The sequence below is a fragment of the Plectropomus leopardus genome, chromosome 6, assembly GCF_026936395.1.
Source record: "Plectropomus leopardus strain MGB_pleo_1.0 chromosome 6, ASM2693639v1, whole genome shotgun sequence".
Taxonomy (NCBI): domain Eukaryota; kingdom Metazoa; phylum Chordata; class Actinopteri; order Perciformes; family Serranidae; genus Plectropomus; species Plectropomus leopardus.
Window position 1 is genome coordinate 7,839,100 of NC_142181.1, and position 72,089 is coordinate 7,911,188.

General features: G+C 39.3%; 2 protein-coding genes and 1 long non-coding RNA gene across 4 annotated transcripts; all 3 read left to right on the forward strand.

Annotated features, from left to right (window-relative positions):
* The first annotated feature begins 4,837 nt into the window (after nt 1-4,837).
* Nucleotides 4,838-23,774, forward strand: mpzl3 (myelin protein zero-like 3). The gene is made up of 6 exons (XM_042487286.2): nt 4,838-5,092; nt 8,479-8,645; nt 18,496-18,709; nt 20,362-20,518; nt 22,532-22,601; nt 22,837-23,774. Exons 1-6 carry the CDS (start codon nt 4,987-4,989, stop codon nt 22,915-22,917), a joined length of 795 nt encoding a protein of 264 aa, XP_042343220.2. The 5' UTR covers nt 4,838-4,986; the 3' UTR covers nt 22,918-23,774.
* A 9,498-nt stretch (nt 23,775-33,272) lies between these two features.
* gap43 (growth associated protein 43) lies at nt 33,273-47,363 on the forward strand. The gene is made up of 3 exons (XM_042486081.2): nt 33,273-33,605; nt 40,227-40,869; nt 46,023-47,363. Exons 1-3 carry the CDS (start codon nt 33,576-33,578, stop codon nt 46,100-46,102), a joined length of 753 nt encoding a protein of 250 aa, XP_042342015.1. The 5' UTR covers nt 33,273-33,575; the 3' UTR covers nt 46,103-47,363.
* Nucleotides 47,364-48,726: 1,363 nt separating this feature from the next.
* LOC121942840 (uncharacterized) lies at nt 48,727-50,952 on the forward strand. Of its 2 annotated transcripts, none has more exons than XR_006105832.2 (5): nt 48,727-49,198; nt 49,877-50,047; nt 50,135-50,175; nt 50,536-50,687; nt 50,812-50,952. It is a non-coding gene; the product is annotated as an uncharacterized LOC121942840 (long non-coding RNA). The 2 variants fall into 2 exon arrangements; XR_015776709.1 differs by having other exon boundaries at nt 49,925-50,047.
* The last annotated feature ends 21,137 nt before the right edge of the window (nt 50,953-72,089 follow it).

A 72,089-nucleotide genomic window follows, 5' to 3' on the forward strand; every position in this document is an offset into this window, starting at 1 on the left:
CTGGTGGGTGCAGCTTTAGTTACTGACTGACAGAGCTGAAGTGTGTTAGTGTGCAGTTGGGGGTAGTGCATGGTTGACTAACAACAAAAAAAAGGGACGGGGTGGGCGGGAGACGGAGTGTGTTTATCCAAGCTAAATAATTGCATTTTGTTGTAGAGAAAGGCCACTGGTGTTGAACCGATAAAACAACAGTGGCGTCTGCAGATAATCATGTTTGTATCGCCAAAGTATCTCTTAATGACTCTCACAGAGCTTAGACTTTGGCCTCTAAATAATTCTGCCACTTCAGTAATTATTGTGGGTGTCCAGGATTTTGTTTTATAAGCAGATATGAGAGTTTGTCGTGCTCAGAAACAATAAGCCAGTCAGACAAGGTAAATTATCATTTTGTAGATGTAATGTGTCAAAGATTTTTCTAACACCAACCAGAAAAGAATTTCATATGAGAACATTTTTTGGCTCTCTTAAACATTTCTCTTACATTTTTTTTTACTCTAGGGACATAATTTGCATGCATGAAAAATAACCCAGACGATGAAATATGTCTCTGTCAATTGATCAGTCAACTAATATTCTAGCTACACAGGTACACTTTGTTAAAGTATGGATCCAAAACTCTAAATATCTGAAGAAACTAGAGACTAAAGTTATCAACTCATCGTAGCGGAGTAAAAAAAGAATATTTCCCCTGATGTCCTGTGGAGTTGAGTAGGAAGTGGCATCAAATTAAAATACTTCAAGTAAAGAGAAAGTACCTCAAAATGTATTATTTTACATACTTGAGTAAATGTACTTAATTACATTGGAGCACTGCCATCCAGACAAACAGAACCAAGTTTGCGTGCAGCAACTTCATGCCCGTTCTCTGGTGGCTGCCAAAAGACAAATGTAGGAAAGAAAAGGAAATAAATTAAACATTTAATGCTGCTGACCAAACAGCAACAACATTTCCACCTCCTCCTGCTTATGGATTTTGCATTTTACCAAATAAAAAGAGAAACATATTGAATGTTAAGTTCAAACTAACCTTTATTTGTGTATCTGTCTGTTGCCTCTGCAGGTTGATAGCAGGAGAGGTGAACTAAACTCCTTGGAGAGGTGTTAACCATTCCTTGTTCATGACTATTTTAATAAGCCACTCTCTCCCACAATAAATGCAGCACATGTAAATTATGTTTGTAGAGAACAAACTTAAGTGGTGGTTGTTTGATAAAGGTAGAAAAGGAAACACTGTGCCTTTGTGTCTTCAGCAAAGAAGGAAGTTCGTTTGTCTTTCTCTCTCTCTCTTTCTCCCACTTGGTTTCTGTCTTGCTTCATCTCTCTATCACTTCTCAGTCAGCATTCCACACCTTCAGATGGGTTGTACCTGGCACAGTAATGTGGAGAGGCCCTAAATTCCTTCACACATCCTTACACACACTCATATGTACACACATACGGGCTTGGCACGACAAGTTGTGTAAAGAGGAAACAAATCACCGTTACTAAAGGACCAAATGCTGCACTGTGACTGATATTGACGGCAGTAGTTGTCCATTTGTCCATACACACACCTATGCACTCAAACACAACTAATCCTTTCACTCTAAAGGTAGAGAGTCCGCTTTATTTATCTCAGTGTACTGTATAGAGCCTCCTATAGCTATTACAGCATATGAATAATGCTGCCATACTTGTTTGTAACAGCCCTGAGAAAAGTTTCTCTATGTGAAATGTTTAAAATACACCGAGTGTATTGTAGCAACTTTTCATCAACTATTCAGTGCATAGACAGCATGTTGAAAAGACAGAACGACTCACGTTTTTGGCTGAAGGATAATGGTTACATACACTGTCTGGCCCCAACAATTTAAATCACCTTTATTAGTCCCCTCCAGTGTTGACAACAGAAGAACGGGTCTCTTGTTGACCAGAGTCGCCAGAAAGTCAGTAAAAAGGGGGATTCTTCATTGTGGCCGAGATGATTTCGGCTGAAACTGAGACCGCTCGACTGCAACCAGACAGAGAGCCCCTGTATCCACACACACAATACATAAAACAATGTAATGGCCTGTGTGTGTGTGTGTGTGTTGAGTTTATCTCCAACAGAGCACTGGGAGTCGCCATCAAACTCATGCAGATTACATAATGTCATTGCACACAATCCAACACCGTGGAACGCAGAAGTTGTGAAAGCTCCCAGGTAAGGCAAGTCCTTTAACTCAGCATCTATTCAAAAAGCAGAGCCCCTTCCTCTGTGTGGGAACTGTTACATAATACAGTTTACAGATACACTGTGCTTATGAATGGATGTAGGGAGGAGCAAGCCTGTGCCTAACTCTCTCTCTCTACATCCACAGAGATTTGAATTTTTGCAAGAAACATATACACAAAGTACAGCCAGGTAAAAGCATGAAGCAAAAATGTCTATGATGAAATTGCTAGATGTCTGTGTAAAGGTAAACAGTGATAAAACATTGCTTTCGCAATAATAATTTTACACACATTTCATCTTTATGATGCCTGAATCTCACTGTCTGGGCTTTCTCACGGGAATTATCTTCACATGGTTGGCAGTAAATTAAAAATTAGTTCTGCAGTTATACACTGAGAGTAATTTCTGTTTATCGCATGGCAACCCTACATTTCACAGTCACTTATTAGAGAGCCTCTAGATGCTTTTTCATTTTTATTTTTCAAGTTAGGGTACAATGTTTAACATGTGGAATAAGCATATTCCTCAGTGATTAACTCTGCATCAAATGTGTTTTGGCTGCAGAATTTGCCTTTTTTCAGAGCACAGATTTTTTGCTCAGGAAATATTTTGTTTTGTATGCATGCCATTATACACTTAACTCCAACTAAAACATCCAGCTATAAAGGTAAGTCTGCTGAGAACTGAATCTGATTATAGTACACATCTGAAACAAACAGGTATTTCAGGGCCCAGAGTAATGGGGTTGCCACAACAAGCACTATAACTATTACCATAACGATTTGAATGTTCTGTAAACAGTGGCACAGGGCACATGCTGCAAAGTGCATACATCTTTTTCAACATAAAAACATACATTTTGTGGTCAAAAGTAGATATTAGGCTCTATGTTGAATATGATGTTTCAATAAGACACATTCTAATTGGCTGTTACTATTTCTATTATTCATGAAATCGCTCTCGGAGTGATCGTTTGCCACTTTCGTTGGCGTTAGTGTGGACTCCACAATCCACTTGAGTTGGAATGATTTTAAAAACTATCTTTTTACAATTACAGTTATTGTTCTTGGCATGGATGGCTCTTAACAGAGGATGCAACTCTTTTTCGGCCAACACAACTACAGCTTGTTGTCAGGATGGAGGAGATGTTTCTGGCAGACCACATGGATGTAAAGAGTGACAATCCAGACCAAATTAAGGCATAAATACACTTCAAAAGGGGTCTGTATAAACACATAGCAGAGAGATAAAGCATTACACAAGACTGAGACTGAACCAGCAAAGGATAGAAAAACAAATACCGTCTCCCACTAGAGATAATTACATCAGTAAAGACAGGAGATTAGGGACAGGGATAGTGGAGTAATGGACCTAGAAATAGCAGGAGAGTCCCACAAGAGCATCGGTAGTTTTATACAGAAGCTGTCTGGGGAGATGAGGGGAGGACTGGGCCGCAGGCCTCCACATAGAGGGGTCATGAGGGGGATGGAGATGTGTAAAAAGAATGTGTGATATTTTAAAATGGTTTATGTTGACTGCACAGCCCATGCTTTTTTTTTATTTTTATATTTTTTAAGATGTGTGTCAATGAGAGTCTCATGCTCTCATGATCAGCGTCATAAGTTCAACTTTGTAACTTACCAACATTATCTTCATAAGCTAATACATAGGAACATTCTTTGCCTAATTATCCTTAAAAGAACTAGTCTATTACCATTATTATTTTATTTTTATTGTTATACTTTGTCCAGTGACATATGATTTAACTATGTTATGGGCTACAGGTTGTTTTTCAAAAAAGGAGTCTATTGTTAATCTCCCTTTCACAAATTTAGCAATTTTATGGGAACTAAGGATTTAAATTATTTATTAGACCTATCTTATAGTGGGATATTAAAGTAGTTGAAGTGCTGGGGAAGCAACTTTGAAAGCATAGCTTTTTAAGCTACCATTTACTTCCCACTGAACAGCAGAGCTACCCCAGGGAGAAATCTAGTTTGGTTAAGTAAATGTAGGGAAAGCAGTTCAAACAAGCCTACTTTTTTTTTTTTTTTTAAAGAACCTACATGTGATACAAAATTAGAACAAAATATAATTTTAAAAAAGCACACATGCCTGCCACTTAATTGATTTTATTTCAAAAAGTGCTTGTTTACAGGTCATAATAATGAAAGATAAATAATTAATACTTGATTAATAGTGGTAAAAGTGGGTTCTATTAAAGAAGATATGGTATGGTAAAATAAGACAATAATAATAATTTAAAAAAGTTAATTTAATTAAAAAAAGTAAAAAAAAGTAATAATAATAATAATCAATCATTTATATTCATGGCTCAAAATTGTTTGTAATTTCAATAGTTTACAACGCAAAAAAAAGTCACAAAAAAATGAACTTAATTTCTTGAATCACTATGCAAATATAAATTTAGTTTAACTACCACGGAAATGAATGAAATAACCAGTTTAATTACATTCTGGCAACTTCTCCCAAACGCTGAATAGTCTAGTTGATATAGCCTAATATAAAAGTGAGATATAACCTCGCTGATTTATAATCACTGTTCGGTTACTACGGACGTCATAATTGCTATCCTTTCTTTATTTAAACCGAAAATTTAAATGTTGTTTTACTCCCAGTGATCCAGGGGCCACTTCCTGATACACCTGTTTGTCAGGTAGGATAGTCAGCCCGCAGTCTGCAGGCGCAGCGGAGAGACTGAGTCATGACTAAATAGATAATGGACGGAATTTTTCCAAAGCTTTGACGCAATTTGGACGTGTTTTTTGTTTATGGTCATGCCAGTGAACCCGTTTTCACATCTGAAAATGCGTCGACCGCGTCAGGGGAATATCGCTGTGAATGTGGTCTCGTTGCTGTATTTGGTCGGTGTTTTCGGTGAGTACACGGAGCTCCTGTTTCAACACAACAGCGAAACTCTGTATGACTCGATTGTTTGTTTTTGTACTTTTGGCACTGCTGGTAACAGTAACCGGGCTATATTTTTTCGATAACAGTGTCGAAACTCTTAATTTCTTGTCACGTTAACTCGCTGTGAGTAGTGGCCCACGTTTCGTTTCCAGACCTACATGAAAGCAGCTCTGCAAACACTATCAAACGCCATGATAAGACTGCCCATGTTTTATTTTTAGGTGGCTAAGGCAGTTCCCCTGCTTATAGCCTGATGCTAATATCTGGTGCGTTTAAAATGGCAACATAGGCTGCAGCAAATTCCCATGAGAATACTGTAAATATTAGCTCATTAGGGACTGTTCCTTATTTATGAGAGGGGAGGGGGTGGTGTCGAGCAGGTGAGGCACTTCAGATCACTTTTCAAGCACTGGGAGCAAGGTATGTTTTTTATTGGCTTAAGAGAGGGACGTTCAACTTTAAATGGTAGTATTTTGTATTTATTTCAGTACTATTAGAACTACAAAGCCCACAAGTGAGTTTTAAATGTATCCTGAAAAATAAATCTAAAAAAATCACGCAATTTATCATAGCTGGAAACTTTCAAAAATATGGTTAACATATGTACGATAAAGGGAGGGTTATGCAAACAAACAAACAAACAAAAACAAGCAACACACCAGCCATCCCCCTACTCTGATAAAGTACAATCCCTTATAAAGTTGTGTTCAACTCTACCTCTGACATGTTTATAGTGCGTGCCCATTAAATAATGATCTAATTTTGTAGGAATAAGTCAAAACAACCCATTTAAATCCTAATCTTAAATTTTATGAGAGCTGCCACTGTCGATACAGGATCAGGCCTGTGTAAAACGCCAGGCTCCGAGGGATTCTGACAACTGGTATGCAGTGAGTTAAGAGCACTGTCTTTTTGCCAGTTACATTACAAACATGGCTCTGAACTGGCTGGCTGTTTGCCTCGCTGTGAAATCATCTGACTTGTTTTTGAAGGAATAAAAATGACAGATATGTGCAGCAATGGCAACTGTGTATCTTAGAACTCGGGGGACATAAAGTATCATTATGGTTTGTCTTTATTTGATAAACACTTGAGCACAGTGTCTGCCAGGATGTAGCCAGTTTCTCCTGCCAGGGTCACATCAAGACAGATAGGAAACTCTCACAATGTGATATTGCCTTCTTCTGATTTTTGTTTTTTGTTTTTTCCTATGTTAAAAGTCCAGACTTGTTGTAGAAGCTAGGTGTCAACATGGCCACTGATGAGCTGCCAGCTTTCCCATCCCACCACTAATTACAAGATTGGCACAATCGTGTCTTCAAGTTCAAGAGCTGTTCGGCTTTCAAGGCTCCTCTTCTTGATCTCCACTTTCAGGAAGAGATAGCCTTGTTCATGTTGTGGACTCGCTCACCCCGGGGTCTTTAGTAGATGAATCGGGCTGATTGGACGATATCTTGTACACTCTGTAGTGTAAGATAAAGTTTGTCCTTATCACGGCTTTTGGGGTCTCAGATGGAAACAGTGGTGTCCGTGTGATTTATCAGATGATAGCTGGGCTTCTGTTCTTGCTTCGTCCTCGGAGAAAAGGCTGTTTGAGGCCTTTGCTTTGAAATGGAGGGATGTTTAATTTATGCCCCCAAAACAACTCTGCATTAATGTCACTAATGGGGTGTTTACATGCAAATGTGGCACTTTTCCACAATGGGTTCACTTAAAGGCCAAGGGGACAGGTTCAGGTTACTGGATTTGTACCCGTGGGTAGATTTGGTTTTCAGTGAAAGACAAGGTGTCCATTTTAAAACACTTAACAAATATCACAGATGGTAGCCCTTTTCAAACAGAGATTGCACCCAAGGGCCGACATGAAGTCCCTTCTTTACGCTGCCTTTGCATTTTTATAAACCAAACATATTGGCGTCATGCTTCTATGTCATTTTAGACATCTTGCCAGCATCACAGAAGCAAAAGAGGTGTTACGTTTGTGATGTTTAACACAGCAGCATCCGCCTCTAGTGTGACATTAGCATAGGCATTGGAAACCCTATTTAAACAAAACAGTAGCAAAATGGCGATAGAGAACCTTAGTAATGAGTCCCTAAAATTCAGAAATAAAGCACGCGTGGGGGTGTCAAGTCAAGCACAGCTGCGCAGCCTCCTAGCGAAGGTGATGCAACTGTAGTGTTTGTTTTAGCTTAGCAAAAGCTCTTTACTTTTAGTGATAACATTCAGGCTTCAAAAATCCTGAAAGTAATGTTCATTTGTGGAGATTATCTAAACATGTCAGATATCATAACATTTGTTTACCACAGAGCTTATTTTCTGCAATGATCCAAAATCCAATGGAAAAATCCTGTAGGCTTTTAGACGAGGAAACCAGGGTGATGCACTCTATAACAGTCATTTAACTTTACTGTTCATATGGCGGCTGATCTCATCCTCTGCTCAGAGGGTGACGAGCCCCTTTGGTTCACACTGTAGTGTCTCAACAACTGTAAGATGAATTGTTGTAAACTTTGCTATAGAAAATAAAGGTCCCGAGATGATTCATTCTAATAACACTGATGACCCTCCTGTTTTACCACCAGCAGGTCACAGTTTTGTCTTATTCCTTGAAATAGCTTGATGATGACGACTAGTTGAATTGACTCATTAGTTTGGACAGTAGTTTTTTTGTGCTGTGGAGGAAAGAGAGGTGAATTTGTCTCTGTCAGTTTGTTTTCAGCTGTCCTTCCATGACATAAAATGAACTGAACCCAACATTTATAATTTAGAAATAGTTAGTCATAACTCAGTCTTATTAAATATTTTGAGGTGCTCTCTCAAAAGAAGCGGCAGAATTCATCCCTTTAGTATCATTTGTTGCAGACACTGCTCCGACAGGCCTCCCTTGGTATTCTGAATAAAGTGATAACAATGAAAACACATTTAGAGACACAGGGGTGTAGCTTTATCTGCTGCTGAAGGCCCCTGACAGACAGATGTGCAGCAAGTCTGTGAGATACAACAAGAGAGGCCGGTGAGAAACGTGTATGAGGATGTCTCTCAGTTCAGTGCCTATCAGGACGAATTTGCTGTGCTGGCACTTTCTTGCTAACACAATGTAGGCATATTTGTAGATGCTATCAGGTTGTTTATTCACTATTTTGCTTACAGTAAGCAATTAAAGTATCACTCACAATGTGTCCTACTTTTTCTTTGTCTATTTCCTCTCTGCTCTCTTTTCTTATTCTTTTCACCTAAACATGCCAATCTGCCTTCTTCACATTTTTCCATTTTCTTTTTGACCCCTCTCCTCTGTGACACTCTGTGTTTATCTTTTTTCTGCTCCTCCTTTCTTACTATTTCACATGCAGGCCTGCCCCTAGTCTCCTCCATCACAGTGAGTACCCCAGCAGAACTCCATGCATCTAAAGGGGATATCGTCACACTGTCCTGCACTTTCACTTCCACCAGTAGGCCGACAAGTAAGATGACTGTTGACTGGTCTTACAGGCCCCAGACTGGAGGGCCACCGGTGACAGTAAGTATACCACACATTTATCACATTAACTGTGGGAAAAAATCTGTGGCTGCACTGGATGATATTAATATATCAAACAAGCTGAGATAATTTGTTGATTTTTTTTTTTTTTTTTAGTAAATTGAGAATTATGATGATATTACAAATTAAATGTTTTGGTTATTTTTAAGCAAAAATGAAAACAAAAATCACTGTGTTCAGCCTTTAAAATATGTGTATGTGCTGGGTTTCTTTGCCCACTATGACAGTAAACTGAATATTTTTGGGTGTGGGTCAGATAAAACAAGACAGCTGAAAATGTCACGTTGTGCTCTGGGAAATGGTGATGGACATTTTACACTATTGTCTGACCTTTACTCCCATTGTTTTTATGCTTTTTTTGTATTGTCAGACATACAAAACATAATCCAAAAGGGATAATAAAATCCTGCGCATACTATACAGTATATCTGCATATATCCGCACAGATTTACATATTTATATATATATAGGTTAAATTGCATTAAAGAAAAGCAAAGGCACGAAAACATAGAAAATACATTAACATAGATTAGATACAAACTATTTCTGGTGAACAGTTTTTTCAAACTTACTTAAGTCATTGCTTTGTACTTTAAATATGTAACTTTCTCTTCTCACCTCTTAAGCTACATAGTTACATACAGTAGTTAAAAACCAAAATACAAAACCATAACTTGTACTTAAAACGAATATAGTAGCTAACAATATAATAAAACATAAAACACTGCTTTATTCTAAAAATCTTTGAAAAGTGCACCTCCCCATGAACAGTGTCATAATGTCCCTTTACCTCTTAACATTTAATACACTGGTTTGAGATATCACTTATAAACAATGTAGATTTTCATTTTTCACCGTTTATATTTTAAAAAGAAATAAAGCTGGTATTAATAGATCATCTTGTTACTGTAAACAAATATTTCATGACATTTTATTCACTAAATGACAAGTCAAACAATCAAAAAAATTATCTGCAGATTGTTAAACATGAAAGCAATCATAAGTGTTGCTCTAGTTAGTTATGAAAAATAGAATGTGTATGAAACTTAAGGCTCCACTAAGTTATTTCTCAGACATCCTACTTACCATAATTATAGTACATGTATGTGACTTCCTCTGCTCATTCTGTACAATCATGCAATGTTTGAATATCTGGCTGCTTTATTTGCATTCTTGGCCAGCGTGACTTCTGTTGATATCTGAACCTACACCTACCTACCTGCGCCCTCAAGCAAGCTCAGCTCAGTCTCAGTTTCAGTGTAGATACTGTGTGTGCCAATAGAGTCTATCAGGGATGACAATATTTTTCTGGCCAACACAGAAGTCAGCATGACTTTGGTTCTCTTGACGAAAAGAGAGTTCAGATTATTGCAGAAAATAAAGCCCGTGGCAAACAAAAGGTTAAGACACTTACACATTTTGTTCATCAGATTAACACCATTTTTATCATTTTAATGTGTGTATGCAATCGTCAGTAGTAAAAGGCTAATGCTACACTATGAATGAACTTCACTGCAGTTGAATGACTTAACAACGCCCCCACAGTGAGGCTGTAGAGTTGTATGGTGTGGTGATTTTGTTGTATCATTTAACCACTTGTTAGCAATCCCCTTTTTTAGGAAATCTAAAAGCCGCAGAAGTTACGAACTGAGTATTTACTGGCATTTAATGTTGTTGAATAAAACGAGCAAGTCTCTTGTGTTAACCACAGACCATATATTAGGCAATAAAAAAACACCACTGACTTTGAGACACGGGAACCCTGAGTGTTAAAATGCCAACTCATTTCAGGGTTTAGGACCTGCACCACTCTACAACTTTGATTTGTCAGCAGCTGTTGAGGTCCAGGTTTTTTACGCATTCACATTCGAGCCCAGCCTTTCTCTCTTCCCGAGGCCTCTTCAGGAAACCCCGGCTGTTCCGCTCCCATCATACGCCTTTCTCTGTGGTGGTCTCGTGGTCTTGTTCGAAATGCGTTTGGATGTATCCATCTCAACCCATAACTGCACTCAGTCCTCTTACCCCGCACACTCCCGGGTTAAGTTTCAGCGACCAATCCACTAAAAATCCACCACATAATTTAAGCAGTTCCATTTGTACTTGAAGATAGCCATCAAGTGTGGTTCTTTATAACTGCATTTGGACCATGAGAATCCATAGTGTGGTAGGTGCAACCCTATATGCCGTCATTTCCTATAGGAGCACTCAGAGTTAAGTGGAAGCTAATGTTTTGTGGCTCAACTGATATGGAGTGCTGTTGGTTTAGTCATTAAGATAGAGTTGTCTGGTCTAAAAGTGTGTAGGAGGAGGAGAGGAGGAAGGACTCATTGACAGGGTGTTTATGCACGTGTGTGTCAGTCAGCAGATAGCGTGATATTACCTCACGAAACCGTAGAGGTATTAGTAAAGAGGTGTGCCAGCTGCTAAATGAAGAAAAGCTGTACACCGGTGCCTGCATTTCTTTTAACCCAGCCCAACTAGTTTATTTTCTTTATCACAGATACACATTGTGTGGCAGTTTCCTGATGCTGCCCATAGATGGAACCAAGTCTGGAAGTTTTTCATTTCTATTTCCAAGCCTTCATTTACTTTCCATCCAATTTCATTAGCAGTTTTGGCTGCTTTGTTGGCCTGTGTGTCCCCAGCCGTATATCACACTGGGAAAGACCATGAATAAGCATGTGAAAAGCTCCATCAGAAAATATAATTTTGCAGCCAAAGCTTTAGTGTCAATCTGAATTGCTGCAGTGCTTCAGTGACTTGCATAATTACCTCAGTCCTGATGAGAATTAATTTTGTAGATTGGAGTAGAGAGAGGCTGAATGTTCAGTCAAATATCTGTGAAAGCCGATGGTAATTGGAGGAGTTGGCAATTGAATTCTGCTGAATAATGCTAAAAATAAATCTATTAAGATGATCTAAAACTTCGTTTAGTCACTGTTTTTTAATTTGTCAAGTCAGTGGAAGCTTTTGTCTTGATCATCATATAGATTAGTAGAATGGTTGACCCTAGTTGAAAACAATCCAACATCCTTGGCGGCGTTGCTGCATTTCTTATGAGTTAAAAGGATCGGCGGGCCTAATGTTTGATTCCAGACTGAGCAGACTCTTACGTAGTCAGTGACTTGAAGCGGCTCTCGTGTAGGCTGCCAAGTCCTAGAATGATCGGCCAGGCCTGCAATCAAGCCTCCCAGAAAGTTGCAGCTGAAAGACACACTGTTGTAAAACCATAAAACTGTATCAGTGTCAGTGATTGTTCAGGTGATTCTGTGTTTGCTTTTTCCCCCATTCTCGGTTTATTGAAAAGCCATACACAGTTATCCATGTTGACATTGTTCATGGTGTGTAAACCCATAGGCAGTAAATGTACTGTCCTCACATCAGGCATACATTTTTGCATGATTTTGATTTAGGCTGCACTGTTACATCAAGTCTTCTGCAAAACACTTTTACACTTATATACTGTATACGCTACATTGCTATGAGGAGACCCGAATAAACAAACACAGACTTTACATTATTCTAAATAAGACAGAAGTCTACTTATGCATCTGCACCAGCGATAGTTTTTGGGTTTGCCCAAACAATATCTCAAGAATACCTTGAGGGGATTTCTAAAACACAAATGTCCACTTAGACACGAACTGATTGGATTTTTGTGGTCTAAAGTCCAGTGCACTGGGGCATCTAAAAGTCATCTTTTTGGCCATAACTCCAGAATTTATCTTCAAATTATGACAAAGTTTCACAAAAAATGTCTAATAGGATAAAATTATGAGGAGATGAGGTCAGCTTCACTGTGACATCATAATGTTCTGCAAAAACACTTTTCCTGCCATTACTTAACGTCATAACTCAGGAACAGAAGGGGAGACAGTTGGTCAGATTCTAAATTGGTGACACTAAACTTTGGTGTCCGCCTTGAAATTGTGCTATTTGTAAAAATCTGCCAGGGGCAGGATGTGTGTGAAGGATCCACATATTATATAGCGTCTTAGCAACAACATCTATATTTGAAGCATTGTCTACTGTCATGGCTGAGTGTTTACAGACATGGATGTAGACTGCAACTGGCAGGTTTTGCAGAGACATACAACCAAGTGGTTATTCAGATTTTCCCATAGAGATCATTTATGTACAAAATATATTACATTCTGTAAATACATCCTTTCTATGTCTCAGTATGCTCTGTTTTTTGTGCAGCATGTATAGTTCTAGTTAGTGAAGTTTTTTTCTGGCAAATTGGGAATTGGAAACTTGTAAAGCCTATACTATTGATTTTTTTTAGATCTTGTCAAAAATTGTACTCGTTTATTCCCTGTAATTAATTCCATGAGACTTGGAAAGCTTGAATATAGGGCGAAGAAGACTTGATTAACTTGGCGGCTGTTTGGCAGTAACAGAGATATTCTCTCTTCTGAGTGCCATCTAGTTTTTTTTTTTATGAGAAAACACTGGAAAACATGATTATCTCAAAAATGATGGAAATTAATTTCATTTTAATGCTGTGCAAAGAGCCAGTGGAGTAATATTCATTAGGATATTATCTCAAAGAGGCTCAGCTGCTTTGCTCACCTGCGTCCAAGATATATCACATCCTCTGAATCTGTTAATTGTGTTGATTTTATCTGTGTTACCCAAAATAGTTTGTCCCCCATTTCTGAAACATGCCAGTTGCAGGACCTATTATTTATGTTAGGATAGTCACAGAGGGGCATCCTGAATGGCTTTCCCAGTGCTACCCAAGCTTGTTTCAACATCCACTTATTGGAGGTTGCTTTTTACCTAGAGTTGCTTTTTACCTTTTTGGAAGACTTTGGTTCCCTATTTTGCAGGTGGTGAAATGACCAGCGCAGACAGTTTTTTGACCTTGAAATTTGCTTTGCTAATCTGTGTTTTATTTTGGTTCCCAGCTCAGAGTGCACTGAGCACAGGTGTGAGGAAAGGAGCATTGTGGTGGGAGGTTCATTCAAATGAGGAAGCACAAAGATACTTATTGGTATTTTGGTAGACTGAGTTTGCACTAAGAATAGAGGTCTCAGAACAGCTCGGGGTGGGATTCTCTAGCCTGGTAAAACCATCCTGATGATGTGAGCTCAACACTCTGTTTCTCTTTCTGCATCAGTGTGGACTCTCTGCCTTCCCAAATGATTTCATTCGCCAGTAGTACTTGCTTTTGACGGACAAATACCTACAGCCAATCCTAATGTTAGCATTAGTGTCTGCTCCTTTACAACACAAATACATTGGCAGTTAGACATTGACAGTATAAAATATGCTATTTATTTATATTTACCACTTGTATATGACTTTTACCTTGTAGACAACGATTCCCATGGGGTTTTCGCGATACACTAGTGTTGCCAACAATTTTTTTTTTGTCATTTCGCAGCCAGCTGCCTCTGGACTGCTGAATATCAGCTGACCTCCCTGATGTATGTCCAAAGCATTGTGATCTGCATGGCTGTGATCTCCAGCTCTGATGCTTCTCTTATCTGCTCTGACATCAAAGCAATCAAACACAGCAACAAACATGCATTTCTTGCGGGGAACATCTTCGCCACCAACAGAGTCAGTTAACAAATCAAGGTTTTGCCAAATCCAGTCAGAAAAACAGCAAAAGAATATTGTCCTCAGAGAAACTGTGCAAATGCATCCTTTTGTCCTCGTTTTATTATTGTTATCCACTCAATTACTGTAAAAGCTAATGTTAGATTTAGCACTTACTGTTTTGAGAGCAGTAGCCTGCTATGTCATGAAATATAACAAAGTCTCTGATTAGCTGCAGACTTTTAAATTAAATTAAATTAAATTAAATTAAATTAAATTAAAAGTGAAATCTTCAACATTATATACAGCAAGTTCCCAGCAACCAATTTTCTTTTTAAAGTCAAGCAAAAATTTAAATAAAAAAATGAATAAATAGAAATAGCTGCATGATGTTTTACAAAGTAAAAGTTCCTTCCCTGTTGACGCTTTCTTTGCACTTTTTAATTAATTCATTTTACCAGCGTTTATTAAAATAAATACTGATATAGATAATCGGCAAAATGCCAAATAAAAGCCCCATTAATCGGCGAGGCTGATAATCTTTTGATCCTTAATCAAGATGGTCTTATCAGGCTGAGAGGCCCTACAATACAACAGCATCACAACACTTAAGTAAAGACACAGAATTATTGTGACTTTAGATGGTTTATAATATGCTGACTAATACATCCTGTGATATATTGTGATTTATCACTTTTTAACTGCAAATTACACCCCTAAAGGGAACCTATGTTAACATAGATTTTATCTAATAAGATAAAACTTTCAATTTTTATCTCACAACAACAACAAAAAGTATCCAGTGGACTGAAAAAGCCACTGATTTCATTATTCTAGTAGGCCACCGAAAGTTTGATTTGTATTTGCAGCTGTCTGCCGCTGATTGAGTCAAAAGCTTCTCCTTCAGTTCATTAAATTCCTGCAGCCATCTGAAGGCAGCGGGACACATATGTTGACAAATCTGCAGCATCCAATTTGAGTTGTGCAGCACTAGAGTCAGTGCCATTACAGACTGCATCTACTGTGGAAATGACACTGCTGCTACAGAATAACCACACACACCTCTGCGCACATATCTGGTCTGTTCCAGCTCGATATTCTCGCCATTTATGGGAGAGACCTTGGATTACTTGAGCTCATTAATATAAGCTGCACAGACGCTCCATTTCTTAAAAAAATCCCAAATCAAAACATAAAAAAGCTGTTCGTGTTTTAGACTAGAGCTGCATTATAAAGCAAATGCTGCTGTGTCACATTTTTCAATATGATGTAACTGAAACAGTGTTGTGTTGATGCCAGCACATAAACTGCCTCCTCAAACAATTTTTTGATTATTTGCTTGTTTCATCATTGCATTAATTTTCCACCTAAAAAACCCCACATCATCTGCCTGCGGCTGCAGATTTGTTGTGCTGTGTGTTCACATTGTTTTGCTCCAGACAGGAACTGATTTCCTGGAGAATAGGTTTTTTTTTTTTATTTATTGAGCTGTTATCATCTGCGTCAGTGTGATTGCTGCAGCTGTTTCAGAGCAATGAGACAAGTGATGTAGCTGGCTGACAGTGAATTTATTTATCACTACACCCTCTGATATATATTCACCTTCATTCAGCCCTTTTGCACTTTGCACCGCTGCACCTACATTAGCCAAACTGCAGTTGTGCTTGGAGATGCCTACACAGCCTGTGTCTCTCTGCATTTATTGTTGCGCCTGTGTGATTAAAATAGGGCCCTTCAGGTCTAATATGAAAGGAGCTGCATGAATTGGCTGGATGCAAAAACATCCATAGTGTTTTCTCAGGGAAATCGATAACTCCCTTATGCTGTGCTTTGAGAGCGCAGATGAAGGCCATGCAGTTCTGATCTTATCCTGCAAATAATCTAAAATCCTCTTGATGTCTTCATGTTCCTTATCTGACTCAGCCAGCTCAGAAAATGACATAGTGGAAAGAGTAATGACCAGCCACTCATATTACATTACTGTTTCCTTATCTTAATGTAAAAGTTCCCTTTCTGTTCATGTAACAAGTTTTGTTCCTTTTTACAATTCAAGTGGTTTAAGTCTGAAATATAATTGAAGAAGAAATTCACTGCTGGAAAAATGGTCTCTTCATTTAATTACTGACTGTCTATGCAGTAGAAAGACGTCAATTCCTTTGAAATTGGTGCTATATGACCAGAGAAAACTAATTAGTGGGTCACATAATGTGAGCTGGAATGCTTTTCAACAGGAAACAATCTGGTGGGTGGATGGTAACAAGCAATCTTGTATTACAGTGAAAGAGTCAGATAAAGTTGTTACTGGAAACATTTTTCAGCCTGCATTTTTATAATACAGGAAACGGTGTTGTGTCCACTTCCTGCTCATGGATTCTCATATGTCAACTAAACGGTGCACTAAAATATGTTTCCGAAGACATTTTAGGGCAAGAAATGGGCAATATAGTAAAAAATCAATATATTATAACTATATAATATTGATACATTTATATTTGATCAGCACCGCCTTTTTTCATGGTTTGATTTGAGTTTGATCTACATTAGAGAGAGAGGGAGAGTGACTGAGGGATTGTGCTTTCGCTCAGTTCACTCAATACTTTTTGTATCCACGGTGACGGTTATAAGCTTGATACTCTGGTTACGCTGGGTCAGGTAAAAGATCTAGTCAAAATCCTGACTGATTTTAACTGTGATTGTTTTTAACTTGTTTTAATTGACTCATTGTTGTATTATATTGCTCTATTCTAATTTATGGTTTTCTAAAATTATTTTAGATTATTCTGTTTACAGTGACTGATACTGTACTTTTTAAATTGTTTGATTTATGTTTTTATAATGTACTCAGGTCTCTCTTGATTAAATACAGGTTTACATATATTTAATATAAATAAATGCAGAAGTACAATCACTGGATAACACAAAACTTTTACTAGCTCTAGGATTTGTGTTGAGAGAAGAGCATTACTCGCATTGTTATGATACAAAAGTGGTTGAAAACCAGCAAAGTATTCCCTTAATTCAGCAATTACCATTGAAAAATCAGCTAAAATTTTAACTTTTCATTCTCGGTGTGTATTGGGCATATTAAAAGTCCTTCTGTCCAGATTTTGCATTCATTCATACCAGTTGGGTATATAAACGTAAGTACAGTGTTAAGCTGTTGCCAAACTGTAGGTCGGCTTCACTTGTAATAATTTGTTGGCTTGTCTTTTGCTTTGTCACACTGTTTTCTTTTAACTTTCATTTAGATAAAATGCATAGAAATTAAACAATTGGTAAAACAACAACATGAGAGAAACCACAGAATACAAGCAGTATCTAAGACTAATAGTTAAAAGGTGAAAGCAAATACACTCAAAATCAACCGCTTTGTTTCCTTTTCCCTCCACTTAACCATGTGTCAATTTCATAGGCTTTTATAAGTTTTTACCTTCAGTTTTGTTTCGTCCAACTTGCTGGTTCCTGGTGACTCACCAGGGCATCATAAAAAAACTAACTCTACACTCTTAAGTTTACTCTGTGAAAACATATTCTGTAGTATCTCCACATTTCCATTCCCCCTTCTCCACCTGCACACACAGCACACTCGTACTCCTGATGTCATGTTGTGAAGAGCTCTGGGTCAGCTTGACGTGGGAGTCACGACGAGATGGAGTTTGCTGTTGAAAACACACTCATGTGGTAAAGGTTAAATTGTGAGGTCAATTCAGATTTGGAGAACGCTGTGTTTCAGATTTTCTCTCTCAGCGAGACTCACGCACACGCGTGAATTTTCTTGGCCTTGTGCTTGATCAGATTTTTATTCATATTTCTTCGGCTGAACAGGCAGCCCTCTTCACTCTGCTATCGACAATATTGCCAAAAGAAAATGTCCCACTGCCATCTGTCCCACCACCTGTTGCAAGAGACTCTTTCCCTCAGGCAGGGAACTGATAAGTTAGATTTAGGAGTGATGATTCTTCTAAACGCTCTCTGAAGAAGGGAACTGATTGTTAAGTTACAGTTTACTGAGGTGTTTATAAGTGAGAGTGCAATTCAAGTCTGAAACAGTGAATAAGAAATGTATTACTGTGCGTCAGCATTCCTTTCTTCTCACTTGAATCTTACTTTGCCAGTTGCGTTAGTCACCAAGGCCATGCAATTACATTTTTTCTCCTTCCTCCCAGCACTGCAAGACTTATTTCAATATAATTTTACACCCTTGGCAATGGCACATTCTTTTTTACCACACTCACACGTATTAAACAAATAAAATATACATTTTTTTTACCATCTCCAGTTTTTCCACTTCTCTTCACGGGCGTTCCCTCCGCTCGATGGTCAGTTTGCTGGCCGAATAAAGTGGGAGGGGATCCCAGCACGCGGGGAAGCCTCCATCTTATTGATCAACGCCACGTTGAAAGATAATGGGACCTACACATGCTCCGTCAGAAACCCCCCTGATGTCCACGGGTCCCCGACTTCTTACACTGTACTCACTGTCACACCAAAAGGTAAGATGGTGCACGTGCACAGATGCAATTTTTTTTACCTGCATATTTAGCCTTACAATAGGGCTTACTTCAATTGTTTGCACACTTGAATGCATGTGATGTAGTAGTCAAATCTGGCCTCTTATGACCCCATTTAAATGCATTCTTTGATAAATAATCAGATGTACCTGCTCTTCCTGTATGATTTTTAATCCCTGTCAGTCCTTGTCCTTATTTAACTTCAGGTGTCTGGATTTGGCTTTTCCTAAAATAAATTGTATACTGTGTATGTGCGGAGACGGGGCCGAGAAGAGGAAGTTTAAAATTCCACTGCCAGACACATACTTTTTAGATAGCAGTCGAATCCAAACATCTATTTAGTGTTTATGGAAGCCTGTCATGATGTTACAAATAAGTTTGCTCTGCCGTCAGCAGGCAGTAGATGGTTAGAGGCAGGGACGTAGTGGAGGATAACATCAGATTTAAGTTACTGACTTTTACAGACTGCTCTAAATGTTTATGACCTAAATTTGATTACAAACAAGTCTAAGATAAGAGATGACAGAAGTTTTAAAAGCAACAGTTTGTTTTTTAACAGATTAACATATAAGATAAAGCATGTTATTTTAATGAGCCTTATAGGTGCTTCACCTTTCAGCAGAGCAAGGCTAGCTGTTTCCTTCTGGTTTCAGTGTTATAGGCTGCCGGCTCCAACTTTATATTTACCGTACAGACATGAGGTAATATCAGTGTACCACATTTACCAATTTCTTACAATTTTTTTCTTATAGTTGACCTTAAGAAAGGTCCCCAGAAAAGTCTAAGTCTGATTCACGACAAATTCTTAAACCCCAGAGTTGTCCACACAGGTATCCTCATAAGTTGAAAGCATAAAAGGGCACAAACCTGCAGGACCTTGTAAATACACAGAGACTGAAGATGAAGAAAAGTTGGGAGAATTAATGCTCAACTGACGCCAAACAAGCTGTCATATTTAGTAGCATCAGGAGTGGATATAAAATAACACGAAAACATGCATGGAATGCTGAAACCGCAAACTTCATGCATTATGGTAGCATGTATGTTCTAGCTTATAATGGATATGTCTTGACATGTTAGTGAAATATTGCATGTTATAAAAATATTTCTGTAATATATATCCTATAACAGTACAACAGTAAAATCGATAACCCATTTTTATGCGCAAACTTGTCAGCACAAAGTGTGTGTAAGAGTGCTCTTTTGTGTGTAAATATTCTGTTTTTACCTGAGAACAAAATCTTTGTGAAAATTTTGTAAATGGGTTTTGAGAAGAAATTTCTTCTGAAGAGCGGTTGGTGAACAAGGCCCAGTCTTCTCATTTAACTCTTGGCAAGAGAGCAAAAAAACTTATTTCCCAAAAGGTTGAACCATTGCTTTAAGGGCATGTTGTTGTTTTTTTGCTTTTTTTAAAAAAAATAATAATAGTGTGTCTTGTGTTGGATGTAGACATGTTTTCACCTCTAAATTGGTAAGAAGTGGTTATTTACTGCTAGCATAAAGTGACATATGTAGAACTGCTGTATGTGCTGTATGATCTGTATTTGTGCAGCATGTCTGTGTAATTAATGCGTAAGTGTGGTCATAAACAGCTTGTTAATGCATTTCTAATGACCTCACATCCTCCTCCCCAGCACCCAGCATTCGCTTCTCTGATGTTGCGGTCCTCCTCGCTTTCATCCTCCTCCCTTCCGCCATCATCACCCTCATTCTGATTGGACGGATGCTCTGTCCCAAGAAACAGAACAACCAGTCTAAGGTCTACAGATCGCCTATAGAGGTCACAGAGGGGTGAGTGGATTTAATCAATCAATCAGTGCTGTGGATCTGCAGGGGGTAACAGTAGTGACCGCAGACTGTGATGGTTATAAATGTCTCTGCATTGCAAATTTGATGTAGGTAAAACAAGAGTGTGAGTTTGAGTTAAATGTTTGATTTCAGTTGGGTTGCTTGCTGTAGAAAGGTGCTGTGAATCTGTGAGGAGTCCAGCACTAAAGTCTGTAATTAGCTGATCTGCACGCTGGTGTGTTGTGTAGCGGTGTTACTCCCTGTGGTCTGCAGTCACACAGGAGCTGGTATTTCTCTTTTGCTTGGCGTAATACAGGAATATAAATGTTAAACAAGCCAGTGACACTCTGTAATACATGTCTTAACAGTTTGCATAAATAATGACAGGGTTATGTAAACAGTAGGTAGCAACTAAAGTTCTCTCTAGGCCCAGTATTTTTATATATATATATATATATATATATCTAGACTATTTTGACCATTCTGCAGCTGTCATATCTTTTTCATTTTTTTCTTCTTCTTTTCGTGTGGCAATTTATCGAGGTACTCTGTCTCATCTGCAGCACTGCTTGAACCTCTTCATCATTTTTCTTTCCTTTGTGTTAAACCACAATGAGATGACTGTTAACTGCAAACTGCACTCAGGTTTCCTCTTACAGCAGGGAACAGAACACATCTTTTAAAACAAAATGTGGCATTTTGGGAAACAGGCTTATTTGCTGTCTTGCCGAGAGATTGAAAACAAATATGAAGATGGAGACAACAGCTGTATAGCATAGTTTAGCATAAATAGTGGTCAAGAAATACAACCCATTAAAGAAGAAAAATATCATTTTTAGATACAACATGTTTATTAGTGAGCTTTAGAATGACTGGCAGGCAGGATTTGTTAACCTCATACAGGGCCAGGCTTGCTATTTCCCCCTTGTTTCCATTTTTCCACACTGACTGCTGGTTCAAGCTTATGAAGGCACATGTGAGAGTAGGGCTGGGCAATATGGAGAAAATCAAATACCACACCAAATACTGTAGGGTTGAGTATTGGTGCTTTCACAAAATGTTGACACAATGAGATTTGGGGTAAATAATCATCAGTAATATGGATATAATGACTAAGTGGATTAAAGCAAATATTAGAGCAGCTACCTCAGTCTGGAAAATGACCTCACAGTAATGCTGTTGGTAACTTTTTATGACTTTTTATTACTTTTATCATATTTGCAGTCACTATATTCTTAAAGAACATGAGACTGATAATGTGTGAAAAAGATTATGTCTCTCCTCTTCTAACTGCTTCTAATGGCATGTGAACTATACAAAACAATATCTTTCTAAAACATTTGAGGTGAGAGATAAGCAATGCAGTAACAGAATCTTAATTAATATTTGGTCACTGTTGCCTAGTTTTACAGTTTGACCAAAGTTTCAGGAGCGTTGACATGATTGACAGCTGTGTTGGAGACTCTTTGGCTCTTATTGGTTATTTTCGTTAATGTGCTGCCACTCCATCCTACAAGGCAAGAGAGTACGTAGAGGAATGTTATTTTTTTCATAGAGTATCCATCTCATGTACCTCTGTGTTGATATAGTGACAGTTTAAGCAAATATGACAAAGTTGTTTTAAAAAAAGAGAAAAAATACAACAACTTTAAAACCAGGAAAAACGACTATTGTCCAACCCCACATGAGAGAAATACCAACTTCTTTTTCATTAAACTCTAAGCAAGAAAATTAACTAGCGAATTTCCCAAAATGTTAAACTGATCTTTCAATATGTAGAAAAAAAAATTCTGAGTGAGAATCTTTGCACCAAATTCGAATAGTTTTGGTTGTTAATCAGTATGAGAATGATGAATGATGAGCTGTAGCCTGATGAACCTACTATATATTTTGTATATTGCTGTATATTTACAGCACAGTGTCAAAATGTAACAGACAAGCCCTTTCATGGAAATTGTGAGTGTGATTAGTGTCATTATTAAACATCCATGTTGTTCATTCTGCATTCATTAACAGAGAGGAGTATGGCTTCCACCCACCGGGGGCCAAAGAAAAGAGGGCCTCATGCTGTGACCTATATATGATGGTACAGTACAGAACGTTTCATTATACCACACTGTCATCCAACCCATAAATAACTTAATGAGACATGTCTTCCAGATCCATTTCACGTTTAATTTTACATGCCCTCTATGTCAGACAAAAAGACTTGAGGGTTTATAAAATATTGATTTTTCCATTTTAGTTGTCTTGTGTCTGGCTCTGTATTTGTTTGTCTGTCTGAAGCCTTAGCTGACTGACTTGTTTTCTGGTCTGTCCAGGACTCGGAGGATGAAGATGGGTATTACAGCCTAAAAAAGAGGCCTCCTCAGGATGAAGGGTATGCTGAGTCTCAGTGCTAGAGAACCCTGCTGGTGGGGAGATGGAACTGCAACATGTAGACCGACAGGTGCCTCGTAGTGTGGGAGGTACTGAATGGAAGTGCTGGATTCATGTCTTCGTTGCCACATTCAACCCCTTACCAAGTCACTTTGGTGATGTTTACTTTTTGTGCTTACCCCTTTGGAATAATACTTTTTGTCTTGACATGATTTGAATTATGCATCTCCAGCACTATATTTACACTATAAATTGTGTCAATAATTTGATTTTCCTTTTGCCTACAAGCTGCTACATTTTCAAGGCCGAGGTTAGAGGTCTAAATCCCTAAATTTTAGAGCTTGTAGTCTTGATGAGATATTATTTGTTTATTCTGTCTTTACAGGTAAGCAGCTGCTGATTCTGTCAGCTACCAACTGTGCATGCAATCACAAACAGATGAGCACTATGTATTTTTATATCTTGATGATTTATATGTGTCAGGTTCTTATTGTGAAGGAGATAGATATGTTTTGTCTAATTTATTGCCTGTGTCAATGTCTTTTTTTGAGCTGCAGTGGAACATTTCTGATATCCTTAATATTTGGACAGAAAATAAAATATGGTTTCATTTTGAATGTAAAATACACCCACCTAGTACTATTTAAACAGTATTTCCTATTTTTTTAAGTGCCTGTACATTGCTGTACCGTGTCATCAACATCAGCAGTAAATGTGTGTCACCTTACTGCTCAGCATATTTTGGGGGTGTCTGAGTTTGTATGTGGTCTTTCATGGATGTGTTTATTACATGTAATTCTGTCTTTGTTTGAAGTGCATAGCTTTCCTTTGTTAATTATTTTTTGGCAACATTTTTGCCTAAATAAATAGTTGAAGAGCAGTTTTTTGAGGGAAATAATTTCTTTTTTTTTTTTTTGGTTTTTTTGAAGGTGCTTCCAGAGATTTGATAAAAATTATTTTTTATTATGTCAATGCATCTCTGTTCACAAACAGACAATTTCTAAAGATAATGGCATACGGCCACCATTTTCTCTTCTCTCTTTGTTTGGTCCTTTGCACTATTCATGAATGCTCTTGAATATTCCTTTAAAAACTCTAAGGACAGGCTGGAGCCTCAGTGCTTCACTCACAAATTGCGGCAGCATCTGTTTCATCCACGCAGTCGTGGGACTCGAGAGTCAGAAAAAGACCTAATAAAAACCCACCAATGAAACACACAGAAAACGATAAGTCCTCATTCTGTCTCATTTTTTGCTTTTCTATTTCTCATTCAGCTCATTCATGCCCTCTAGGTTTTAATAATTCACACACTGCTATGGTGAAACAATTATCATTCCTGCTTCATCTGAACTACCATGGCAACAGCTTACTCATGTCAGGCAGGGAAAAAAAAGATTTTTAAAAAATGATTGAAGATAGAAAATATGCAGCTGACAGCCTGGACTTAATTTTCTGGACAAATGTTAGGGAATGGGTCAGTTAGATTTCCTAATTCCCAGGCTGAAGGGATTTATCACTGCCAAACATCATCAGTCACATTTAGAGATTTGTAGATCGACTTAACTTTTCTAAATGCTCCACTGATCCAGAATTTTTGTGAAATATTAGTTTTATCAACCTAAATTCTCTTTTTTAATCCTCTTTGGGTTTAGTAGAGAAGAGTATGCAGTCCTCCTCACGGTAAAGTGCTGCATTTGCCTTATTTATCCAAATTTATTTCATCTGTCTGGTTTTGTTACTGAGGGGGGAAATCTTGGCATACAGAAAATGTTAGTGCAAATCTTAACTGTGAAATACAAGACTCTCCTGAACAGCAGCATCCAGAGGAAAAAAGACCCCGCAACAATGGCTGAACCTGAAACCAGCTCCACCCTGCCCAGAGGAAGTGCACAGATCAGCGATCCCAACATGTGCATAAAAACTAGGTAAGATGCGTCATATTCTGACTGAGTGACCATTAGTTTCACACATCTTTTCAGTAATGTACTCAAGTTGGTGATTACCATTATGGTCCAAATCATTCCTTAACCAGCATATTCTCATTCCAGGTCATCAAAAAGCGACGCACTCTCATGTCCCTGGCATGTGTTATTGAAGCCGAAGGCACCCCTTGACGTTTCTAGGACATCCACCCTTTGGGCTCAACTATACTCAAGGTTAGATCATATTTGGACACAGATGGGGTCTTCTGTCCGTACTTGTCGTTCCTTTTATCCTGAAGAAGATATTTTTAAAAAAGGTTAGACGGAACAAATCCGTAATATAGTGAAAAGAATTATCCGCCCACATACAGTTATGTACTTAATGGCCTTGTCTATAATGCTGCATCTTTTAAAAGGTACATTGTTACGACCTCCTGTACCAAAGCCTTTTTTGTTGTCTAAAACTAAGACTTCACCCTCTACTGCCATCTGTTGGCTGTATCTCTGCTATCATAAAGGATGTATAGAAGTATAGGGGCAGTGATGTTTACATTGTTTGAAACAGATGTATCTATTTCTGTATGTAAAGGGAGTACAAATGAGCCATTGATGTCTGTATATGATGGATAGCTGTCTCCCGGGTGAAACTCGTGACACGTGATTACAGTTGTCAGACTGTTGCAGTAAGGTTTGGGCAACAAAGCTACTTGGTTAGGTTTATAATGTTTTGGGTTACATAATGTGTTGTAAGTACATAACCTGAGGGATGCAAGTTACTGACATTATGTTAAAACAGCTCTGACTTTGGTTTCACACAGGACACAAACACTGGTCTCCTGGCTGAAAGTCTGTGTTTGTTTGATTCACTCACCCTTCGACAACTTTCTCGGTCTTTGTACTACGTTAGCTGCTTTTATTGTGAAATAGTGCTGCAGAAGGATTTACATTGGAACTAAATCAAAGCTCAATGCGTTGCATGGAGATGCCAATGGGCAACTTTAGTGTCTCTATCACATGCTATGGGCTGTGACAAAGTGTCGGTTTTTGGCCTGGTAATGAGAACAGGCTGGCCTTAACCCAGTGGTTCCTAACCTGTGGTTCCTAACCTGGCAATCAGGACACTGTGAGGGACCCCAGGATCCATCTATCTGAGGGTCCACCAGTTAATTTGAAATATTTCCAGCTTTTATTTGTTTTCTCACCACACTTTGGTTGAACTGTTCTCAACTTGGGCACAGGTAAACTTAGCTTTTTTTTAAGGGTCAAAAAGGTTGGGAACGTTTGCCTTAACCCTACAAAGTCCCAGATATAACCCTGTAAAGTTAATAAATAAGCAATAGATATCACCACCTTGAAAATGTGAATATCAAAAAGCGCAAATCATTATGAAGTGAACCTATGATAGTGGAGCTGTGAATGTTTCTTTTGCTGCACTGCAAGTTTGCCACTTTTTTTAATGTTATTATTGACTAAAATTCTCCCTCTTTTTTGTGTCATTATATGCCGCAATACAAAAAAGAAACATTGAGAGAAAGTTGAGGCTATAAAGAAGTCACTCTACTTTCTCCCGAGTCAGTATTTTGTGTCTTCGTGGATGAACACCTGTGTGACATTGTGTGAGTGCAGCTGTCAGTCACTCAGAAGTGGACACCTGCTATACTTTTATTTCATTACAGCTGCTGGAGAAAGCCTTTGATTTTCCTCCTCTAGGTCAGTGTCCTCTGCTGTCTGGAATCATACTGAGGGGAGAGAGGAGAGAGAGCAAGGGAGCAACTAAAGTGAATTTAAGTTTGTTCATTGCTAAACTAAATGTTCAAAACTTTGTAGACCTGGCCAAAGTTTAAAAAAATATTCAAGTTACTAAGGTAAATTACAATTTTTGCATTATGGATAATTGGGCTATACACTTGATCACTTGCATGCATTGCAAAAAAAGCTATTTAAAATGATATGCATCTGTCAATTTATGCTACTTTGCATCTATACATAGATATTATGTATATTGTGAAGCAAATACCCCTAAAATGATAACAGAACATAACACAATTTATCTGCTGCCTGGTGACTCAGTAAATACAGGAGTTTTGAATTTTAGTTGCATTTTTTACAGCTTTAATGAACGATGTAGACAGTACATAAAGTATCTTGGTGCTATCATTGCCTATCAGATGATTTATTTTGTTGTTTTTTTAAAGCATTGAACACTGGTGTAGCACACAATACCTTACAACAGGAGGGAGCAGTGAGGATATTCATCCAGAGAACTGAGACATTTTGGAGTATTGAGGGGAGAATAAATACTTGACACTAAAATCTCATGGACAATCAGCCTTAATCTACATATCTAGGATATTAAATATAGATTTCACAATAAGTAAAGATTGCTAAGACAGAAAAAACGTTTTAAAAAAGACATGGATGGAATAGACCCATGAATATTTCACTGTAAATTACTCATTTTATTGTGTTCCTGGTTAGATGGCCAGTTGAGTTCTTCAGTTGTACTAAACGCTGTGACTTCTGGCTTTGGACAGAGTTGACTGGGAATTGGTGTATTACACAAATCCTGGTGGTGTGAGAAAACAAACAAACAAAAGAAAAATGTAGTAGAGGCAGTAAGCATTAGGGATTTTGCATAAGTAGAAAACATTTGGCTACAGCAAAAGAAAAAAAGCCCCCTGCTGTTTTTAATGTTGTTGCTTTAAGTGCCTCTTTGTGGTTAACACTTACTGCAACATATTCACAGAAATTGATTCTCTCTACATGAATAAGTACATACTTCATATATGAGTAATTTTACAGGTTTTTTTTACAGTAAATTCACTGTAGTTGTAATTGTTGTCTGTCTATCTGTTCTTTTACACTCAACTGGCGATGGTTTCATTGTCATATTTAACCACCCAAGCATCGACGTCTTAACAATGACTCATTGTGTTGCTTAATTTTTGACATTTGGTCTTATCAAACTCCTGCTCATTGACTGAAAGTTGTAGTCTCCAGTGATGCTCATCAAAATCTGCTCAACAGTGTGTCATCTTATGGGTGACGTTTTCAGCTTAATTTTTCCCTCCATGTTGGTTTTGGTGTTAAGCTATACTAACACCCATTATGTATCACCTGTGTTACTTATAGTAACAGTCATTAAACACCCAGACAGCTGCAACTTCTGAGGTTTTCAAAACAGGTGCTTGCCGCTATAATACCATTTTAGCATTTTGTGTTACATTTTCGTACGTCTTCTACAGATGTTTGGGTTTGATCTCGGCACAAATGAGGTGGTTTGCTGTGAGGGATATTTAATGTCAGATACAGGATCTGTGTTGAAGACCTTTGATGCTCCTGCAATTATCTGCCCACCTAAAGGGTTTGAAAATTCAATTTTTTTGTTCATTGAAGATCACATATCAGGCAGTTCGTTACATCTATGGAGGAATAACTCACCTACAGAATAGTGTACATAAGCTATTTAAGTGTTCAGGTGCTGTTCAGTGATTTAAATTTTGGCACTTGAGGGAGGATTATTTTAAACATTTGGTTATGATTCTAGTTCACACCATCTTCCTATTCCTAATTAATTGTATTTAATTAATGAAATTGTATGTGGCTTTTGCCTGAATATTTCCAGATGAGTTACAGTAGGTAGACTGCATGTGAATTGTCTTTCACAGATACAGTGACCTTTCATGTTGCAAATGAAGAGCTTCATCTCTGTCAGTCTGAAAGGACAGACTGCATTGTTGATGTAGAACACAACAAATAACAGTGTAGTCAAAGGTGGACCGAGCAGGAAATACATGTAAAAATAGGGTTGTCTCACAGTTGGCAGTGGCACAATACTTGATAAGCAACATTTACTGTGATTTATTTAAAGGTCATCCGCGTAGGATTTAGGGGGATATATGGGCAGAAATGGAATATATCATATTAAGTATGTTTTCTTCTGCAGGAGACCAGCTAACCTGGAGAACATCCTTCCAAACAATCCTGTCAGAGAGAAGGTTCAGATGGCGGCATGATCACGTGCTGGCCCAGCTGGCCGATGGATTGGCCATTTTTATATACAGTCTATGGTCTATATAGATTTCAAAAGTAGGACAACTAACAGTGCTCCAAAGGGAAGTACACCAAAGTAAATTTGAAAACAAATAATCTTGCTTTAGGTGTTAATGTGACAAAGTATTGTGGGTATAATTGAAATACACAAGCAGTAACAAATTTTAGACTGTGTCCTAGTTTTAACTAAAGTCAAAATGACTTTATAATCACGTTAAGCATCAGCAACCTACAGTAAAGCGTTGCCAATACATACCTCATGACTGCATCTCAGCACTGACAAGACAGTGTGACATTATTGATCCCTTGTGGTCAGTGCAACAGCAGATTCAGCTGCTTAACAGAACAATCAAATAATTGGACACAGATTAGCATACTGGGCCGTTTGCATGAGTAGCAGCTACTTTAGGCTGGGTCAGTCTGCAGTCAACTGCTGGCCAACCTGCTGCAATTGCAGATGGATTGTTTTCAAAGCCAGTCCCACACACACACACACTCACTCTGTTTCTTTAGCTCCCACCGCCCCGGCATCAGCTTGATTTGGCTCTTGGGGATTTAAGTGTTCAGATTTGTTTGTTTTTTTTTCATTCAGACAACCCCATTCATTTGTTACAGAAATATGTTGCTGTATTTCTCTCTTAAAGGACTTATTGTTCCCAATGTGGGGTTTGATTTGAAGGGATTTGCCATTTGATGTTTAAATGTTGATGCTGTAAACCTTTTCATTTGTAGAAATGGATGAAAATCTCCAAGTAAATAGGATGGCATAATATGTGCTTGCAGGTGAAGTGTCATGGTTAGGTGTTGGGCCTGTGGGAGCTGTCAGAACAGCTCCATTGCTTCTTGGCATAGATTCTCCAAATCTTTCAAGCTTATTTGATATAATTCTACTTAATATAATAGAAGTCGATGAAAACCAGCAAATATTCACATTTTAGAAGCAGATGAGGCCTGGATATTTTTTGGCTTGATAGGTTGACAGTAACAGTGCATATTGTATCTTCATGGTGCTGGTCCTGATCGTTACTTGGAATGGGTGGAGTTTGAACTGGAAGTTGGTATGGCTTAAACTCATATAAAAGTATATGCCTCTATCTGAATTGGATGCTCATTTCATCCAAGTACTCGGCTCCAACCCCAGCATCTAGCAGGGAGTTTGCAGAACTGAAACTTCTCCCATAAGCCAAGCATAGAACGTGGCCAAAGCAAATATGTGAATGGCCCTATCTAGTAGAGCTGACCAGAGTACTTAGTACAGATAATGTATTTTTTATGTGTACAAGTATTATCTCAGTGAAATGTGTCAATATCCATACTCCTAATGAAGGAAAACCCTAATTTGGGTAGTTGTGTACAATCTCTTACCATATCAATATGATTCCTATGTTCAGCCCCAACAAAACATACCAAAACACTTCTTTGAACAGAGACTGTGGTGCATTATTGTGTTACACAGGTGCACTGCTTTTTAATATGGCAGGGTTTACTTCAGTACTTCAAGGGCCTTTTTTTGCACGGGAAACATAAATTTTGAAAAAAGTGTGAAATAGAAACCAAAAACTTCAATGAGTAAATATCTACTTGACATGTATTTTTATACAACTCACTGCTGATTGAGTAATCCCTCTTACACACATACCAAACCAGAGATAATGTACCTAAAATCTTGTTGCATACCGTTTTGCCAACATGGTCTCACTCCTAAGTCGTCACATGGTGGCGGTCGGTTCCTGACTCCATGTCAACCGAGGACATTTTAGGTATCCTTGCTGCGTCAACCCATGACGTTATGAGTTGGAATTGAGAACAGGTTGGGTAACCACGTAATAAGGAGTGCAGATATGCTTATAGTGTGGATGGGTGAATCCCAAGTCCGAAGTCCAGAGTCTGCGTCCCATGTGGATGTGTGTGTTTGTGTGTGTTTTCTACACCTCACCATCTGCCTCTTTTGTCTAAACTTTACCATACATGACTTTGGTGGCTAATCCCAACCATTGTGACACTCCGCGCTGTTGTGTGAGCAAAGGGGCCGTTCGGTGTCATCCCACCACACATGCATTTGTTGACATCACTGTAGCGGCAGCCTGGAACGCCATAGGGTTGATGTGGAAGGTCACTGACCGACTGTCACCCTGTGTCAAGTTTGTAGTGAGACTATGTTAGTTTTGTACCATTTCAAGGAGACATGTTGTTTAATCCAGCAACTGTAGAAACATGCTGCACAACATGATGTTTTGAGATTGAACATGCTCAAGATTTAAAATGACAACTTCTAGTTTGGTCACACCCATTTCCACTTTAAACCACATCCACTTCCAAATTATATTCTGCCAATTATTGCATTTGCTCCCCCTACTATCTAGAGCCAGTGTTTGGTTTGTCTGCTCTGGGCTTCTGTAGAAACAACATGGTGGACTCTGCGGGAGAGGACCTGCTCTGGATGTAGATATAAACATGATTCTTAGTTTCAGGTGATCGTGAGCAATGACAACATAGCCACAAACATTATTTAGGCTACCATTATATACAGTATATACTACATATGCCAATAGATGTCCCTAAATCCTACACACTAGACCTTTTAATGGCAAACCAATTATTAAAACAGGTTCCTTTCCTTATCCTAATCAATTGACTAATCATTTCCTCTCTAATCTGGTAATTTGTGAGAACCATAGCATATAATTTGCATCGTTTTCACACTCATCAACATGATTTTCAACTTGTGTATTCAGGTTGTTCCTTTAATTGTTCAACTTTTTGTTAATTTGAAGCTTGGAAGTGGGATCTCAGACAACTTTGTAAAAGTCAGTCTGCTCCCTTGAGCATGACACTTATCTCCTAGTTATTCCAGTGAAGTCACCCAGCAAGGGACCATGAACTGGCAGCTGTATGAATGTGCATAGCTGTAAAAAAGTAAAGCAGGCCAGTGCTGAGAAAGACCATGCGTGCTCAGCAGAACCCTGCATTATTACAGCGTCTGTGTCACGCGCTCCGTTATAGAGCATGATGACACATAGCGATGATGTAGTACAGCTAAGTAACGGTGCTAGATTTCCCTGTGTGGCAACAGCGACCACCGGGAAGGCTGTGGCTCAGGTTAATGATTTCCCCTCAGTGAACTGGATGTGGAATAATCCTGTAAGAGGGAAGAATAGCAGAGTACAACCCCTCAGGACTCTTCCTCCTCCTCCACTCCTCCACTCCTCCACTCCTCCATCCATCCCTCTCTCCCTGTCTATCCTCCTGCTCTCCATCCCTCCCTCCATCCTCATTGTCTGTAGCATCTGCTGGTGCTCGCCAGTGTCAGAGCGGGGGTGGGGACTTTTCTGACACCACAGTGTGTGTGTGTGTGTGTGTGTGTATTATGAAAGACAAATACAGAGTGTGGGTGTTTGCATGAGCATGCGCCTGCAAACCTCACTTTAATGGTTATAAATGTAGTTGTGGGGATAATGCATGCCCGCTCATTAAACCAGACTGTGCAAATGTGGGCACAGAAGGAGAAAAAAAGCAGAGGGAAAGAAAGGCAGTTTTGCCTTGTCTGCCACACCCGGCCCTCTTGCTTTCTCCTCCTACCTTCATCCTTTTCTCTCCCTCCATCTCTCTCTCTCATACACACACTCCTCCTCCTCCTCTGCTCTTCTAGTCTATCTGCTGGTGTTTCCATGAGAACAGAGCGCGCTGGGTATGGGGGGGTGGGTGGGTTGCGGGTGACGTGTCCTAAGAGCACAGTGTGTGTGCGTGTGTGTGTGTGTGTGTGTGTGTGCGTGTGTGTGTGTGCATGCATGCGATCATCACTGCTCTCTTTCACACGTCTGTCCTGGCAAGAGATGTTCCCGGCTGTGCCAGAAAACATGCTTTTGGCATCGCCGTGGCAATTTGGACGCAAAGCCCACAGGCTCATATCACTGATCAGAGATCCAGAGAGTGTATAACACAGTCTGAGAGGGAGCCTGAGCAATCAGAGGAGGCGACTTCCATTTGGAAGAAAAAAGACACCTCCCTATATGTGGAACGGGAGGGGGTAAAACAGAGGGTTAGTTTTGGGAGGGAAAAAAAAGCAGAATAAAAAAAATGTATTAGAGCGAAAAATTGGAGGTATCCAGTCAGTCATTAAACAAGAGCCTTTTTAGGGTGGGGCCGCAGCTTTTGCTTGAGCCAGGCTGGAAGAGAGGAGGAGGAAGAGGAGGAGGAGGGTGAGAAGATGTAGAAGAGAGGAGTGCTGATTTAAAAGAGGTGTGTGTGTGTGTGTGTCTGTGTGTGTGTGGGGGGGGTCATCACTATGAGCAAGAAGAGGAGGAGAAAGAGGAGGGGGATAGTGTGAAGAGAGGAGGGGAGGAAAGAGGGATGGATGGAGGGAGAGAGGGGAAGGGAGGGGTTTAAAGGGTGGGCTTGTAGTCATTGTCAGGCAGCAAGTAAGAGAGGGAGAGAGAGAGAGAGAGAGTGAGGTGCACCCAGGCAGACCGACTGAAGAGCGTGTGTGTGCAAACTGGGATGAGTAAATGCACTGGGCGGCTTAGCTGTTGATACAGCCATAGTGCGAGCGAGCGAGAGAGAGAGTGTGTGTGTGCAAGAAAGCGAGAGAGTGAGAGAGCGCGAGCGCGCGAGCGAGAGAGAGAGGGTGAGAGAGAAGAAGTGAAAGGGAGGAAAAAAAGGGAAGAAAGAAGCAGAGAAGAAAAAGGGAGGATACAACAACTACAACTATGCTGTGCTGCATAAGAAGAACCAAACCGGTAAACTGCTCTGATTTGCTTTTATCAATATCTCTTTTACAAATGATCAACTCTGAACTTTGGGACTGTTGGTTGGTAGTCAGATCCGGGTGCTTGAGGAGAGAATAGAGCAAAAATGTTGGTGTAATTTGCTTAGACTCGGGGCCTGGCGTGTCTTTATAGAAGTCTATCCACAGAGCCCAGACACGCCTAGTTAATGTGATTATCCCGCATGAATGGATGTTGCCACAATGCCTCCTCAGACCTCACACTGTACTTGCAGAGAGGCATAAGACTGTAACTCGATCTCGGTCAGCCCGGCATCCCCTCATATTGATCATGCACTTGAAAAAAAATAGTGATAGATTATTGGAAGGCACTTGGTAGATTCTGTATTGTCTCTGAAACACTCCCTGATTTGTTCAGGAGCTCCACCATCAAATCCACCATTGTTAATGAAGATTCATAGTAATTAAACCAACCTGTGTGCTTTTAATTCAGCCTAAAATGGGTATCTTAGTGTCTTTTGTACTTCTGTTATCTTGAGCAAAAATGGGTGACACAGGAAAGTAAATTTCCACAGAGAGGAAAAAAAGGGTGGGGTATGGATTGAGAGAGCAGCACCATCATGTCAGTGGCCTCAGGGGAATACAATGGGAATAAATGAGACTAAATGGATTATCACAGCCCTCCAGCTTTATAAGTGGATGCTGTCAATTGAGGGTACTATGAAGTGTGCACTCATTTAAAGGGTGTGAAAGGCTGGCGTTGGGTAGTTTGTAAAAACCCATGGCTGTTCTCTGTGGCAGTTAAAAAAAAGAAGGTGTTGCATGGAAGCGGGTGGGTCTGGACAGTGATGAAGAAGGTAGCATGTGCTTGTAACTCAGCAGCTATCATGGTGGTTTTGTGTGTGTGATCACGGCTGCTTTCCGGCAGCTATCTCAAACCGATTGTGATTTTATCAGACTCAGAGCACATTGGATTCCAGTGATTGCTTCTTAAACGTTAGCCGGGATGAGTCATATTGGCTCTGGCAGGGAGGAGAGAGAGAAAGGAAGCAAGGCTTGCCAGTTGAGAGACATGCGGGAAGAGCTGGGAGAGAACAAGCAGCGGGGTGGGAGTGGAGCTGGTGCACATGGAGGTAGATGGGGGAAGAGATGCAAGAGGAGGTAGAGAGCAGAGGGAACCTGGTGGGGGAAAAGAGGTGAAAAAATACAGGGAGGGAGGTTGCAAGGTATGGGGGAAGGTAGGGAGAGGCAGCAAAGCAGAAAGGAATAGAGGGAACTTGCTATGATAGGCAGGGAATGTGGTGGTGACAGAGCAAGGGATGATGGTTTGAGGGAGGTGAGCAGGCACAAAGGTGGGAACGATCAAAAGAAAGGAAACCGGCGTGCTGAACACTGCAGCCATGTGGGTGAGGCGCCGGCTTTTTCTTACCATCGCTGCCTCAATCGTGTGCGCCTCACCACGGGGGAAAATATCCTCCCGGCCTACAAGCACTTATCCTCCTGCCTCCTGCTTTTGAGGAGCACAGGCATAAATTAATCCGGACAGTCTAGGCAGTCGTCATGGATGGATGAGCAAAGAGCACCGTTTGCCGCTTTAAACATGGCAGGATTGCTGAGGGTGCTGCCATTGTGGAGTGTTAAGTGCTGTTGCAACATCTTCACCATGGGAGTGGCTAGCAGCACTTCATTTGAGTGCTGTCGATAGTCCCAGCCCTTTGCTAAATCTTTAGTTTTATGCAGTTTTAGAACCAAATTCTCCATCAGAGAAGATGCTTCTTGTCCTCACTTAAAGGTTTAGATCAAGTTTTTCCAGGACCATCGTGAACTCAGGTCTTCATCCATCACCAGGCCTACCCCAAGCTGCCATTTACCCCATAAACTAATACTTCATCCCTTGCCCTTGCCCTAGCCCTAACCCTAACCCTAACTTTCCATGCATTCAATGCTTCTCTTCAGCCAAAGCAGCAGCCACAGCAATTATTTCAAATTCCTACTTCCACTATGTTCAGCCCTAGTCCCTTTTCTCCATCCCCTCTCCACTTACCCCTCTCCTCAGCACCACTGTCCCTCTCCCCATCCTCACCCCATCCCCTTTGAGATCAGTGGCGATTGTGGAGCCTTTGTTCAGGCAGAGAGTCAGTGTAATTGAATTAAAGGCTGCTCCAGAGGATGTAATGACGCTGGCATATGGCCGCTTATTAGTTGCCGCGGAGCATCTTTTCCCGGGCCGTCGTAAAAAGAAACAGTGCATCCTTTAACATCGCTCATCAATTCACCGTCAAAGGAGAGAGAGAGAGGGGAGAGAGAAAGAGAAAGAGAAAGAGAGAGAGAGAGAGAGAGAGAGAGAGGGATGGCGAGGGGGGCCGTGGCAGTCACCACCTGAGCCCCCCTCTCCTCATCTGCAGGAGATAGCTGGCTAAAAGGGTGTGGTGCTCCGCTGTGTCTGTATGCGTGTGTGAGAGGGAGAATGAGTGGGTAGCAGTTTGCTCACTGAGAAAGAGAGTGAAAGACGACAGAAAGAAGGAGAGGGAGATATTCAGCAGACAGCAGCTCATCTTGGCTCTTTAGTGTCTGGATGGTTCCTTGCAGAAAGGCAGTCAGCCATTGAAATCAGGCTCGGCTTTTCAGGAGAAAGGTGTCATTGCAGGAAGTGTACGTGCCACTGGCAAGGTGGCTAATGTTACCTTGCTGCTTGCTTTGGAACTGTTGTATGAGAAATGTTTGGGGAGTTCATTTTTTTATGTAAAATAGCAGATGTACTATATGTTTAAGCACTTACACATATCTTCAATAATTACATATTAAAGTGACTTGGGTTACATCATTTCAGCCACTGCACCTGTTGGGTTTGTGATAAAAGGGCCTCTGCAAATCTCCACCATTATAAATGCAAATATTACCATAGATATATCTCTCCCCTCTTGCTAGCGGCATTCGATCCAAACAGCGAGGTGAAAAGGGAGTCTCCCGCTTGAATGGATCAGAATAAAAAAAAAACATGATTATATGCACGCCTGGTGTATGCATTAGCGTGAGCTGTGGTTCTGTGGTAAATCAACCAGCATAAACCCCACTGCTCCGCTATGTCTTCCCCTGCCCACCCCCTCCTCCCGAAACAAGTCCCTAATGGCACTGGCAATGAGGCAATGGGAAGGTGGCGGATTGTTACTGTGTGTCACCATTGGGGGATGGTGTGTGTGTGTGTGTGTGTGTGTGTGTGTGTGGTTATGGATCTGTCGGTAAAGCCATTGACTCTGGGGTGTGGTTCTCACGACAGCCGGTGCCCACCCAAGGACAGACACAGACAGGGAGAGGCTGCAGCTGATAGGCAAAGCTGTAATAGACACATTCAGCCGCCAGACTGAACATTTAAGAATTTTTAAGAGAAATTAACCTGTGAGCTATTGTACTGTACATTTAGGTTCTGAGCGTGAAGATTGGTGTAATTATTTGTCACCTACACATAGCCTAGTATAGTGTCCTACAGCAGGCTGTTAATGCTCCTGTAGCTTTTATAATTGCATGATTGCATAATTCGTTTTACAGTCGTGCAAGAAAATCACCTTTATATTGCAAACATTTTTTGCTGGGTAATAAAAACAGTTTTAAGTGGTTAATGTAATGTATCTATGGCAACCAGAAAGACCAAAGAGGAAACACTGCGGGGTAATTGTAAGAAGTCATTTGATTAACCTGATAATGCAAATATGTTGCTTCTTTGCAAATTAATCTGATTAAACGGTCGTGGAGTCTTGGTGTGCAGGCAAAGGGAGTGCACCTTGTGGCGCGTCGTACCTTTGGGAGGGTGCTGCCGTATTTATGAATGAAAATGTGTGCCGCACAGACACCAAGTGCAATAGCGCCTGCAGGAGGCTACGTGACCAGGGTTCAGTTAACAGTCAAGAGGCAATTCTTAAAGGATTTGCAATAATGTTTCTGTTTGGACAATACAAGATTTTAATGCAGCAACAATTTCGGTCATTGAACACTTGTATAACAGAGCATAATTGCTTTAATATGGTAGCTCAGTGAATCTTATGGCCCATGGAAAGAGACTACAGAAAATCACAGCGCAGCACTTTTGAATGTGATGCACAGACAGATATCAATAATTCAAATGATGACGCTATAATTGTGGTCAAACTATGATGGTGGTCTTTCTTTCCTGTCTTCATATGAGATCACCTGGCACTCTGCTATGTTATTACATTTGCGCCCAGATCTCTGAGGTGAATGACATACCCTCCGTTCCAACAATGATGTCATACCACCATATTCCCAAACACCCTCTTTCTCTCTGTGTGTCTGACTCACTGTATGCAGCCGGTAAGTAATTCTATTTAGAGTTAAGTGCTTAGGTCAAATTTTTGGCAATTGTAAGCACCCATGAGATCAGACATTGTAAAAGCGCAATAAGTCACCAGAGACCTACATATTATTAAGAGCAGAGGGTGTGCCGGTGGTGCTTTGGCTTTCTCAATGCTGTCTATCTTTTCTAATAGCAGGAAACTTGCAGAAGTTCATTTCAAGACTTAACAGCTGTTGTTAAGTGAACAGCATTGGCTCATTTTTTAAAATGCATAACATAGGAGCAGTATAAATAAAGTTGCTGAAAATCTACTATCCCTCTCACAACCAATAGTATCAGGGTGTTTTTCTTAAATATTGCATTGCACAAAATTGCTTTGGAAAGATGGTGTATATTAAGAATTGCAGGAAGGCCCTTGGCAGGATTTACACCCTGAACCCTGGGAATGGCATGTGAATAAAGTTGGAGGAGGTGAATATACCAACACAGCTGCACCTTGGCCTCCCTGCTCCAATATTGGACTGACACACTGACCCTGAAGAAGACATGTTGGTTTAGGGCCTCTGGCTCTTAAATCATGTCGCACAGATGCAATTCCTCACACAGGCAGCTGTTTAAGTCAAACCTCATATTCAACATTATGACCCTATTAGAGACAGTGGGTTATCAAGAGATACACTGATGGAGAGTCACATCTTGATACCATTTCCACCCAAATTCACTGACTTTACAGAAGAAGCTCAGTGACACACACCACCAGCAATGATACAGATAACCCCTTTCGCCCCCCCCCCGCCGGCCCTACACCGCACCCTACCGCATCACACACAACCCCTCCTTAACCATGCCGATTGCTCCGCCTGATTTACGAGTTCCTATTGGCCCGCTCCCCTGAGGGGTCAGGTGCACTGCCAATCAGGGTGACATATAGTCTTTCATAGCACCAACCAGCAGACAGCGCCGTGATGAGTTAGCACTCTGGTTGTCAAGGTAACCTTTGATGGTTGGGAGGGGTATGGCAGTGAATGCTGAGGAGATTCTCGCAGGCAGCTCGTTCCCTAGCAGCCAGTTATGGAGACGTAGAAAGCTACTGTACCTAGAGGAAGAGATCATCTCATTATTTTGTATAGAGAGCCTCAATTTTGAATGCTCATATTTTACTGCCTACAATTTTGAAGATGTCATTAGCGGTGAATCCAGGCAGTGGACATTAATGAATACCAGGGAGAGGTACTGCATTTAGGTTTAATTATTCACCAAATCCATTTCAGCACCATTTTCAAGAGGACAATAATCAACCTCGTGTCTGGATTGAATAACCGCAATAAATGCCAAGAGTCATTTGTAGTGCCCAGATCCCACTGTATCCGATTTATTATGTGGAGACAATCGACCCACACACACATCTGTTATTCTCATTATTCACAGTGGAACCAAATCTCCTCTTTGCAGCACATAAAATGATCAGATTCTACAAATCCATTATTGTCTTGAATGTATCACTGGATCCTGACAAAGACTTTATACCTAACAAAAGGACAAAAAAAAAACAACAAAAAAAAAACACACATTCTGGACTTTTCACATCTTAATCATTTGGCTAACTGATGCTGCGCTGCCTGCATGCTCTTTGACAGTTTGTGTTTTGCTTCATGTTGCTTATTCACATTCATTTAAGGTGCACTTTTAAAGCTTTTGATTGGTTGAATTTTGTCTATAGAGAGTACTTTACCTTGATTTCTTTGCCTATTCATTTTGAATGTACTGATTCATTTTGTTTGCCACTTTCAGTGCTCATCATTCATTCCTTTATTTGATTTGGTTTCTTTTTATTAGATTTATATGACTCATAGCACAACCCACTATTTGATGGACAGCTATGGATCCAGTTACAGAAGGTAATATCATGGAACCCCTTTCAATATTACATTGTGTACTTTCCTATTCCTAACCCTGTTCCTCATTCAGTCCTACATCTTTACTCAATTTTAAACCAGTCCTGAAACCCTAACCCAACTTTTCCCAGTCTATAATTCTCTAGTAATGGCTATAAATACATAAACTCATAAATTTACTCATAAAGCCTCTCTCATAGAAGATACTTTTGTCTTTTTCTGACTTCTGACCTTTCAGCTCATGACATTTTGTACCTTTTTTGCCAGCATGATATTTTCGGATGATCATCATCAAGCTACATACCCCCAAATAGAGGGATTCTTTTCAAATTTAAGCATCACAACTAGTACATTATCTTGCTGGTTTCCAGTGGACCTGCTTGATCACTCTCAGTAGATGTTAACTTGCTGGTTTTTCTCTTGGTACCAGGTGGAGAAGAATGATGAGGCGGACCAGAAGATTGAACAGGATGGCACCACCAACAAACCCGAGGACAAGGCCCACAAGGCTGCCACCAAAATACAGGCCAGCTTCCGTGGACACATAACTCGGAAAAAGATGAAAGATGGAGAGGAAGAGAAGGAGGGAGACAGTCCTGCTGCTGCAGAGGAGGCAACAGAGGGAGGAGAGGAGGTAAAGAAAGCAGAGGGAGAGGAGGCACCTGCAAAGGAGGAGGAAGCTGCAGGAGAGGAGGCCAAGAAGGAGGAGGAGACAAGCCAAGCCAAAAGCCCAGTGGCGGACAAGCCAGCTAACTCTCCGGCAGCTGCTGCTGCCTCTCCTGTAGGCGCTGCAACGTCTCCTGTAGCAGCAGCACCGGCTGCTGCCTCTCCCATGGCTGCCACGGCGCCCTCTGAGCCCCAGAAAGAGGAGCCAAAGGTGGAGGAGAAAGCTGAGGAAAAGCCCAAAGAAGTGGAAGCCCCAGCGGTAGCCAAGACTCCCACCATGGCCACAGCTGAGGAGAAGAAGGAGGAGAGTGAAGAAAAAAAGGAGGAGGCCAGACAAGCCGATGTGCCTGCTGCTGTCAGCCCGACAGCTGAGAAGGAGGAGCCTAACCAAACAAAAGATAAACAAGGTACATACTATGTGGGGGCCAAGTGGATAGTAAATCCGTTGCATGATGGGCCCATGCCAATAACCACACAAGTGGGTTTACCTGTGGGCCCCAGATAAGATGCCCATTTTGGGATCATACCTACTTGGTACCAGGTATCCTTTGCCTAAGCAATTTGGGTTAACTTATCCATGCTGGCAATTTGCATGGGGTCATTATGGAACCAGTGGACAATTCCATATAGGGCACATTTTTCAGCACATTTACTACCAACAGGGACCCCACATACAAATGTTTGTTACGTTAGGTAGGCTCTCGAAATCTCTAAATTGGAACACTTGGTGTGCACGTTTGCAAGGGCACTGAGTTCAGAGACAAAAATATTTCCAGACACAACAATTAAAAAGCAATTACTTACTGTAAAAAACTAATAAGGAATAGGTAAGTTTTCCCGTTGTGTGCTTGGCAGGAGCGGCAGGAAATAACTGCTTGTTGAGTCTTTGGGATTTAAAGATCTTTGGCAGTGCTCCACCATTCACTGGTTAACACAGAGACACAGCTCAATATTAGATTAGACAGCCTTGTATCTCAGCCGCTGCAAGATGGAAACTCCATACTGATGAGGCGGAGATTGGGATAGAAATGCAGTGTTTTAAATGATGTGTGGCTAGGTTATGATGTTGTACAATAGGCATGGGAACGATCAGAGTTATTGTTAAGAAGCCACATTGTTTTGTTTGTAATGAGAAAGCATCATGTTTCGTCGGTCATAAAGGTTCATGAACCTCTTAGATGGGTTCATATGAGTTTCATGACATCAGGGCCATTGCATTGACGTGGAAGCTACAGTCATTTATTGAAATCTAACACAATTTTGGTGAAAATGGATAGCCCCATTACATTACAGCAGGTAGAAAATATTTCATAGGACCTTTGCTGTCTAGTCCTTCAACGACAGCTAATAGACATGAAAATAAACTACCATTTGACATCCAATTATGGTGGAAACATATAGAGGAAACTGGAAGGCTATGAAATTACATTATAACATTGAAACAACAAAATCTTGACATGAACTCATATTTCTGGTCCAAGGACTCTCAGACTGGGTCAGACAGGTAGTTAATGGAGCATGCTCAGTCTGGAGTAGGTGGGGGTGTGAAGTGGGAAACACACACACACCAACTGGAGAACTACACGGAAACTAGGTCACCTAGGCAGCACTGTCTCCCTGTTGTCATAGCTACCACCTCAATGGGATAGCTGCCCTGTATGGAGCAGAGTGGGGATAACAGGTGCTCTGATTTCAATGAATGATTAATGATCCCTACTGGTCACGATCTGCACTGGGGAAGCCTGTCACAAACAAACACTGCTTGAAAAAGAACTGCTAATTAAGAATACACTGATGGCCGCAACCTGCTTTACCAACTGCTAATTAATATTCATAACTAAGTCACTTGGTTAAGGTTTGTCAGCACACTGACCAGAAGGACGCCAGGTACTCTGAGCTGACTGAATGATTTATGAGGGTTTGATCCAGATTATCCCCCAAGGATAGGCTGTGTCACTGGCTTCACTTAGTTACACCTGACCAAGTTGCTAACTGTCACAGCATGATGACATTGCAGTGCACATTCACACATTATAATAAACTTTATTCATGTAGCTCCTTTTATACACCAAAGGCCTAGTGTGTAGGATTTAATAGCATCTAGCAAGTAAGGCTGTGAAACTAAAACTTCTACTCAATGCCTAGTAGGTAGGGGAATTATGATTTTTTCATTCATTCATTCATTTTCTGTAACTGCTTGTCCTGGCAAGGACAGGTCGCCAGACTATCGCAGGGCCAACACGTATAGACAGACAACCTTTCACGCTTACAGTCACACCTAAGGGCAATTTAGAGTCACCAATCAACCTGACCTGCATCTCTTTGGAATGGAGGAAGCCAGAGACACTATGATTTTTTAAATGTTAAAATTTTAAAATTCCATAATATGACTGGCCCTTTCTAGAGCCGTTATTATTCATGTCCACTCTGTGCTACTGTAAAAAACAGCTTAGCAGACTCTGTGGAAGAGAACCCTCTCTATATAGATATAATCAGCTCATTCTAAGGTAACAAAAACAAGTGAATTCTTATTTTCATGTGATTATACACTAATGAAAACATAGGTATGATTATTTATTCCATTTATGTCGATAGATGCTCCTAAATCCTACATACTGGACTTTCTAATGCAGCTCAAAGTTAAAATCATAAGAAATAAAAAAAAAAACAACACAACAACAACAGGGAAATATATAATGGTGAATGAGAACAACATAAATATCAACAATGATCATTACAATAACCACTTTTACCATCATCTGCATTAGTAGTTGTCTAAGATTGAGCAGCGTTTGACTTCTAAGGGACAGAGAATATGACAGTTTGGATCTTAAACTACAGAAAGCAGCTTCACCACAGATCTTTAGTGTTTGGTGAGCAGCAGAGAGTGTGTGAATCTCAGGAATCTACCAGGGGCATATATTTCCATTATATCATATCACATTCTCATGAGAAAGTCTATCCATATATTTATAGACAGGTACAATAATCTTGAAGTTTAACCAACAACTAACTGAGAGCCAGTGCAGAGTCAAGAGTGGTGGGATCTCTTTTCTTTCAACCAGTGAAAACTCTGACAGCAGCATTATGTGTGAGGGTACTTGAAATAAAAGCATGCATAAGCTTCTGTGATAAAACTTATATGCAGAAGGAAAGTTAGATCAGAGTTGACAGTAACACGCAGATTTTTGCCTTAGGTGGAAAGTGCTGGAAAAGTGTAGCAAAGAGCATTTTTTTCCCTCTGCACCTTTGTACCAATGTAAAGAACATCTATTTTGTTGTGACATTTAGTTTGAGGACATTTTGGGACATCTGTAAATTAATGAGATGTCACTTTCAAATAAGTAAATAGGGCTCAGTATCAACATGTTTAGTGAACTAAGTGCCATCTGCATAGCAGTGAAAATCAGTGCAAACACTGGGGGTCAGCATAGCATTATGCTGAACCTGAACGATAACATAGACAAAGAAATGTAGCGGATCCAGAGCAATGCCTTGTGGCTCTCCTAATGGGAGGCCCCTTTTTTCAATTGAGAGAAAAAGGCTTATGTTAAAAACAAATCCAGGAATGGCTCAGTCTGAGGTGTTGAAAACAAACTGATTATTATTTCCAGGCAATTAGAAACTAATAAAAACATAGTTATGAATATTATATTCCATTCATGCGAATGAATGCCCCCAAATCCTACACACTGGACCTTTAAATGCAAGCCTTTAAGTGTAGACAAGTTAGAATATTTAAAACACAGTAAAACAAAATGAAACAAAACAAAACATCCAACCAAACAAACAAAACAAAAAAACAACAGAGAAACAAAAAATATATCAGAACAGCATGAACAACAGCAGCGATCACTACTATAACCACTTACCATCATCTGCTCAGTGATTGTAGTCACATACGATTGAGCAGCAATGTTGGAAAAAATAGATAAGGTAAGCAGGCGACCATCAGGTGATGGCTGATGCCAGCCCCAGTGCTTTATTCCACTTTAGCTCAACTTGATATTGGAGTTACAAGTTTCACAAACTATGTGTCATGCTCTCATTAACATTGTTTACTAAAAACATCAGGGAAAACCGTGGGCAAGATTGGCACACCAAAACAAAGATCAGCACAGTTTGGGTGTTTGTTTTCCCATCTCCAGCTCTCATGTGCAAATGCATCAGCAGAACTAAACCAGCATTTTTAGTAACCATCATTGGTGTAGATAACTGAGGTGCCACTGTTGACAAAATACCAGAAATGATGGGCTTTGGCTCTCTGAATTGGGTGAAATTGTATTTGCATCATGCAGTTCACTGGCTGCAGAGAAATGACATTCTCAAGTCTGTCATACTGGCTAACAAGCTAATTACCTCTTACCTGGAACATCATGATGTCTTGTCACACACACACTTACACATTAGTGCAAGCACTGACACAGACATGATCGCCCCACTTCTGTGCCTTTCTCTCTGCCTCAGCCTCACACACACTCACTCACATACACACACGCCTACACACATGCACTCCATCACCCCAATCTCCAATGCAATGATGTCATTCTTTGATGTCTCCTCCTTCTATTATAAGAGTATGAGGTCATTGTTGTATGAGATCACCGCTCTCAGGGCACTTGGATAAAAGGCTCGGTCAGAAACAATAAAATGAAGGTCCCAAAATCATTGTAGCCCTGAAAGTGTATGACATAGTCTTATCAGGAAATGTAATAACTATGATAATAATAATAATAATAATAATAATAATAATAATAATAATAATAATAATAATAATAATAATAATAATAATAATAATAATAATAATAATGTATTAGCAGCAAACAAGCATTCAGCACTGGATTAAAAAAAGCACAATAGAATAAATAAAGAGAATATAAATCAGCATGGCAATATTATGCAACGAATTTGATTAGTAATGGCTTTGTGATGTATCATGGATTGTTATTCAGCAGTATTCACCTCTTAGTAAGCCACCACTAGATGTTGTTACAGAGCAGTACACTGTGGGCATCACGCAGTATTCGATGTGACAGGCTGAGATGCTGCTGTTAGCGTTGTGATGTCAGTTCAAATGTTTCATGCGTCCATTAGGAGCACTCTCCTTCTTTATTATTTACACAGCCAAAGTTGGAATTCAGACATTAGGTTGCGTCTTCTGACTGACTTGTTCTCAGTTTTAGTAGAGTTGACATCATGTGCGCAACACAGAATTACAGTGTCCTTTGTGTATTTTTTACCAACATTTTCATGATTTTTGAATGTTACCTTATGCTTTTTTATACAGAGACCCTTCTGATGTGCAATATTTAAAACATCAAAAGTAGCAGCTGATATGTGAAATCTTTGATGCTCAGTATCTCAGAAGCCCCAGATAGGGCTTTATTATCCCAACCCCACAATGTAATACCTCCTCTCCACAGGCTAATTTTCTCCCTTCCTCTCTCCTCTCCCCAACCTACCTTTTATCTATCATGTCCCCCTTCTTTCAACCTGCCCATCTCATTTTCCTCCTCTCGCTTTGCCTTTTTTTCTCTGTCTTTACCCTTCAACCTTCTAGATGCTGCAGAGGAGTCTAAAGAAGAGGAGGCCACCCCGGCAGATGCAGCAGCGGAGGGTACCGAGTCCAAGGATGACTAAGGCATAGTCTAACCTTAAAGAAAGCAGAATTAAGAGTATGAAGAATAACACAAAAACAAAAATCTAAAAAGGTTGCTCTTTGCCTTCCCAATGTGAAGGCAGTCCGTTTCTATTTGTTTGTCATTTTTTGTGTGGCAATGATTTTCTCATGTTGGGGGAGTTTCCAGCGTTAAGTTTTTTGGCTCAAGCTAACACTATGAGGAAGTGGTGATGGTGATGATGATGATGTTGATGATGATGATTATGGAAATTGATTGCTACCTTGATGATGAAGATGTTGATGATGATGATGATGATGATTATGATGATGAGGTGGAGGAGGAGGAGGAGCAGGAGGATTTGATTTGATCTTCACTATGTATTGTAAGTGAATCTCTAGTGGAATCAACATGCCCAACTGGATGTTAACACATTTAAATTGCATTGTGAATGCACCATACTTTATTTGCATTGCAATGCACTTTCTTGAAACACATTTTGCAAATAAAATCTGTACTTCTGCAAATGCACGCACAAAAACAAGCTGGTTATGAAATGCAACTCGAGTTTTCAATGCAGTACAAGTGTATTGAAAACACAGCAAATAGTTAATGTATACACATACACATCGGATGGAGAATAGAATGTATAACTAAATGTGTGACATTTCCAGTTGGGCAGCTTTATCCTGAATCCAAAAACCACATATAGGACAAGACTATTACTCTCTCTCTATTCTGCTTGAGTCATTCAAGCTTGGTTTACACCCCTTTTACAAACTCCCTGTCTACTCACATTTATAATAAAGGACCTGTTGCCATTTAAATGACATGAGCATATAATAACTTTAGAAGTCAGCTATAGTATTGATTTAACTGGCTCTTACATGACGATTTGTGTTCTGCCAACCAAACGTGAGAACAGTAGCATGAACCATCGAACCAGATGCATGATGGGAACTCTCCCTCTGAGAGGAACTTTTTCGCAGTCACAAAAACTTAAGAGGTGTGGCGGCTTCTTTTTGATGTCTTTGGTGTTGTTATGACAGTTTATATGAATTGGAAAAATACTCTTGCACTGATGTTACGCAAAAAAAGGTAAAAAGAAAAATCAAACAAACGAGCAAACAAAAAATACTTTTCCCATGTTCCAGTGAGTGCAATGTCCAGTTTCAACTTATCAAGGAGTTCAATCTTGTGAAAAAAAAACATATGAAAAAAATAAAAAATGGTTTCAATGTCTGTTTTCAAAATAAAGCAAATGTGCCAATTACTATCATAAAGTGTGGAGTTTGTTTTAAGCTGTGTTTAAAGTTGCCGTTTCTTTAGATGGTATAATACATGCAGGCAAGACTGATCAAATGATTTGGCAATAAAAAGGAATATGTGATTTTCCAAAAATCCAAAAGGTTTTTTTTTACATCAGAGGTTGATATCGTGCGGAAGACTTTCTGAAAAGCCTCTGCCTTTAAGTAGTTACTAAGGGATGATAGCAAATAATTTGCAAAACCCTAGGAAGCACTACTTTATTCTTATTTTTCAATAGCTTGGGCAACACCTCACTTGCATGTGATGCAACATGCACATTAGCATCTTTGCTTCTGAGTTCTTAACATCGTTTTGATCTTAGTGGGGAGAATATATAAACATGGCTGTAACTTAGTAGGCAGCGTGGGTCGTCCACTTCTCAGAGGGTCAGCGAATCCATCCCTGGCACCTCCAGTCTGCATTTTGAGGTATCCTTTGGCAAGATACTGAACCCAAAATTGCTCCCTTTGGCTGTTCCATGGGTGTCTAAATGTGCATGAATAATTGATTAGCAGGTGGCACCTTGTATTGTAGTCTCAAACAACTATAAAAGCACAATACAAGTGTAAGTCCATTTACCATATGTTTACATGAAACATGAGATTCCTGTTTATACCCAGATTAGATAAAATAGATTTAGACTGACTTTACTGTCCACCAAACACACACACACACACACACACACACACACACACGCCCCCCCCCCAAAAAAGTCATAAAACATAAAATGGAGAAAAAAAAATTCAGAAGTCCAAATAAGGCATTAACTCGCCACAATTTGCCAATTTCTAGCTAAGAACAAACCAGGATACTAGTGCACACTGTCTTACATCTTAACCCTATATATCAGAGAACGATATTCTGGTGAAGATCCTGAAGACTGGACGCAGGACATCATGCAAGAGAATATCTTCTTCTGTCAAGAAAGCATGGTCCAGTTAAAAAAAAAACACAATCTCATTAATTAAGCTGGTTTTCTAAACAGGGAACCCTGGAATGAGGATATCTCCCAAAAGTTTCTTTCATTGCCCTCTCCCCTGTGAGTCATAATCTCTCCCAGGCTTTTCTACTAATTTACTACTTTCAGTTTCTTTGCCAAACCCCCTCTGTTTGACATCGTCAATATACAGGTCAAAACAAGAGGCTATAAAAAAGTTTCCTTGGGGAATCATTGCCCCCCAGTCATATTTTGACATTTTTCGTCATACTATAGTATGGCATTTTCGGTCATTTTTTCGAAATGTTGTATTATGATGTTTTTTTGGCTGTTGTAGGGGCCGCATTTGTGCTTATTCTTATCAACGTGACTCATTTATATCTTTGTTCTTTATTTTCAAGCATGCACCCTCCAGGTGCAGTGAGGGCGCTAGTCGTTAGGTTGGTGTGCATGGTGGGAGGAAGACGGGTGACAGCAGATACCGTCATTGACCTCAGCCCCAGCTCATCCATAACCACAAACCTCAGCGTCGCTCGTGATGACAAACGCCTCAGCCAAATTACAAAAAGTTCACTAAAATCACTGCACCATGTTTGTTGGTAACCCTAAACAATAAGCAAACTGAAGGATCTTTATTGGAAAGACGGCTTGGCGTCTGACACACTGCACCCGCATTCTCCATGTGGCAAGAACAAAAGAAACGTGAAACAGGGGTTAAAGGAAAAACAAATTGCAATGTTTTTGGCACTACAAAGCGTTAATGACGAGCTGTGGATTGACACTAGAGGATCTGTGCAGCTTGCACCGAAACAAAAGGAAAAGGAGACGACGGCTGGCATGTGGCAACACAAACAAAGCAGCACTTCAGAGAAGGTATGTGCTCACAAAACAAACTATCAAGGAGGATTTTTCGTTTGTAAATATTATCTGAAGTATTTTGAAACGATTTTCGTGACAGATTTTTTTTGTTGACGGACTGTCATTTTTGTTTTTCAACTCCGCGACAAAGTCGCCAAACAATTATATGTGGTGAAGTCATGGCCTGCGGTGCATGATACTGTGACAAAAAATGCCCTACGTTGAGAGCGGAATGAAAAGGCACTACTTCTACACTTTTTTTGGATGTTTTTCTGAGAAAAATGTTTAGTTCCGACAAAGCAGAAATGACTCCTGTTTAAGATTTGGATGACACCGCGGCGCGTCTGCGCGCAGCCAGAGCAGGAAAAATGTCACATTTAACGTGGAGGATGAACATTGCAGCTTGATGGCTGAAACGGATTATTTGGATGAAGTTAAAGGAAATATGGTCAAGTTTAATGAACTCCTATAAGATTTTAAAGCCCCGAATGCCTCTTATGTGGAAATACTGGATGAAGACTCAAAAAAAGGAAGATGATGAAAAATGGCATCAGCCCACACTGTAAACCTTTGCTGTAAATTTACAGTAGATTTTCAACAGTGTTAATATGTTATATTTAAATACAGTGGTTTATTGTTAATATACAAGAAAATCTGTTAAATAATGGTCCAATGACCATTTTTTTTTATCAGAACTGCAATGCATTCCTAAAATACAGCACTTTACTGCTACTGTTCAAGGTATCTAAAGTAACAGTATCATGCAGTACTTTTTTAATTTGGGGAGGAGCCATTCACCCAAACTGCACATGTGAAGCTGGATCCGTTCTTTTCTTCATCTATCTCCATCTTATTAATTATTTGGTGAGTAGCAATTTTATTTTTTTCACAAACCAGTGTAAAGTTTATCAGTTTTGTGTCCAATTTGTTTGTATTTCTGAATATGTGCAGGTGACGACAGAAGGATGAAGCAGCTAGCTAGAATATCAAAGGTGATTTCCTGTTTATCAGACAACACATGGATCTCATTTAAATTTATATCTAATTTATTGTGTGAGCACACATTTTGTCAGTGAATTTATGAAGCACATTACTAGTCATGACTTTGTAAACCTTTTAGGGTACAGCCTATGGAAGTTACTTGAAACAGTTGAAAAGAGAGTAAGATTCAGTGCACACTGGTTTTTGGATGGTAATTCAGCAGAAAAGATTTCACTATGTATTTTGAATTACATATTTTTGAGGACATGCTATTGCACATCAATACATGTGCTGCATTCAATTGTGTTGTTAAGTTACAGAACTTGATTTCTACTCAATGTCTGAAAAATATCTCTACTATAATCTTTCAGGCTCTTCATTGGAGTAAACTCAAAGAGGCACAAGGCTGGACAGAGCAAAATCATTTCAAGGAAAACTGCCAAAGTCACCAGTTGGCAACAGTCAATCCCCATGCATCCTCTCTGCTGAGGAGTCTTGTGGACTTTGAGTAGGACTTAAGATGGTGAGTTTACCCAATGCAATTACTCACATATATTCAACAAAACACCAGCTTGTCTCATTCCAGGTGTTTTGAAACTCATCTCTCTCTCTCTCTCTCTCTCTCTCTCTGTTTCTGTCTCCTGCAGTGAAAGGGGTTACCCATGCTGGACTGAGAGAATGAGTGCCTTCGAGTAGGCCATAAGTCAGTCAGAAACTATACTTTAATTAAGAATTGTTCTGCATGTGCAGTTTCAAACTCTGAATTAAAATAAAAAGTTAAGTGCATCAAGAGGCTGTGCATTATTTTCTTTCACATTATAATTGCATGATTGAAAAATCAAGGATTTAAGTGGTTCTTTACTCCCAAAGAATATATTGTTTTAGTTTGCATTCTGTGCTTGGAGCCAGCTTTTGACAGAGCTTTTGGTTAGAGTGAGACCAAATAATGTTTGTTATAGCCTTTTCCTTAACTAAAGTCTCTTAAATCCTATGTAATGTGAATAGTCATGTGTAAAACTTGACAAGCCAGTATTAATTTAGGTAAAAATAACAGGTTTGTTTAAGTATGTAAAAAAAAAAAATACTAACTAATTGGCGAATAAAAACAGATAAGTAAACTGTAAGATACTGTAAATAAAAAAACAGGAAAAAAAACAGCTATGTAATGTATTTTTGAACAAGTTAACTGTAAAATACAGTTGAAAATACAGCTCATACTGTTTTTTCATTAACAGTAACAAACTGTAAAATTTGGTAACAGTAAGAGAATGTCAATTTTATGGTAATATAATGGCAACCCTGCTGCCAGCACTTTACTGTTTTTTTACAGTGAAAAGTTTTACAGATGCGCTTAGATAATAGCCTTTCTTGCCAACATAACGAAATGTATTTCATATATGGAACTCCTCGGCTTGGAAGTTTTCTACCTGAGGAGCCAGAGAATAAAAATGCAAATACTTGCCCAAGCGATATCGATGCGCAATCAGTGAGGTCAGTGAAATCCAGCCCATCCTCTTCATCCATACGCATCAGTGCAGAGGCGGAGAGGGCAGCTTTAATGGCCAAGGTTTCTAAGCTGCAAAAAAGCATGCCACTGAAGAGCAAGAACAATTGCTAAGAAAAATAAGAGAAACATTGGAACTACAGACCGAAATAGCAATTACAACAGCCAAAATTAACCATCTAAAGGACGCTGTAATGTATAACCCCCTTACAGCCTGATGCAACCCCAGTTAGAAACCTGTATTAGGGGCAGGGGTAGCAGAGTTCACAGCTGGTGCATCAGCAGCTTCAGATGAAAATCTTGGGTCTTCCCTTTATCTACGTCACAACAACAACAGACCTCAGTGCATAGCATTCCCTCCATCACACCCTCTGTGATTACTGTCATTTGTCAGGTCAGTCCAAGATGTATGGACAACAGCTCTGTCAATCCCTTCCACACCCAATTCAACACAGGAAAATCACATGTATCACATGGAAAATCACAATTCTGGAGAAACAAAATAACTTGCCTGGGATTCTCGTGAAACAACAACTTCTGTCTACACCTCCACAAGGTTACATTCCACTCTTTGATGGACAAATTCTGGAGTTCAAATCATTCATCCACATGTTTGAAAATATGATTGAAAATAAAACAGACAACAACAGGGACAGATTGCAGTTCATTATGCAGTTTACAAAAGGCCAAGCTCAAAGGCCGGTCAAAAGTTGTGGGTACATGTCTCCAATACGAGGCTACCGGAAAGCAAAGGAGCTCCTTAAGGAAAACTTTAGAAAAGGCTCTGTCCTGGTTCCAAATTAAGTCTGAAGATTCAAAGTCACTGCAGGATTATGCCATGTTCCTTAGGACCCTCTGTAATGCTATGAAGGAAATTAAATATATGAAGGAACTCGACACAGTATCCAACATGAGAAGAAGACAGTATCCTGAAGATACTGTACAAACTTTGAGAGAAATGGCGCGGCAAAACCGATGAACTGCAAGAAGAGCACCACTGTAAGGTCAGAATTTTGGACCTTGTCTGTTTTATCGAAAAGCAAGCCTGCATAGCTGCCGACCCACTCTTTGGTGACCTTCAAGACCATTCAGCTAGCAGAGGAAAGGCCAAACCCCCTCCAAAGTCACAGGTCTCAAAGTCAACTGGCAACAGCCTCACTATGAGTGTTGCAATCGCCCAAAAGGAGCCCGAACCCCCTTGTCCCTTTTGTAGCTGCAGCCACACACTGGATTGGTGTAAGCAATTCATAAAGCAAATGCACAGAAACAAGCTCAACTCTTTAAAGACTAAAGGCGAGTGCTTTGGCTGTCTGTCCACAGGCCACATAAGCAGAGACAGAGCACATCGATACCAAGGTTGGCACAACCAAGGAAACTGAACTTCTGGTGAAATCAGTGCTGCATCGGCAGAGTTATGTGGTCATATAAGGGCCGAAGAACAAGAGAGTGTATTATCCATTGTCCCAGTACAGGATAAAGCAGCAAAAGGCAGCCAGGTCTTGCAAGTTTATGCTCGACTGGATCCTGGGTTCACTGCAACCTTCTGCTCCAAGTCACTCAGGTCTCAACTCAACGTGAAAGGAAGAAAAAGGCACATACTGCGAAGCGCGATAAATCAGATATACGTCATATATGTCCCATCTCATGTCATATGAGGACTTTGGGTTTCAGCACTGGACAGCAACAATTTATTGTCTCTTCCTGAAGTCTTCACTCAGCAACAAATACCAGTCACCACAGATAGCAATCCCAGGAAGAAGCGACCTGGTGCTGTGGCCTTATCTGAGCATAGTAAAACTTCCCAGTATCAGAGCTGGGGTGGAGTTGTTGATAGGCACAAAGGCTCCAAAACCTGGGAATAGCAGTGCAATGGGTGTGACTGTGAACAGAATATTAGTTGCAAGTTTGGAGCAATTCTGATCTCACAGTACAACCAAGACTTTAATGAGGTAGCGTCTGAGAAAAAAACTGAGATGTCAATCGACAAAAAGTTTTTAAAGATAACCAGTGAAGCCATCCGACAAGATGGACATTACAGTCTGAAGACACCTTTCACAAGAGCTGATGTCAGCATGCCAAACAACTGCCAGATTGCAAAAAGCACATGCAGAGTTTAAAAAGGAAAATTAAAAAAGATCATCGGTTCAAGCAGGATTACCTTGCATTTCTCAATGACATTTTGGAGACCAATTATGCACAGGAAGTCCCACAGGAAGAACTGACAGTCACATGGCCAGGTATGGTATATACGGTTTATATATGGTTTTTGACTGTACAGCTTATTAACAAGGTGTGTCCCTTAACACAGAACTACTGCAGGGTCTGGATCTGACCAATTGCTTGGTGGGAGTCATTCCGAGATTCCGCAAGGAGCCCATCGGAATTATGGCCAACATCAGATCGAAGTTCCAAAAGGTAAGAGTGCAGAAGTTGGACGTGAGTAGTGCATCTTAAGGTCGCCACAAGGTGACAGCCGTCGATCCCCCCTGCTATATATTATAGTGTTTTTGGACCTTTTTGCAACATTCTATGCTATGACGAGTCTCCCCAAGCTATTTTATGCTGTTTTGAGGTGATTTCAGCTGTTTTTGGGACTTTACCTTTAATGTCCATTACCATTACCTTACCTTTTCGGCCATTTTTTCAACATCCCATATTTTGGTGTTTTGAGCCATTTTTGAGAGATTCTATGTGATGGTGTCTCTTGGCACGCTATCTAATGCTGTTTGAAGGTGTTTTCAGCTGTTTTAAGGACATGTCCTATTTTTACATTTTTTCATACTATAGCCTTGCCTTTTCAGTCATTTTTTTGACATGTGTAATTATAGTTTTTGGGCTGTTTTTGAAAGATTCTTTGCTATGGCGTTTCTCGGGAGGCTAGTGTATGCTGTTTTAACGTGTTTTCAGCTGTTTTTGGGACATGTCCTATTTTGACATTTTTCCATACTATAGCCTTGCCTTTTCGGTCATTTTTTCAACATCCCAAATTATGGTGTTTTAGGCCGTTTTTGAAAGATTCTTTGCTATGGCGTGTCTCGGCAGGCTAGTTTATGCTATTTTAAAGTGTTTTCAGCTGTTTTTGGGACATGTCCTATTTTGACATTTTTCCATACTATAGCCTTGCCTCTTTGGTCATTTTTTCAACATCCCAAATTATGTTTTTTTGGGCTGTTTTTGAAAGATTCTTTGCTATGGCGTGTCTCGGCAGGCTAGTTTATGCTGTTTTAAAGTGTTTTCAGCTGTTTTTGGGACATGTCCTATTTTGACATTTTTCCATACTATAGCCTTGCCTTTTTGGTCATTTTTTCAACATCCCAAATTATGGTGTTTTATGCCGTTTTTGAAAGATTCTTTGCTATGGCGTGTCTCGGCAGGCTAGTTTATGCTATTTTAAAGTGTTTTCAGCTGTTTTTGGGACATGTCCTATTTTGACATTTTTCCATACTATAGCCTTGCCTCTTTGGTCATTTTTTCAACATCCCAAATTATGTTTTTTTGGGCTGTTTTTGAAAGATTCTTTGCTATGGCGTGTCTCGGTAGGCTAGTTTGTGCTGTTTTAAAGTGTTTTCAGCTGTTTTTAGGACATGTCCTATTTTGACATTTTTCCATACTATAGCCTTGCCTCTTCGGTCATTTTTTCAACATCCCAAATTATGGTGTTTTAGGCCGTTTTTGAAAGATTCTTTGCTATGGCGTGTCTCGGCAGGCTAGTTTATGCTATTTTAAAGTGTTTTCAGCTGTTTTTGGGACATGTCCTATTTTGACATTTTTCCATACTATAGCCTTGCCTTTTCGGTCATTTTTTCAACATCCCAAATTATGGTGTTTTAGGCCGTTTTTGAAAGATTCTTTGCTATGGCGTGTCTCGGCAGGCTAGTTTATGCTGTTTTAAAGTGTTTTCAGCTGTTTTTGGGACATGTCCTATTTTGACATTTTTCCATACTATAGCCTTGCCTTTTCGGTCATTTTTTCAACATCCCAAATTATGGTGTTTTAGGCCGTTTTTGAAAGATTCTTTGCTATGGCGTGTCTCGGCAGGCTAGTTTATGCTGTTTTAAAGTGTTTTCAGCTGTTTTTGGGACATGTCCTATTTTGACATTTTTCCATACTATAGCCTTGCCTTTTCGGTCATTTTTTCAACATCCCAAATTATGGTGTTTTAGGCCGTTTTTGAAAGATTCTTTGGTATGGCATGTCTCGGCAAGCTAGTTTATGCTAGTTTAAAGTGTTTTCAGCTGTTTTTGGGACATGTCCTATTTTGACATTTTTCCATACTATAGCCTTGCCTTTTCGGTCATTTTTTCAACATCCCAAATTATGGTGTTTTAGGCCGTTTTTGAAAGATTCTTTGCTATGGCGTGTCTCGGCAGGCTAGTTTATGCTGTTTTAAAGTGTTTTCAGCTGTTTTTGGGACATGTCCTATTTTGACATTTTTCCATACTATAGCCTTGCCTTTTCGGTCATTTTTTTGACATCCCAAATTATGGTGTTTTAGGCCGTTTTTGAAAGATTCTTTGCTATGGCGTGTCTCGGCAGGCTAGTTTATGCTATTTTAAAGTGTTTTCAGCTGTTTTTGGGACATGTCCTATTTTGACATTTTTCCATACTATAGCCTTGCCTTTTCGGTCATTTTTTCAACATCCCTAATTATCTTGTTTTGGGCTGTTTTGAAAGATTCTTTGCTATGGCGTGTCTCGGCAGGCTAGTTTATGCTGTTTTAAAGTGTTTTCAGCTGTTTTTGGGACATGTCCTATTTTGACATTTTTCCATACTATAGCCTTGCCTTTTCGGTCATTTTTTCAACATCCCAAATTATGGTGTTTTATGCCGTTTTTGAAAGATTCTTTGCTATGGCGTGTCTCGGCAGGCTAGTTTATGCTGTTTTAAAGTGTTTTCAGCTGTTTTTGGGACATGTCCTATTTTGACATTTTTCCATACTATAGCCTTGCCTTTTCGGTCATTTTTTCAACATCCCAAATTATGGTGTTTTAAGCCGTTCTTGAAAGATTCTTTGCTATGGCGTGTCTCGGCAGGCTAGTTTATGCTGTTTTAAAGTGTTTTCAGCTGTTTTTGGGACATGTCCTATTTTGACATTTTTCCATACTATAGCCTTGCCTTTTCGGTCATTTTTTCAACATCCCAAATTATGGTGTTTTATGCCGTTTTTGAAAGATTCTTTGCTATGGCGTGTCTCGGCACTCTAGTTTATGCTGTTTTACAGTGTTTTCAGCTGTTTTTGGGACATGTCCTATTTTGACATTTTTCCATACTATAGCCTTGCCTTTTCGGTCATTTTTCAACATCCCAAATTATGGTGTTTTAGGCCGTTTTGAAAGATTCTTTGCTATGGCGTGTCTCGGCAGGCTAGTTTATGCTGTTTTAAAGTGTTTTCAGCTGTTTTTGGGACATGTCCTATTTTGACATTTTTCCATACTATAGCCTTGCCTTTTCGGTCATTTTTTCAACATCCCAGATTATGGTGTTTTAAGCCGTTGTTGAAAGATTCTTTGCTATGGCGTGTCTCGGCAGGCTAGTTTATGCTGTTTTAAAGTGTTTTCAGCTGTTTTTGGGACATGTCCTATTTTGACATTTTTCCATACTATAGCCTTGCCTTTTCGGCCATTTTTTTGACATGTGTAATTATGGTGTTTTGGGCTGTTTTTGAAAGATTCTTTGCTATGGCGTGTCTCGGCAGGCTAGTTTATGCTGTTTTAAAGTGTTTTCAGCTGTTTTTGGGACATGTCCTATTTTGACATTTTTCCATACTATAGCCTTGCCTTTTCGGTCATTTTTTCAACATCCCAAATTATGGTGTTTTAGGCCGTTTTGAAAGATTCTTTGCTATGGCGTGTCTCGGCAGGCTAGTTTATGCTGTTTTAAAGTGTTTTCAGCTGTTTTTGGGACATGTCCTATTTTGACATTTTTCCATACTATAGCCTTGCCTTTTCGGTCATTTTTTCAACATCCCAAATTATGGTGTTTTAGGCCGTTTTGAAAGATTCTTTGCTATGGCGTGTCTCGGCAGGCTAGTTTATGCTGTTTTAAAGTGTTTTCAGCTGTTTTTGGGACATGTCCTATTTTGACATTTTTCCATACTATAGCCTTGCCTTTTCGGTCAATTTTTCAACATCCCAAATTATGGTGTTTTAGGCCGTTTTTGAAAGATTCTTTGCTATGGCATGTCTCGGCAAGCTAGTTTATGCTAGTTTAAAGTGTTTTCAGCTGTTTTTGGGACATGTCCTATTTTGACATTTTTCCATACTATAGCCTTGCCTTTTCGGTCATTTTTTCAACATCCCAAATTATGGTGTTTTAGGCCGTTTTTGAAAGATTCTTTGCTATGGCGTGTCTCGGCAGGCTAGTTTATGCTGTTTTAAAGTGTTTTCAGCTGTTTTTGGGACATGTCCTATTTTGACATTTTTCCATACTATAGCCTTGCCTTTTCGGTCATTTTTTCAACATCCCAAATTATGGTGTTTTAGGCCGTTTTTGAAAGATTCTTTGCTATGGCGTGTCTCGGCAGGCTAGTTTATGCTGTTTTAAAGTGTTTTCAGCTGTTTTTGGGACATGTCCTATTTTGACATTTTTCCATACTATAGCCTTGCCTTTTCGGTCATTTTTTCTACATACCAAATTGTGTTGTTTTAGGCTGTTTTTGAAAGATTCTTTGCTATGGCGTGTCTCGGCAGGCTAGTTTATGCTGTTTAAAAGTGTTTTCAGCTGTTTTTGGGACATGTCCTATTTTGACATTTTTCCATACTATAGCCTTGCCTCTTTGGTCATTTTTTCAACATCCCAAATTATGTTTTTTTGGGCTGTTTTTGAAAGATTCTTTGCTATGGCGTGTCTCGGCAGGCTAGTTTATGCTGTTTTAAAGTGTTTTCAGCTGTTTTTGGGACATGTCCTATTTTGACATTTTTCCATACTATAGCCTTGCCTCTTCGGTCATTTTTCAACATCCCAAATTATGTTGTTTTGGGCTGTTTTGAAAGATTCTTTGCTATGGCATGTCTCGGCAGGCTAGTTTATGCTGTTTTAAAGTGTTTTCAGCTGTTTTTGGGACATGTCCTATTTTGACATTTTTCCATACTATAGCCTTGCCTTTTCGGTCATTTTTTCAACATCCCAAATTATGGTGTTTTATGCCGTTTTTGAAAGATTCTTTGCTATGGCGTGTCTCGGCAGGCTAGTTTATGCTGTTTTAAAGTGTTTTCAGCTGTTTTTGGGACATGTCCTATTTTGACATTTTTCCATACTATAGCCTTGCCTTTTCGGTCATTTTTTCAACATCCCAAATTATGGTGTTTTAGGCCGTTTTTGAAAGATTCTTTGCTATGGCGTGTCTCGGCAGGCTAGTTTATGCTGTTTTAAAGTGTTTTCAGCTGTTTTTGGGACATGTCCTATTTTGACATTTTTCCATACTATAGCCTTGCCTTTTCGGTCATTTTTTTGACATGTGTAATTATGGTGTTTTGGGCTGTTTTTGAAAGATTCTTTGCTATGGCGTGTCTCGGCAGGCTAGTTTATGCTGTTTTAAAGTGTTTTCAGCTGTTTTTGGGACATGTCCTATTTTGACATTTTTCCATACTATAGCCTTGCCTTTTCGGTCATTTTTCAACATCCCAAATTATGTTGTTTTGGGCTGTTTTTGAAAGATTCTTTGCTATGGCGTGTCTCGGCAGGCTAGTTTATGCTGTTTAAAAGTGTTTTCAGCTGTTTTTGGGACATGTCCTATTTTGACATTTTTCCATACTATAGCCTTGCCTTTTCGGTCATTTATTCAACATCCCAAATTATGTTTTTTTGGGCTGTTTTTGAAAGATTCTTTGCTATGGCGTGTCTCGGTAGGCTAGTTTGTGCTGTTTTAAAGTGTTTTCAGCTGTTTTTAGGACATGTCCTATTTTGACATTTTTCCATACTATAGCCTTGCCTCTTCGGTCATTTTTTCAACATCCCAAATTATGGTGTTTTAGGCCGTTTTTGAAAGATTCTTTGCTATGGCGTGTATCGGCAGGCTAGTTTATGCTATTTTAAAGTGTTTTCAGCTGTTTTTGGGACATGTCCTATTTTGACATTTTTCCATACTATAGCTTTGTCTTTCGGTTCATTTTTTGAACATCCCATATTATGGTGTTTTAGGGCTGTTTTTGAAAGATTCTTTGCTATGGCGTGTCTCGGCAGGCTAGTTTATGCTGTTTTAAAGTGTTTTCAGCTGTTTTTGGGACATGTCCTATTTTGACATTTTTCCATACTATAGCCTTGCCTTTTCGGTCATTTTTCAACATCCCAAATTATGGTGTTTTAGGCCGTTTTTGAAAGATTCTTTGCTATGGCGTGTCTCGGCAGGCTAGTTTATGCTGTTTTAAAGTGTTTTCAGCTGTTTTTGGGACATGTCCTATTTTGACATTTTTCCATACTATAGCCTTGCCTTTTCGGTCATTTTTTCAACATCCCAAATTATGGTGTTTTAGGCCGTTTTTGAAAGATTCTTTGCTATGGCGTGTCTCGGCAGGCTAGTTTATGCTGTTTTAAAGTGTTTTCAGCTGTTTTTGGGACATGTCCTATTTTGACATTTTTCCATACTATAGCCTTGCCTTTTCGGTCATTTTTCAACATCCCAAATTATGGTGTTTTAGGCTGTTTTGAAAGATTCTTTGCTATGGCGTGTCTCGGCAGGCTAGTTTATGCTGTTTTAAAGTGTTTTCAGCTGTTTTTGGGACATGTCCTATTTTGACATTTTTCCATACTATAGCCTTGCCTTTTCCGTCATTTTTTCAACATCCCAAATTATGTTGTTTTAAGCCGTTCTTGAAAGATTCTTTGCTATGGCGTGTCTCGGCAGGCTAGTTTATGCTGTTTTAAAGTGTTTTCAGCTGTTTTTGGGACATGTCCTATTTTGACATTTTTCCATACTATAGCCTTGCCTTTTCGGTCATTTTTTTGACATGTGTAATTATGGTGTTTTGGGCTGTTTTTGAAAGATTCTTTGCTATGGCGTGTCTCGGCAGGCTAGTTTATGCTGTTTTAAAGTGTTTTCAGCTGTTTTTGGGACATGTCCTATTTTGACATTTTTCCATACTATAGCCTTGCCTTTTCGGTCATTTTTTCAACATCCCAAATTATGGTGTTTTAGGCCGTTTTGAAAGATTCTTTGCTATGGCGTGTCTCGGTAGGCTAGTTTATGCTGTTTTAAAGTGTTTTCAGCTGTTTTTGGGACATGTCCTATTTTGACATTTTTCCATACTATAGCCTTGCCTTTTCGGTCATTTTTTCAACATCCCAAATTATGGTGTTTTACGCCATTCTTGAAAGATTCTTTGCTATGGCGTGTCTCGGCAGGCTAGTTTATGCTGTTTTAAAGTGTTTTCAGCTGTTTTTGGGACATGTCCTATTTTGACATTTTTCCATACTATAGCCTTGCCTTTTCGGTCATTTTTTCAACATCCCAAATTATGGTGTTTTAGGCCGTTTTTGAAAGATTCTTTGCTATGGCGTGTCTCGGCAGGCTAGTTTATGCTGTTTTAAAGTGTTTTCAGCTGTTTTTGGGACATGTCCTATTTTGACATTTTTCCATACTATAGCCTTGCCTTTTCGGTCATTTTTCAACATCCCAAATTATGGTGTTTTAGGCCGTTTTGAAAGATTCTTTGCTATGGCGTGTCTCGGCAGGCTAGTTTATGCTGTTTTAAAGTGTTTTCAGCTGTTTTTGGGACATGTCCTATTTTGACATTTTTCCATACTATAGCCTTGCCTTTTCGGTCATTTTTTCAACATCCCAAATTATGGTGTTTTAGGCCGTTTTGAAAGATTCTTTGCTATGGCGTGTCTCGGCAGGCTAGTTTATGCTGTTTTAAAGTGTTTTCAGCTGTTTTTGGGACATGTCCTATTTTGACATTTTTCCATACTATAGCCTTGCCTTTTCGGTCATTTTTTCAACATCCCAGATTATGGTGTTTTAAGCCGTTCTTGAAAGATTCTTTGCTATGGCGTGTCTCGGCAGGCTAGTTTATGCTGTTTTAAAGTGTTTTCAGCTGTTTTTGGGACATGTCCTATTTTGACATTTTTCCATACTATAGCCTTGCCTCTTTGGTCATTTTTTCAACATCCCAAATTATGTTTTTTTGGGCTGTTTTTGAAAGATTCTTTGCTATGGCGTGTCTCGGCAGGCTAGTTTATGCTGTTTTAAAGTGTTTTCAGCTGTTTTTGGGACATGTCCTATTTTGACATTTTTCCATACTATAGCCTTGCCTTTTCGGTCATTTTTTCAACATCCGAAATTATGGTGTTTTAGGCCGTTTTTGAAAGATTCTTTGCTATGGCGTGTCTCGGCAGGCTAGTTTATGCTGTTTTAAAGTGTTTTCAGCTGTTTTTGGGACATGTCCTATTTTGACATTTTTCCATACTATAGCCTTGCCTGTTTGGTCATTTTTCAACATCCCAAATTATGGTGTTTTAGGCCGTTTTTGAAAGATTCTTTGCTATGGCGTGTCTCGGCAGGCTAGTTTATGCTGTTTTAAAGTGTTTTCAGCTGTTTTTGGGACATGTCCTATTTTGACATTTTTCCATACTATAGCCTTGCCTTTTCGGTCATTTTTTCAACATCCCAAATTATGTTGTTTTGGGCTGTTTTTGAAAGATTCTTTGCTATGGCGTGTCTCGGCAGGCTAGTTTATGCTGTTTTAAAGTGTTTTCAGCTGTTTTTGGGACATGTCCTATTTTGACATTTTTCCATACTATAGCCTTGCCTTTTCGGTCATTTTTTCAACATCCCAAATTATGGTGTTTTAGGTCGTTTTTGAAAGATTCTTTGCTATGGCGTGTCTCGGCAGGCTAGTTTATGCTGTTTTAAAGTGTTTTCAGCTGTTTTTGGGACATGTCCTATTTTGACATTTTTCCATACTATAGCCTTGCCTCTTGGGTCATTTTTTCAACATCCCAAATTATGTTTTTTTGGGCTGTTTTTGAAAGATTCTTTGCTATGGCGTGTCTCGGCAGGCTAGTTTATGCTGTTTTAAAGTGTTTTCAGCTGTTTTTGGGACATGTCCTATTTTGACATTTTTCCATACTATAGCCTTGCCTTTTCGGTCATTTTTCAACATCCCAAATTATGGTGTTTTAGGCCGTTTTTGAAAGATTCTTTGCTATGGCGTGTCTCGGCAGGCTAGTTTATGCTGTTTTAAAGTGTTTTCAGCTGTTTTTGGGACATGTCCTATTTTGACATTTTTCCATACTATAGCCTTGCCTTTTCGGTCATTTTTCAACATCCCAAATTATGGTGTTTTAGGTCGTTTTGAAAGATTCTTTGCTATGGCGTGTCTCGGCAGGCTAGTTTATGCTGTTTTAAAGTGTTTTCAGCTGTTTTTGGGACATGTCCTATTTTGACATTTTTCCATACTATAGCCTTGCCTCTTCGGTCATTTTTTCAACATCCCAAATTATGTTGTTTTGGGCTGTTTTTGAAAGATTCTTTGCTATGGCATGTCTCGGCAGGCTAGTTTATGCTGTTTTAAAGTGTTTTCAGCTGTTTTTGGGACATGTCCTATTTTGACATTTTTCCATACTATAGCCTTGCCTTTTCGGTCATTTTTTCAACATCCGAAATGATGGTGTTTTCTGGTCGTTTTTGAAAGATTCTTTGCTATGGCGTGTCTCGGCAGGCTAGTTTATGCTGTTTTAAAGTGTTTTCAGCTGTTTTTGGGACATGTCCTATTTTGACATTTTTCCATACTATAGCCTTGCCTTTTCGGTCATTTTTTCAACATGCCAAATTATGGTGTTTTAGGCCGTTTTTGAAAGATTCTTTGCTATGGCGTGTCTCGGCAGGCTAGTTTATGCTGTTTTAAAGTGTTTTCAGCTGTTTTTGGGACATGTCCTATTTTGACATTTTTCCATACTATAGCCTTGCCTTTTCGGTCATTTTTTCAACATCCCAAATTATGGTGTTTTAGGCTGTTTTTGAAAGATTCTTTGCTATGGCGTGTCTCGGCAGGCTAGTTTATGCTGTTTTAAAGTGTTTTCAGCTGTTTTTGGGACATGTCCTATTTTGACATTTTTCCATACTATAGCCTTGCCTTTTTCGGTCATTTTTTGACATCCCAAATTATGGTGTTTTGGGCCGGTTTTGAAAGATTCTTTGCTATGGCGTGTCTCGGCAGGCTAGTTTATGCTGTTTTAAAGTGTTTTCAGCTGTTTTTGGGACATGTCCTATTTTGACATTTTTCCATACTATAGCCTTGCCTTTTCGGTCATTTTTTCAACATCCCAAATTATGGTGTTTTAGGCCGTTTTTGAAAGATTCTTTGCTATGGCGTGTCTCGGCAGGCTAGTTTATGCTGTTTTAAAGCGTTTTCAGCTGTTTTTGGGACATGTCCTATTTTGACATTTTTCCATACTATAGCCTTGCCTTTTTGGTCATTTTTTCAACATCCCAAATTATGGTGTTTTAGGCCGTTTTTGAAAGATTCTTTGCTATGGCGTGTCTCGGCAGGCTAGTTTATGCTGTTTTAAAGTGTTTTCAGCTGTTTTTGGGACATGTCCTATTTTGACATTTTTCCATACTATAGCCTTGCCTTTTCGGTCATTTTTTCAACATCCCAAATTATGGTGTTTTAGGCCGTTTTGAAAGATTCTTTGCTATGGCGTGTCTCGGCAGGCTAGTTTATGCTGTTTTAAAGTGTTTTCAGCTGTTTTTGGGACATGTCCTATTTTGACATTTTTCCATACTATAGCCTTGCCTTTTCGGTCATTTTTTCAACATCCCAAATTATGGTGTTTTAGGCTGTTTTTGAAAGATTCTTTGCTATGGCGTGTCTCGGCAGGCTAGTTTATGCTGTTTTAAAGTGTTTTCAGCTGTTTTTGGGACATGTCCTATTTTGACATTTTTCCATACTATAGCCTTGCCTTTTCGGTCATTTTTCAACATCCCAAATTATGGTGTTTTAGGCCGTTTTGAAAGATTCTTTGCTATGGCGTGTCTCGGCAGGCTAGTTTATGCTGTTTTAAAGTGTTTTCAGCTGTTTTTGGGACATGTCCTATTTTGACATTTTTCCATACTATAGCCTTGCCTTTTCGGTCATTTTTTCAACATCCCAAATTATGGTGTTTTAGGCCGTTTTTGAAAGATTCTTTGCTATGGCGTGTCTCGGCAGGCTAGTTTATGCTGTTTTAAAGTGTTTTCAGCTGTTTTTGGGACATGTCCTATTTTGACATTTTTCCATACTATAGCCTTGCCTTTTCGGTCATTTTTCAACATCCCAAATTATGGTGTTTTAGGCCGTTTTCTAAGATTCTTTGCTATGGCGTGTCTCGGCAGGCTAGTTTATGCTGTTTTAAAGTGTTTTCAGCTGTTTTTGGGACATGTCCTATTTTGACATTTTTCCATACTATAGCCTTGCCTTTTCGGTCATTTTTTCAACATCCGAGCTTATGGTGTTTTAGGGCCATTTTGAAAGATTCTTTGCTATGGCGTGTCTCGGCAGGCTAGTTTATGCTGTTTTAAAGTGTTTTCAGCTGTTTTTGGGACATGTCCTATTTTGACATTTTTCCATACTATAGCCTTGCCTTTTCGGTCATTTTTTCAACATCCCAAATTATGTTGTTTTAAGCCGTTCTTGAAAGATTCTTTGCTATGGCGTGTCTCGGCAGGCTAGTTTATGCTGTTTTAAAGTGTTTTCAGCTGTTTTTGGGACATGTCCTATTTTGACATTTTTCCATACTATAGCCTTGCCTCTTAGGTCATTTTTCAACATCCCAAATTATGTTTTTTGGGCTGTTTTGAAAGATTGTTTGCTATGGCGTGTCTCGGTAGGCTAGTTTGTGCTGTTTTAAAGTGTTTTCAGCTGTTTTTGGGACATGTCCTATTTTGACATTTTTCCATACTATAGCCTTGCCTCTTCGGTCATTTTTCAACATCCCAAATTATGGTGTTTTAGGCCGTTTTGAAAGATTCTTTGCTATGGCGTGTCTCGGCAGGCTAGTTTATGCTGTTTTAAAGTGTTTTCAGCTGTTTTTGGGACATGTCCTATTTTGACATTTTTCCATACTATAGCCTTGCCTTTTCGGTCATTTTTTCAACATCCCAAATTATGGTGTTTTAGGTCGTTTTTGAAAGATTCTTTGCTATGGCGTGTCTCGGCAGGCTAGTTTATGCTGTTTTAAAGTGTTTTCAGCTGTTTTTGGGACATGTCCTATTTTGACATTTTTCCATACTATAGCCTTGCCTTTTCGGTCATTTTTTCAACATCCCAAATTATGTTGTTTTGGGCTGTTTTTGAAAGATTCTTTGCTATGGCGTGTCTCGGCAGGCTAGTTTATGCTGTTTTAAAGTGTTTTCAGCTGTTTTTGGGACATGTCCTATTTTGACATTTTTCCATACTATAGCCTTGCCTTTTCGGTCATTTTTTCAACATCCCAAATTATGGTGTTTTAGGCCGTTTTTGAAAGATTCTTTGCTATGGCGTGTCTCGGCAGGCTAGTTTATGCTGTTTTAAAGTGTTTTCAGCTGTTTTTGGGACATGTCCTATTTTGACATTTTTCCATACTATAGCCTTGCCTTTTCGGTCATTTTTTTGACATGTGTAATTATGGTGTTTTGGGCCGTTTTTGAAAGATTCTTTGCTATGGCGTGTCTCGGCAGGCTAGTTTATGCTGTTTTAAAGTGTTTTCAGCTGTTTTTGGGACATGTCCTATTTTGACATTTTTCCATACTATAGCCTTGCCTTTTCGGTCATTTTTTCAACATCCCAAATTATGTTTTTTTGGGCTGTTTTTGAAAGATTCTTTGCTATGGCGTGTCTCGGCAGGCTAGTTTATGCTGTTTTAAAGTGTTTTCAGCTGTTTTTGGGACATGTCCTATTTTGACATTTTTCCATACTATAGCCTTGCCTTTTCGGTCATTTGTTCAACATCCCAAATTATGGTGTTTTAGGCCGCTTTTTGAAAGATTCTTTGCTATGGCGTGTCTCGGCAGGCTAGTTTATGCTGTTTTAAAGTGTTTTCAGCTGTTTTTGGGACATGTCCTATTTTGACATTTTTCCATACTATAGCCTTGCCTTTTCGGTCATTTTTTCAACATCCCAAATTATGTTTTTTTGGGCTGTTTTTGAAAGATTCTTTGCTATGGCGTGTCTCGGCAGGCTAGTTTATGCTGTTTTAAAGTGTTTTCAGCTGTTTTTGGGACATGTCCTATTTTGACATTTTTCCATACTATAGCCTTGCCTCTTTGGTCATTTTTTCAACATCCCAAATTATGTTTTTTTGGGCTGTTTTTGAAAGATTCTTTGCTATGGCATGTCTCGGTAGGCTAGCTTGTGCTGTTTTAAAGTGTTTTCAGCTGTTTTTGGGACATGTCCTATTTTGACATTTTTCCATACTATAGCCTTGCCTTTTCGGTCATTTTTTCAACATCCCAAATTATGGTGTTTTAGGCCGTTTTTGAAAGATTCTTTGCTATGGCGTGTCTCGGCAGGCTAGTTTATGCTGTTTTAAAGTGTTTTCAGCTGTTTTTGGGACATGTCCTATTTTGACATTTTTCCATACTATAGCCTTGCCTTTTCGGTCATTTTTTCAACATCCCAAATTATGGTGTTTTAGGCCGTTTTTGAAAGATTCTTTGCTATGGCGTGTCTCGGCAGGCTAGTTTATGCTGTTTTAAAGTGTTTTCAGCTGTTTTTGGGACATGTCCTATTTTGACATTTTTCCATACTATAGCCTTGCCTTTTCGGTCATTTTTTCAACATCCCAAATTATGGTGTTTTAGGCCGTTTTTGAAAGATTCTTTGCTATGGCGTGTCTCGGCAGGCTAGTTTATGCTGTTTTAAAGTGTTTTCAGCTGTTTTTGGGACATGTCCTATTTTGACATTTTTCCATACTATAGCCTTGCCTCTTCGGTCATTTTTTCAACATCCCAAATTATGGTGTTTTAGGCCGTTTTTGAAAGATTCTTTGCTATGGCGTGTCTCGGCAGGCTAGTTTATGCTGTTTTAAAGTGTTTTCAGCTGTTTTTGGGACATGTCCTATTTTGACATTTTTCCATACTATAGCCTTGCCTTTTCGGTCATTTTTTTGACATGTGTAATTATGGTGTTTTGGGCCATTTTTGAAAGATTCTTTGCTATGGCGTGTCTCGGCAGGCTAGTTTATGCTGTTTTAAAGTGTTTTCAGCTGTTTTTGGGACATGTCCTATTTTGACATTTTTCCATACTATAGCCTTGCCTTTTCCATCATTTTTTCAACATCCCAAATTATGTTGTTTTAAGCCGTTCTTGAAAGATTCTTTGCTATGGCGTGTCTCGGCAGGCTAGTTTATGCTGTTTTAAAGTGTTTTCAGCTGTTTTTGGGACATGTCCTATTTTGACATTTTTCCATACTATAGCCTTGCCTCTTTGGTCATTTTTTCAACATCCCAAATTATGTTGTTTTGGGCTGTTTTTGAAAGATTCTTTGCTATGGCGTGTCTCGGTAGGCTAGTTTGTGCTGTTTTAAAGTGTTTTCAGCTGTTTTTAGGACATGTCCTATTTTGACATTTTTCCATACTATAGCCTTGCCTTTTTGGTCATTTTTTCAACATCCGAAATTATGGTGTTTTGGACTGTTTTTGAAAGATTCTTTGCTATGGCGTGTCTCGGCAGGCTAGTTTATGCTGTTTTAAAGTGTTTTCAGCTGTTTTTGGGACATGTCCTATTTTGACATTTTTCCATACTATAGCCTTGCCTTTTCGGTCATTTTTTCAACATCCCAAATTATGGTGTTTTAGGTCGTTTTTGAAAGATTCTTTGCTATGGCGTGTCTCGGCAGGCTAGTTTATGCTGTTTTAAAGTGTTTTCAGCTGTTTTTGGGACATGTCCTATTTTGACATTTTTCCATACTATAGCCTTGCCTTTTCGGTCATTTTTTCAACATCCCAAATTATGGTGTTTTAGGCCGTTTTTGAAAGATTCTTTGCTATGGCGTGTCTCGGCAGGCTAGTTTATGCTATTTTAAAGTGTTTTCAGCTGTTTTTGGGACATGTCCTATTTTGACATTTTTCCATACTATAGCCTTGCCTTTTCGGTCATTTTTTCAACATCCCAAATTATGTTGTTTTGGGCTGTTTTTGAAAGATTCTTTGCTATGGCGTGTCTCGGCAGGCTAGTTTATGCTGTTTTAAAGTGTTTTCAGCTGTTTTTGGGACATGTCCTATTTTGACATTTTTCCATACTATAGCCTTGCCTTTTCGGTCATTTTTTGACATCCCAAATTATGGTGTTTTAGGCCGTTTTGAAAGATTCTTTGCTATGGCGTGTCTCGGCAGGCTAGTTTATGCTATTTTAAAGTGTTTTCAGCTGTTTTTGGGACATGTCCTATTTTGACATTTTTCCATACTATAGCCTTGCCTTTTCGGTCATTTTTTCAACATCCCAAATTATGTTGTTTTGGGCTGTTTTTGAAAGATTCTTTGCTATGGCGTGTCTCGGCAGGCTAGTTTATGCTGTTTTAAAGTGTTTTCAGCTGTTTTTGGGACATGTCCTATTTTGACATTTTTCCATACTATAGCCTTGCCTTTTCGGTCATTTTTCAACATCCCAAATTATGGTGTTTTAGGCCGTTTTTGAAAGATTCTTTGCTATGGCGTGTCTCGGCAGGCTAGTTTATGCTGTTTTAAAGTGTTTTCAGCTGTTTTTGGGACATGTCCTATTTTGACATTTTTCCATACTATAGCCTTGCCTTTTTGGTGATTTTTCAACATCCCAAATTATGGTGTTTTAGGCCGTTTTGAAAGATTCTGTGCTATGGCGTGTCTCGGCAGGCTAGTTTATGCTGTTTTAAAGTGTTTTCAGCTGTTTTTGGGACATGTCCTATTTTGACATTTTTCCATACTATAGCCTTGCCTTTTCGGTCATTTTTTTGACATCCCAAATTATGGTGTTTTAGGCCGTTTTGAAAGATTCTTTGCTATGGCGTGTCTCGGCAGGCTAGTTTATGCTGTTTTAAAGTGTTTTCAGCTGTTTTTGGGACATGTCCTATTTTGACATTTTTCCATACTATAGCCTTGCCTTTTCGGTCATTTTTTCAACATCCCAAATTATGGTGTTTTAGGCCGTTTTTGAAAGATTCTTTGCTATGGCGTGTCTCGGCAGGCTAGTTTATGCTGTTTTAAAGTGTTTTCAGCTGTTTTTGGGACATGTCCTATTTTGACATTTTTCCATACTATAGCCTTGCCTCTTTGGTCATTTTTTCAACATCCCAAATTATGTTGTTTTGGGCTGTTTTTGAAAGATTCTTTGCTATGGCGTGTCTCGGCAGGCTAGTTTATGCTGTTTTAAAGTGTTTTCAGCTGTTTTTGGGACATGTCCTATTTTGACATTTTTCCATACTATAGCCTTGCCTTTTCGGTCATTTTTTCAACATCCCAAATTATGGTGTTTTGGGCTGTTTTTGAAAGATTCTTTGCTATGGCGTGTCTCGGCAGGCTAGTTTATGCTGTTTTAAAGTGTTTTCAGCTGTTTTTGGGACATGTCCTATTTTGACATTTTTCCATACTATAGCCTTGCCTTTTCGGTCATTTTTTCAACATCCGAAATGATGGTGTTTTGGCCTTTTTTAAAGATTCTTTGCTATGGCGTGTCTCGGCAGGCTAGTTTATGCTGTTTTAAAGTGTTTTCAGCTGTTTTTGGGACATGTCCTATTTTGACATTTTTCCATACTATAGCCTTGCCTTTTCGGTCATTTTTTCAACATCCCAAATTATGGTGTTTTAGGCCGTTTTTGAAAGATTCTTTGCTATGGCGTGTCTCGGCAGGCTAGTTTATGCTGTTTTAAAGTGTTTTCAGCTGTTTTTGGGACATGTCCTATTTTGACATTTTTCCATACTATAGCCTTGCCTTTTCGGTCATTTTTTCAACATCCCAAATTATGTTGTTTTGGGCTGTTTTTGAAAGATTCTTTGCTATGGCGTGTCTCGGCAGGCTAGTTTATGCTGTTTTAAAGTGTTTTCAGCTGTTTTTGGGACATGTCCTATTTTGACATTTTTCCATACTATAGCCTTGCCTTTTCGGTCATTTTTTCAACATCCCAAATTATGGTGTTTTAGGCCGTTCTTGAAAGATTCTTTGCTATGGCGTGTCTCGGCAGGCTAGTTTATGCTGTTTTAAAGCGTTTTCAGCTGTTTTTGGGACATGTCCTATTTTGACATTTTTCCATACTATAGCCTTGCCTTTTCGGTCATTTTTTGACATCCCAAATTATGGTGTTTTGGGCCGTTTTGAAAGATTCTTTGCTATGGCGTGTCTCGGCAGGCTAGTTTATGCTGTTTTAAAGTGTTTTCAGCTGTTTTTGGGACATGTCCTATTTTGACATTTTTCCATACTATAGCCTTGCCTTTTCGGTCATTTTTCAACATCCCAAATTATGGTGTTTTAGGCCGTTTTTGAAAGATTCTTTGCTATGGCGTGTCTCGGCAGGCTAGTTTATGCTGTTTTAAAGTGTTTTCAGCTGTTTTTGGGACATGTCCTATTTTGACATTTTTCCATACTATAGCCTTGCCTCTTCGGTCATTTTTTCAACATCCCAAATTATGTTGTTTTGGGCTGTTTTTGAAAGATTCTTTGCTATGGCGTGTCTCGGCAGGCTAGTTTATGCTGTTTTAAAGTGTTTTCAGCTGTTTTTGGGACATGTCCTATTTTGACATTTTTCCATACTATAGCCTTGCCTTTTCGGTCATTTTTTCAACATCCCAAATTATGGTGTTTTAGGCCATTTTGAAAGATTCTTTGCTATGGCGTGTCTCGGCAGGCTAGTTTATGCTATTTTAATGTGTTTTCAGCTGTTTTTGGGACATGTCCTATTTTGACATTTTTCCATACTATAGCCTTGCCTTTTCGGGTCATTTTTTCAACATCCCAAATTATGGTGTTTTAGGCCGTTTTGAAAGATTCTTTGCTATGGCGTGTCTCGGCAGGCTAGTTTATGCTGTTTTAAAGTGTTTTCAGCTGTTTTTGGGACATGTCCTATTTTGACATTTTTCCATACTATAGCCTTGCCTTTTCGGTCATTTTTTCAACATCCCAAATTATGGTGTTTTGGGCTGTTTTTGAAAGATTCTTTGCTATGGCGTGTCTCGGCAGGCTAGTTTATGCTGTTTTAAAGTGTTTTCAGCTGTTTTTGGGACATGTCCTATTTTGACATTTTTCCATACTATAGCCTTGCCTTTTCGGTCATTTTTTCAACATCCCAAATTATGGTGTTTTATGCCGTTTTTGAAAGATTCTTTGCTATGGCGTGTCTCGGCAGGCTAGTTTATGCTGTTTTAAAGTGTTTTCAGCTGTTTTTGGGACATGTCCTATTTTGACATTTTTCCATACTATAGCCTTGCCTTTTCGGTCATTTTTCAACATCCCAAATTATGGTGTTTTAGGCTGTTTTTGAAAGATTCTTTGCTATGGC

Excerpts from the sequence above, each read along its gene's own strand:
- mpzl3 (XM_042487286.2), top strand. The coding sequence starts at position 4,987 with ATGGTCATGCCAGTGAACCCGTTTTCACATCTGAAAATGCGTCGACCG. Across the intron at positions 8,646-18,495 it reads CTGGAGGGCCACCGGTGACA|TTTTTCCACTTCTCTTCACG; the intron begins GTAAGTATACCA and ends TACCATCTCCAG. Across the intron at positions 20,519-22,531 it reads CCTATAGAGGTCACAGAGGG|AGAGGAGTATGGCTTCCACC; the intron begins GTGAGTGGATTT and ends ATTCATTAACAG.
- gap43 (XM_042486081.2), top strand. The coding sequence starts at position 33,576 with ATGCTGTGCTGCATAAGAAGAACCAAACCG. Across the intron at positions 33,606-40,226 it reads GCATAAGAAGAACCAAACCG|GTGGAGAAGAATGATGAGGC; the intron begins GTAAACTGCTCT and ends TCTTGGTACCAG. Across the intron at positions 40,870-46,022 it reads CCAAACAAAAGATAAACAAG|ATGCTGCAGAGGAGTCTAAA; the intron begins GTACATACTATG and ends TCAACCTTCTAG.